The following is a 72,089-nucleotide window of genomic DNA, read 5'->3' as shown; positions in this document are numbered from 1 at the left end:
CTCTGCCTTAGCTTAGGCCACAGTCTTCTACTTGTTACTGCAGCAGCCTCCTCATTGGTCTTCCTGCTTCTGGTCAGGCCAGCTCCAGGACAACCCCAGGTGTCCATTAAAATGTACATAAGATCCTGTCTAACTCAAGCCTCCCCATGACTATTCTGAGGAAGTTCAAATCCTTTGAGAGATTGAGACAGCCAGGGAAGAACACTGCACTTACTTATGCATGGACTGTGAGGGATTTCTGGGACAAGAATATGAAGAACAAAACCTGGTATGTCACTTGTTCACTCAATGAGAAAGCAGTGCCTGATGCTTCTTTACTTCTGGGCTCTGTGCTTGTTCTGGAATATCCAGAATGGACAAATATCTTCCTCTTCTTTTTTTTTCCCCCCTTATCTTGGCCCCTTCTTTACATCTTCTATAGACCCCTTAAACAGTCCTTGTCTATGTGTACGTGTGCATATTTATTCCTATAAGGTCCTACCATGTGTGATTCTAGTTGTTTGGGTTCCAAATGCAGCCTGGATGACAGAAGTTGATCATTGTTTCTAGATGTGTGCTTCTGACTCCTAACACCTGCAGTAAAGACTGATTTGTGTCGTCATTGTTAAGTCTTGTAACTAAATGCAAAGAAGTTTTTGCATTTTGATAGTCTCTAGTTTGTCCTTTTGCTCACTGCCACTGTCTCCACCATTGCCAATAATAACAAATACTTGCTGAGAAATGGAGAATTGAAAAATACTAGTGGACTGTGATAATCAACTATCCGGGTCATTACCAGCCTGTTTTAAATTAGACGGATTAGAATGGAGTAGAGTAGATCAAAAATGTCAGTATTTCTCATGTGTACTCTGTGGAGGAATAATTTCCTGTGAATTTTGTTTTTGTTAAATACATGTATAAATTGCTGTTGCACAACCAGTATTTTGTGCCCCTTTTTATGGGAACACAAATGTGCTGCATCTTCCACATAGAAGATGGGTGGCCATGCTGCTAATGAAATGTGTGCAAAAGTGAATAGTCTACTTCTAGGTCTGTCCTATAAAAACTTTGACTCAAATAACTTGTGACTCAAGTTATTTGCTATGGTAGTAGGCCTATTCTATATGTTAGAAAACTGTGATCCAAAAATTCAAAAGCCTTTGTATTATCACATTTAATTTTCATGACCTGTGAAGCAACTACTATTACTTATTCATGTTTTATAGATTCTGAAGCTGAGATACAGAAATGTTAAGTTACTTGCTCATGGCCACACACCTAGAACTTAGGGACATAGAATTTGAATCCAGACCATGGGGTCTATAAAGTTTGGGTTTTACTTATTGGTCGACTGATTGATTGATTGTTGGTACCAGGGATTGAACTCTGGGGCACTCAACCACTGAGCCACATCCCCAGCCCTATTTTATATTTTATTAGAGACAGGGTCTCACCTCACTTTTTTTTGAGACTGGCTTTGAACTCTAACCCTCCTGTCTCAGCTTCCCAAGCCGCTGGGATTACAGGTGTGCACTACCACACCTGGCTCAAAGCTTGTTTTTCTTTTTTCTTTTCTTTTTTTTAATATTTATTTTTTTACCTTTAGGTGGACACAATATCTTTATTCTATTTGTATGTGGTGCTGAGAATTGAACCCAGTGCTTCACGCATGCTAGGCGAGCATGCTACCACTTGAGCCACATCCCCAACCCAAAGCTTGGGTTTTTCCGTGAAGATATTTTGCTCTCTCATGATGATTGCTGGGTCTTAGGCATTTTCACAGTCAACACCACTAGCTTTTTTCACACCTGAGGTGACTAGAACTCAGTCACAACTGTGTTTTTACATTATTGTGAATCTGTTTTTATAAACAAGGTCTTTATAGACAATGAAAATACTATTATGAAATATGACTCTACAGGCTTCAAAGTGTCATGTTGGGGATTAGTAGTGTTATTCCCAGGGTTTCAAAATGAGTCTGGCTGCCAAAAATCCCTTTCCCTGTTTAGGAAAGGACAAAGGGGGGTATAGTCCCATTTATAGGGGCATAAGGGTAATTTCTAACAGATGGCTCGTGATTTACTATCTTGAAGAAACATTTATCTGTGGCTCAGTAGCTAGACTTCATCAAGCCAGAGATGATGAAAGTGTTTATGAGGAAGGGACTTGCCAGTTCAATTATTATTTCAAGGGAATGGCCAACAGGAAAATTATGCCATTATAGTTGTTAGAAGCTAAATTCCAATAGTGTCTTTGTGGACAGATTGATTGTTTTAAAGCAGTTTATTCAATTTCCCTTATATCTTCCTAATAACTCATCTCAAGAAGGGTGTGTGTGTGTGTGTGTGTGTGTGTGTGAAGGTACTAAGAATTGAACCCAGGGGCTCTCTAACACTGAGCTATATCCCTGGTCCTTTTTATTGTGAGATAGGATTTCGCTAAATTGCCAGGGCTGTCCTTGAACTTAACATCCTCCTGCCTCAGCCTCCCAAGTTACTGGGGATATAGGTGTGTGCCTACTCTACCCATCAAGTTTTGGTCTTTGATATGTTAAAAACAAACACAACAACAACAAAATAAAAAGAAAGAAGAAGAAAGTTCTGTTACTCAGGAGTAAGTTAAGAGGGGAGCAGTCTGATGGTGGATGCCGTTGTCTGGACTCCATGGAAGAAGGGCTCTTTTTCATCTACTTTAAATATGCATGCTCTGGTACTTTTCTCTCATGATCGCTAAGAACATAGTATTGTGTGTTTCCTCAAGATTTCTGTGAGGCAAGAATGGGGGATGGTTTTCTTCCTTTGTCTGAGGAGAGTGTGGGGTGTCCCTTCTGCCTTGTTGCCTAGCTGGTGAGACACCTTCTCTGAGAACAACCCCCCATGTTGGCGCCCACCCACATCACCATCTTTTCTCCTGCAGCAGTTTGCTGGGGGTGGTGGTGGTGTGGGTGTAGCCTTCCCCAGGCATAGGCAGTAACAGTGTGGGTTGTCCAGGGAGGATTTAGGAACAATAATTAGCTGACTAAAAGTTGGTATAATGGTATAACCATAGTGTTTTTATGTTTCTACACCATGCCAGTGATAAAATACTCCTCCTCCCCAGAGAGAATCACTCCTCTTGCTTACCTAGTGCCCTTAGTCCCCACCACTGTCCCATTGGTCAGGTTTATATCAAGGTGTTACCGGCCTATTAGGACTTAATGACAAGTGCATACACTAGGTTTGTCCATGGTATGGAGACTATTGTCTCATTTTCATTAAAGAGAACACACACGTGTTACACACACACACACACACACACACACTCCATTACATATACACATTCATGATAAAAAGATCAGGAAAACATGTCTATGCCAGAGTGTTGACAGAGCTATCTCTGATAGTGGGAGTACAGCTACATTTCACCTTTTCTCCAAGTGTTGTTTGGAAAAAAGAAAAAAAGAGAATCTCAACATTTTTGTGGTAGCAAAATTGTGACTCTTTTCATCCGCATGTCGTTAGCCATGTGCCTCTCCACCAGCAGCTGCTTGCAAACTATTTCTCTGTAGTCACACCTTGTGGGGTAAGCAAGCACTCAGGTCAGTGCCAAGTAAAAGCTGGCCTCCTCTGCTCAGGCCTCTCCAGATTCGCATTAGAACATGAGAACAATTAGAACATGAGAACACTGGCAAGTCCCTTCCTCAGTTCTTGTGAGAACTGGAAGTGCTGTGATGTCTGTCAGTATTTGGTGGGACCTGGCCTGTAGTAGGGGTTCTGTAAACAGCTGCTGTTGTTACTCTTCTAGGCACCATAGAGTTAGCTGCTCCCCCTCTGATGTCTCTCTGCTCTCCGTGCTCATAGCCTTCCATTTCCCCACTTACTAAATAGCCCCCTGATCCTCCTTCCTCCAATTTCTCAGCCCCAGGAGCATATTTCTGATCTTGTGATTCTGAAACTCATACATTAAGCCTGAGTGACCTCCTTAGGCATTTAAGGCTGATATGAAGAGGCTGTCTCTTTACTCCTACATTTTCCCCTGTGCCAGTCAAGTTCAACTATTTATTCATTGTGCTGATCTGAAAATTGGACCTAAAACCCTTATATTTTTCCAGGCCTGTGTGAAGGTTGAGTGAGGTATAAAGTTTGTATGTGTTGTGAACTGTGATGTATGTGATGGTTCTGGTAGTGCTATGTTTATACTTCTTAGGAGTGCGATAACAAATGACCACAAACCTGGTGGCTTAAAACCACAGAAATTATTCAGCCAGAATTCTAGAGGGGGTTGCCCCTACTAGAAGAAAATGTAGGCCAGCATGTCAGCTCAGGAACTGATATCCTCAACAAGACTCCTAAAGCTCAAGAAGAAAAAAAAAATCAATAAATGGGATGGCATCAAACTAAAAAGCTTCTTCACAGCAAAGAAAATAATCAAGAGCATGAAGAGAGAGCATACAGAATAGAAGAAAATCTTTGCCACTTGTAACTGGTTTAATGCCATCCCATTTATTGATTTTTGATTTTACTTATTATGCTTTAGGAATCTTGTTAAGGAAGTCAGTTCCTGAGCTGATATGTTGAAGTGAAGGAAGAGTCTACAGAATGGGAGAAAATCTTTGTTATCTGCTCCTCAGATAGGGTGTTAATTTCCAGGATATACAAAGATGTTAAAAAAAAATACCTCCCAAACAAACAAACAAAAACCAAAAAACAATCCATTTGATGAATGGGTAAAGGAACTAAGCAGACACTTCTCAAAAGAAAAAACTATGAATAGTCAATAAATATATGAAAAATAGTTCAACATCTCTAATAATTAGACAAATGCAAATTAAAACTACACAGATTTTACCTCACTCCAACCAGAATGGCAATTATCAAATAAAAGTAACAATAAATGTTTATGAGGATGTGGGGAAAAGAGTATGCTCATACATTCTTAGTAGGACTGCAAATTGGTGCAACCACTCTGGAAAGCAGTATGGAGATGCCTCAAAAAACTAGGAATGGAACCACCATTTTGACCCAGTTATCCCATTCCTCTGTATATATCCAAAGGATTTAAAATTGGCATACTACAGTGTTGCAGCCACATCAACATTTATAACAGCACAGTTTACAATAGATAAGCTATGGAGCCAACCTGGGTACCTTTCAACTTGGCCATAAAAAAGAATGACTTTAAGACATTTGCTGGTAAATGGGTGGATCTGGAGACTATCATGCTAATTGAAATAAGCCAATCCCCAAAAAACCAAGGGTAGACTTTTTCTCTGATATGTGGAAATTAACCCACAATAAGCTGGGGAAGGTAAAATTAGAAGTTCAGTGAATTAGACAAAGGGGAATGAAGGGAAGTGAAGGGGGATGGGAAATGAAAAGATGGTGTAATGAATCAAACATAACTTACCTATGTACATGTATGAATATGCCACAATGAATGTCACCACTGTGTATATCCTCAAGATTGGGGCCCTAATGAGAATAAGATATATTCCATGCTTGTGTAATTGTATCAAAATGGATACTACTGTATAACTAAAAAGAAACAATAAAACAACAACAACAAAACCAAAAAAACGAATCCAAAGTTCTGGAGGGTGGAAGTCTGAAATAAAGATGTCAGCAGTGCCACATTCCCTCCAGAGGCTGTAGGAAGAATCAATTCCTTGTCACTTCCAGCTTCTGGTAGCTATTGGCATTCCTTGGTGTTCCTTGGCTAGAGGCCACACTCACTCCTCTCTTTGCCTCTGTCCACACAGAGCCATCTATATTTTTCTGGCTTGTGGCTATATCACTCCAGTCTCTGCCTCCATCTTCAAATTGCTTCATCTTCTGTGTGTGTCTGCTTGGGTTTTTGTTCTCTTCATGTCAACTCTCCCTCAGCCTTTCTCTTACAAGGATTCTGGCTGTCAGTGGATTTGTACCTAGTTTAATAGTCCAATATTACCTCATTTTGAAATCCTTAATTATATCTACAAAGACCTTTTTTTTCTCTCTCTAAAAACCATCACATTCACAGGTTTTGAGTAGAGGTATCTATTGGGGAAGGTGGAGAATACTGTTCTGTCCAATACACACTTTTTTCCCCTGAATTTTATCCTTTTACTCCTCAGGAAAACTTTATATGAGTGCCTAATGTATGTTGGGCACCTGTTAAGTGCTCCAGATACCATAATGACCAAGACAGATGCTTTACTTGTCTTTAGGGACCTTGTGGGTTAGTGGAAAATGTAGACATTAAAGCAGTGAAAATTTGAGCAGAACTGATAGTTGCCTTTATTGGATCATCATCCCAAACAAATTTACCTCCCTGAGTCTCAGTTTATTGGTCTGCAGAGTGACTGCCCTGCAGAAGGGTGATGGTGGTGGGCATGGGTAGAGGTAGTAGCCCTTCCTAATTCACATACAAAAATGTAGTGAATACCTGGTAGGATCATAGGTGTTTGAATGTTCTGAACCTCTCTCTATAGTCATGCTTCTGCTCCTGATGTCTTTGTGATCACCAGAGTTTGAACGGGGTTTTGGCCCCTGGATTCAAATCAAGATTCTGAGACCTTGGCCAAGTGACTTAACATTTCTGAGTTTCCATTTTCCCTCCTGAAAAATGGAGAAAATAATTGTATCTGCCTCCTTGAGTTCTCGTCACAATGAAAATGAGTTTGAAAGTTAAAAAAGACGAACAACTCTCTTCTTATAAAATTAATGTTTGTTCAGTTTGGCTAGTTCAGCAAGTGCAGATTAATAGGAAAAACACAAAAATTACTTATGATCCTGCCTACAAGTGATTTCTTATAGCATTTTGATTTATATTTTTCAGTTACTTTTTTAATATAGTTTATAATTTTTAATTAATACATAAACTATGCTCTTTGTAAATTATTCTTTTCATTTAAACTATCATGGATATTTCCTGCATTAGTGAATTTTCTTTTTAAACAAATATAGGCTGCCAATCCATCATGTATCATTTTATATTAAGGAAAATCAAACATGGTACAGTAGTTTTATAAGCAGAGGCTGCTCAAAGGATTTCTCTTCCTTTGGAAGGATGGCTAGCCTTGGCAGTACTACTTACTAGGAGACCTTATGGAAAACTATTTGGTACTCGGTATCAAATAGGTGAGTTACTTAAAGAACTGAGTGAAGGCCTGCCAGTATCCAGTCTCCAAAGCTCTCCAACATCCCTTGGGCGATTACTGAGGCCAATAGATCACCTTCTTCAGATTCATCTGTATCTCAAGCTAAGGTCCCATCACATCTCTCATTGAAGACAATTCACCTGGCTCATGTAACGCAGCATTGAGTTCAAATTGTGGAGAATTCCACTCCTGCCTCTACCTCCCATGTAACTGAAAAGTATGGTCTCAGTGTTCAGGGAGACCAGGGTACAAAGAGCCTCCCTGACTTAAGGCTCATGAATTCTCTGATCCTCAATTTTCTCAGATGTTAAGTGGGAATAATAACATTCCCCATGGGGTACTGGCATATGGTTTAAACATTGCTTTAAACTTCTGGAACAACAGACTAGAAATAAATGGATGGAATACAAATGGGATTATATACAATATTTCTCAGGTAGTTGTTTTATCTTCTATATTTCATAATTAGCATTTACTGCACAACAAGCTGTGTTAGGACCATTAGCTTCACTTTAAATGTGGATGGAATTTAAGGAAGTCAACTAAATTTTGCAAATAGTGGAGGATGTCAACCATATGCAGGGCATGGGGGAGTTATAGGGATCTGGGTGCCACATTCTGCCTAGCTGTCCCAGAGCTTGTGGAAGACATAAATAAAGAATGTTGGAAAGATCTGGGTTATAATGATAAAGAAGACAGGCTGAAGAATCTGAATTGTGTTGTCTTAGGTTAGTCATCTAGTTTTCTTGCCTTTAAATGGGGGGAATTATGAAGATGAAAGGACATAGAACACTCTTACCACAGTACTTGGTACATGAGAATCATCCTGAAATATTGACTATCATTGTCAGTGTTCTCATGGAAATAAAAGTAAAGTCCAAGGTGGGAAGAGAGAACACTATGTGCCTGTGTGTGCACATATAGTGTTGTGCAGAAGATGGGGTTTGAACTGGGCCTTTGAAAAATGACAATGAATGAAGGGAATGTGCTTTTTGTTGAAAGGACATCCTGGGGGAGTGGGACCTGGTTACTGTGTTGGGGATATGTGAAGAGTGACTACACTGGTAGAACACTGGACCAGTTATCATGGGAGTGATGTTCAATTCCTTCCTAGGAAATGGTTTCCACCTCAGGTCTGGGACATCATTGCTACCTTATTCCATCTATCCATCCAACCAGCTCTGGGCTATCTGAGCTCTCAGCCAAGTTACTTCGCCTTGCTGGGCCTCATTCCCCTAATTTATAAATGAGGATAATCATAGGACCTCATGGAGTTATGGGGTAAGGGTTGTATGAGAGAGAGTATGAAGAAGACCTGAACTGGCTCAGGCTTAGACAGGGCACTTGCCAATGGATGTTAGGTACTATTATTTCGGGCATTTGCCAAAGGGTATGCCACATGGTAGAGGTTAGGTTAGTGAGACTGCCCACTTACAGTTTGCAGGGTAGCTCCTTTAGGTACAGGTCCTGGCTTAGGACCTTATTTCTCTTGTTTCTAGATTAGGACCTAGGATCCCAGAGCTCTCCCTGGGCTTCCCCTCTGCTGCCTTCCTACTTGCCTTTGGCTGCCAGCTTGCCCAGCAAGGTCTCTGCTTGTGCCAGAAGTCTACCTGTCAACCCACTGCCCTTCTACCTAGGCTGCCTCTCACCTCTTAGCACTTTGCAAAAAGGGACCATCTGCCTTATTGGGCATCCTCTCCCTGTGACTCTTTCTGCCTCATTGCAGACTCTGTGTGCTCTGTTTCCAGTTCCCTGTCATTCCTGTGTTGATATTTCTCAATGCTTATCTGGATTCCAGACTGTGAGGAGGTGTTAGCTTTTTACTTGAATCATACAACTGAATATTAAACATTAAATGCCTGATATCTAGGTGCCTGACTTCTAAGCACTGTTTGCTACCAGCTGGCTTTACACCTGGTAACCATTTCATCTCCACAACCCAATGGGACGGGTGCAGTTATTATCCCCATTTACAGATGAGGCCATGAGCTATAGAGAAGTCTAGCACCCTGTCCTAGATTTCATATTAGGCAGGTCGCAGAGCCAGAAGGGGTTTGGAATTCAAAAAACAGTAATTACATCTACATGATTTTTAGGAGAAAGAGACCACTGTTCCTAGAGATGTGGAAGAGTTCTAAAATGCAACATTATATTTTATATTATTGACATGATCTTTAGAGATCACTTTCTGATAGCATTGATAATTTTGTTACTGAGCCTCATACCTGAAAAGGAGTTAGTTACCTGGCTGAAGTGTCAGATTCATGCTAAAGAAGAATCATTTTTAACTGCAGAATTCACTAATGCTACCTGCCTTAATCCTCTGGCTTGTGCTTGTTCTCACTTATATCAGTCCTTTTGTACTAGTTTTCCACTACTTTTTATCAAATAATAAAGGTAAACAAAGACAATAATCCAGACTTGCATAGAATCTGCTTTGAAGGCTAGCCAGTAAGGTTTAGAGCAGGTGTAGGGTTGGCTTGTAGGCACCATCAACTGGCTTTATTCACCATCCGCAACCCTAAAGCTCCAGTTCAGTACATGAATGAAGGCCCAAAAGCCTTCATCTGTTGGGTCTGCAAACCAAATATTTGGAAGTTCCACGGGGGATACCAAGGACCGCTCATGTGTCAGGCAGTTCTCTGGGGCAATTGTTCCCTGCTTCTTCATGCACTGCCTGATACTGCACTGCTTACCTTGTTCCATACATTTAGGGATGTACCATTTCTGATAAAGGAGCATTCTTGATTGGTGCAGAACATCAGTTCAAAGCTTTCTAAAGAACTGACTCAATTTTCCACTGCTTGAGTAAACATGGAAGGACAGATTCCATGGATTCTGCCATTGTCAGACTGTGCATGGAATGACCAGTTTTTGGCACTGTGTTTTAGGAAGATTAGATACTGGAGATTTTCCAGAGATGGGTCACCAGTGTGGTTCTTATTTGAGCTCTTACATTCCACTAAGAGTGACTGAAGGACTGGGGTGGTGGCTCAGTGATAGAGTACTTGCCTAGCATGTGTGAGGCACTGGGTTCAATTAGATTCACATCATCACATAAAGAAAGAAAGAAAGGTCCATCAACAACTAAAAAAAAATTTTAGAATGACTAAAGAACCTAGAGGTGTTTCACAAGAAAAATACTTAGGAAGGCGGGCTAGATTTCTATACTAGGAGAATTATCTTATGAAAAAGATTTGTTCTCTGGGGGCTGTACAGTGTACATGTCAAGAACTTGGTTGTGTTTTGGAGAATGACAGATTATGGGTCCAAATATTAGCTTTGATTTTTAATGCTCTGGTCTTGGGCTGCTCCATTACTCCTGAGGCTCAGGTTTCTTTCTGAAAACCAGGGATAGGATGAATCCTTACCTCCCAAGTTTGGGGTATAGGTTAGAGAAAATTTATGTTAAGTACTTAGCACAATGTTCAGGACATGGAAAGCCATGAATGGCCAGTGTAAGTATTATTAAATCCTATATAATGAAGATCTAGTCCAAAGGGAAAAGAGTTGGAGGGAGCAGATTTTGATTTAATGTATTTAAGGAGAGAACTTTTAACTATCAGAGCTGCTTCATAGAAATGTGACTGCCCACATGTGAACTCTTTCGAGCTTCATCTTAGTGACCTACTCAGGAATGTGCAGGAGCTGAATGAAAGTGAGAAGTTAGACCAGCAAGTTTTAATGGTACTTTCCAATTCTGTAAACCCTCAGTGTTTCATACTGTACGATTCTGTTACAGACGAGTATTTGAAATGACCGTCTGCAGCAAACGAAAGACTGCCCTTTTCGGTATAAATGTCGCCACCATCACCACTACCACTGTGCTTCCTCATGGTCTGAATTGTGGCACATGTCTCCAGCCAGGGAAGTCATCTGCGTAGGAACCACCCTCTGCTCCTGTGATCTGTAGCCATCTGGACCGTGGGGGTGTACAGGGAACATGCTGTTGATTCATATGCTGGCGTCTCTAAAATGGGCCCTCTGGCTGGAGCTGTGAAGCAGCTAGGCCTTCCCTCTCATGCTGCCTTCAAGTACTGGAGAAGGAAGAGGCCCTGTGGGAAGAGAAAGATCCAGGAAAACAGAATGATGGTTGGGTGGTCCCTAATGGCCCACAGACAGAAAGTTACACTTTCTTAATCTTGTTTCAGAATCTGTGACTCAAAGTATGATACCCAGAAGGAAGTTTTCATGTGATATTTGAGGAACCATGGAGTTCTAAGAAGATAGCTCAGGGGTCCCTGCAATGGACTGAGTGGGTGGGCTCCAGCCCTTTCCTCCCCTTGCCACCCTAGTAATTATAGAAGATCCACATTTTTTTTTAAACTTCTTTGTTCCCTTTACCTGGATCATGCTTCTTATGGGTGTTCACATTCTGGCTCCTGCTCATCCTCAGGTTTTTATTTGAATGTTACCCTCTCTGGTGGACCGTCCCTAACTACCACATTAAATTTTAGAGGGAGGTAATGGCACAGGAAAATAAAGTCCCTTAACTGATAGTTCAGTGCAAAACTAGCAAGATGGCATTTTATCACATGTTTGGGGAGCAGACCTTATGTGGACCTGTGTTTCCCTCTCCTTTTCTATCTTGGCATGTTCTCATTATTGTTGTCATTATAACACTTACTACTTGTGTGCATTTGTACTTTTAAGCTTCTTTCTCTACCTTTTTCTGACTGCCTTTATACCAGGCAGGAAGCCTCTTGATGGCAGCAAACATGCTTGTCTTAATTCCTCCCTATCTCTAGGACCCATCACAGTGTCTGCTAAATAGTAGATGCTTAATTAATTAGAGACAGACACAGATACATACAGGCATACAGATAGACAAGACAGAGAGAATGAATATATATGCATATCTTACGTTGGATTTGGGAAGAAAACACATCTGAAAAATTGTATGGCTAAAATTAAAGTTTTAATGCCACTGATCTAAAATAAGAGAAATGGACTCCTATTGTACTTACTTCATGTGGGTTTAGACTGTACCTAGAGTTCTGTGCATATTCTCTGAATCTTAGACTATAACAGATGATAGCACCCCCTTTACTGGGCAGATGTATTCATTTTCTGGTGGCTGTGGTGCTATTGTCAGTGACTCACACCTAGCACCTTTACTGGAGGTGTGCCAGTAAAGGGATTGAAAAATTTCTTCCTGCCTTGAAGTGCCTGACAGTGCATAGGCAGTGGCTACCTAGAGTAGGGGCGTGGAATCCTATCCCCCTTGACTCAAGATGGGACAGACTGCAGCATGGTTCATTCTATGTAGCTCCTCACAGACTCAGGCTCTGACTGGATTTGAAATACAACAACACCCTTGCTTAACTTGCTTCTCTATATGGCTTCTCTCCCTCCCTTATAGATTCCCCTTTGGGTTTTCCCCTAATAAATCACTTGCATAAAAGACCCAATCTTGGACACTGCCTCTTAGAAATCTGACCTGAGACATAGAAGTGGACTAAGGGGATTGCGGAGAGTGTCTGATACCACACTGTGTAAGAAACGATGGATAGAAGACAGACAGAATAATACTCTTTAGTAAGAAAGACTTTTTTGGATCAGGAAGCTGTCATTATGGAAGGTGAACCTGGTTTGTTCTTTATGTCCTTGAATGAGTCCAGTGTGTGGACATTTTATGGGAATATATTTCATCTCAATGTAGAAAAAACTACCTAACAAGGATGCCCCAAGGCTATTGAAAAATTAGCCACATTATATTAATTTTGTGTTGCCGCCTTAACAAATTATTACAAGTTTAGCAGTTTAAATTCACACAAGCTTGTTAGCTCAGAAGTCCTGGTATAGCACAGCCTGACTGAATCCTCCACTCTTGAGTCTCATAGGTCCCAAATCAAAGCTTTTGAGATCAGTTATGCTTCCAAACTCATTTAGATTATTAGGTGAAGCCAGTTGCTTGTATTCATAGGTTTAGGGGCCCCATTTTCTTATTGGCTACCCTCTTAGGGGACTCCTATGGTTCTTGCCATGTATTTACACCTGAGATTCAGAAATGGCAACATCAAATCCTTTTCATGCTAAAAAATCTCTCTCATCCATCTGCTGCATCACCCTCACTTCTAATCAGAGAAAGTTCTTGGCTTTTAAAAGGCACATATGATGAGATTGGGCCCACCTAGATTATTGAGGATAATCTCCTTATTTTAATGTCTTTAAACTTAAAACTTTTGTCATATAATGTAACATTCACAGGTTTTGGAAATAGGTGAACATATTTGATAAGGGAATTATTTGTGTCTATTACAATATATTTTTTGACTCTCAAAGATTTACATCCCCCCCATGATAAATATGTTCATCCCATTCCCCAGTTCCCAATGGGTATCCTATTACAGCATTAACATAAATTCTAAAAATCTCATCTAACTCTGATCAGTTCAGAAGTCCTATCTTCTAAATGATCTCTTGTATGAAAGACACCCTGGATATAATCCATTAAGTACACCTCCTGGGGTACAAGTCTCTATCAGTGGGCCTATGAAACTGAAGAAATAGATATCTGTTCCCAACAGGATAGCGCTGAGGCAAGAATAGAATTACAGTAACAGACATTCTAGTTCAAACAGGTAAAATAGAGTCACAACTCCAACGCAGTGGTAAAAGCCAGCTGGGAAATCTATTAGTTTTCACAACCTGGGAAAAAAATCCTCTGTGATTCTTAGTGTCATGCTCAAAGCCTATGGCACCCAGCATCCCCAGGTGTTTTCCCACCCAAGTACCAACTAGGCCCAGTTGCTTAGCTTCTGAGATCTGATGAGATCAGGTACACAGGCTGGGGTTTATGCTCAGGATGCTGGTAAGAGTACCTGACACTGTCATGAGAGAAAGAGTGGGTAGTGACTGCTTAGTAATTGGAGAGCTATCAGCATAGGAAGAGTGTTATGTTGCTTATGTTCTCAAATGAATAGAAAAACACTAGTAATATATAAGATTTGGAGACGTTATTTCAGCTCACACAGGAGTACAAGAGGAATGTAAAGGTGGGCTAAGATTAAGCACCTCCTGTACTATTCCATAACTTTCCTTCTATCATCAGGTCTGGGTTTTAACTTCTCATTCTATTCCATGGTATGTTGTTCCCATGACAGAGTCCTATAAGCGAACCAAGAAACAAACCAGAAGTCAGATTTAGTTACCTGTTAAAAATCTTAGATGTTTGCAGAGCATGAAGGGACTACAAATAGCAATATAAACCAAGTGTTATGTTAGTAATTAAAGGTGTGAGCTTAGGCGTCAGACAGGCCTTGGTCACACCTTCAAGTGTTACTAGCTCTGTGATCTTGGGTGTGTTATTTAACTCTCTGAGTCTGATTGTCTGTGCCTTTCCCATGGGGGTGGTAACTCCTCCCTCTAGGGATGCTGTGCTATCAAACCAAAAGGGAAGGGAAGCACAGGACTGTATGTAGTAAGTGGTGGCTGCTGCTGTTCATGTTGAGATTAACATTTGCGATCTTGTATTCTAGTTATATGTTCACTTTTCTATTAGATAATCAAGCTCCTTAGGACCTGGGGTGGTGTTTTTTCTTCTTCTTATCTTTGTATTGTCTAGCACATATGAGGTGCCCAGTAATTATTGAATTGAATAATTACATTGTCTCTCTTAGGAAACTACCAACACAATTCACCAATTATATGAAGCTGGTATCTCATTCTATTAATTTGTCTGTATCATAGCATGTAAAGGACCAAGACACATTTGTGAGAAAAATTTTTAATGCAACTGTAGTATAAAGACCAAGTTATGCATTAAAACAAATTGAGGTGGAAATGTATGTGTGTAGATTCAAATCATATAGTCTTAAGCTCCCAAATTTCCATTTTTATGTGTGTATGCAACTAAAAAAATAATTTACTGGTAAGTTTATATCACATTTCTGTATTTCTATGGAAACTATTTCCCTGTCTTTAGAATTTGAAGGTTCCTGTGTAAGACCAAGATCTTTTATCTACCCCTTCTGCATTTATTAGCTTCATTTCTAAATAAGATTTAGAGAGGTTATTTCAGCTCACAGGGATACAAGAGAGGAGTCTAATAGAGAAATATAAAGGTGGGCAAAGCATTATAAAGCATTCTCTGCATCACTCTTTCTTTTCCAACAACAGTGGACAACGTGCTGTTTCCTAAATCTTCTGGGTATGATACCAACTCTATTGAGAATGCTCACTTTACAACAAAAGCTACAGAAGGCAAGGATTGTGTTTTACTTGGCACAGAGTGGGTCTTCGTTAGATACATCTTGAATTATATTACTCAGTTATATCTAGTGGCAGTGCATTAGTGATCACCAGTATCACAGCCCAGAAGAAGTGGGCAGAGAAGGCATTTTGCCAGGATACATTTCTACTACGCTTTTAGGACTACTAACAACCATTTGTTTTAGTTGGCTTTTGTTGCTGTGACCAAAAGACCTGACAAGAACAACTTAGAGGAGGAAACATTTTATTTGAGCTTATGATTTCAGAGGTTCAGTCCATGGTCAGTCAACTCCATAGCTGTGGGCCCAAGATGAGGCAGAACATCATGGTGGAAGAGGTTGGCAGAAGAAAGCAGCTCAAGACATGACAGCCAGGAAACAAAGAAAAAGAGAGAGAATTCCATTCATCCAAGACAAAATATAAACCCCAAAGACATGCCCCAGTGACCTACTTCCTCTAGCCACCCTCTGCCTGCCTACAGTTAATCCATTCAAGTGAATTAATCCACTGAATAGGTCACAGCTCTCACAATGAATCATTTCACCTCTGAAATTCTCGCATTGTGTCTCACATGAGCTTTTGGGGTATGTCATAACTGAACCATAATACCACTCAAGAGAAACAACAGTAATAAAGGCGTTTCATTTATTGAGTATGTATGGTATGCCAGCCCAGTTGGATATTTCACATGCTTATCTCAACTTTACCACCCCATTAGGTATCTATGATACTGGAAAGCAAGTTGAAGAGAAAATTCAGCAACTTGGCCAAGTTCCCATTCCTAATAGATGGAGGGGATAGCATTATTAATTTCTTGCTTTCTTATATAGAAAAGAATGTGACCTGTAACACGTCTGCCTTTTAGAATCCATTTGAGGTTTTTCTTGGTGGCCTGGTATGTGATCAATCTTTAAATACTTCATGGGGTCTTGAAATGGAGGCCTATAGGATCCAAAGTTCAGTATAGCTATTGATTTGGCCCTATTGAAATATCTTAGATTATTTTAAAATGCTTTGTATGTCAAAGACTGAAAAGGATGCTAATATAGTTATCTCTCAGTATTTGCACAATTTTGATTCCAGGACCCCATTAATACCAAAATCCACAAATGCTCAAGTACTTTTTTATATAAGAATGGTACTGGCTTATCCTCCTATATAGTTTAACCTTCAGATTACTTACAATACCTAATACAGTGTGAGTTCTATGTAAGTAATTGCGATAATGTATTATTTAGGGAATAATAACAGGGAAGAAAAGTCTTTATGTTTAGTACACTTTTTTTCCCCTAAATATTTTTGATCTGTGATTGGTTAGATTCAGGGATGCAGAACCCACAGATATAGAAAGATGAATATACTTGGGAAAAATTTTTTTCCCCAGTTCTGTGTGCCTAAACATGTAAAGACATGATTTGAATAGCATGGTGATCAGTGACATAGGCTCTGGAGTCAGACTGCCTGGGATAAATCACTGCAGTGCAATTTGGTAAGTTTTCTTTGGAAAGTCACTAACTTTTCTGTTTTTGTTTCATGTGAAAAATCATGGTAATAATAGTACCTTCCTAAGGAGGTTATTTTGAGAATTAAACACATTAATATTCATAAAGTGCTTAGAGTGCTTAGTGCATAGCAATGTACAAGTAACTATTAGCTATTATCTTTCACAGCAGACTTTTTTTGCTCAAGAGTACTGTAGGGACTTAGAGGCTTATAAGTACAATCTCATTTATACTATGCTATTTAAATAGTCATTCAGTGTTTATTGAGTATCTATCCTCAGCAGGCACTATATTACTTGCTGGGAATATAATGCACAGAGAGAGTCCTGGTGCTCATGGAATTTACCCCCAATAGTGGAAACAGACGTGAATCACTTATATGCAATTTTATAAATTAGTATAAAGCTGTAGTTGTATTCGATGATATGAAGAACATGTAAACAATGCTATGAGAATATATATGAAGGCATGGGATATAGACTAGTCCAAAGGGTCAGCTAATGACCTTCTTGGAACATATTTGTAATCTATGACTGTATAACAAATTACTGCAGTCAGTGGCTTATGGTAATAATCATTATGGTTACTCTTGAACAGGGATTCTAGTTCTGTGAATGCTTGACTTAGACTGTATGATCTACTTTCATGATGGCTCTTTTGCATAGCTGTTGGCAAGAAACCTCAGTTACATGTCACATGAGCCCCTCCATAGGACAGCTTGATAGCTTCATAGTGTGACAGCTGGCTTTGGCCAGAACAGGTGATCCAAGGATGTGAACAAGAAGGAAGTTATAATATCTTTAATGCCCAAGCCACAGAAGTCACCCATGTCACTCTGTTTGTTACAAGTGAATTATTGAGTCCATTCTACAGTGAAGGGGAAGATATTTAGGCTTTACCTTATAAAGGGAATATAAAAAATGTGAATTTTGAACTACCACATGAGGAATAGTTGTCTTTCCTTACATTGCTAGAAAGAGTATTAAAGACATCCTACACTAGGGGTTGACAAACTTATGTAAAGGGCCATATAAGTAAATATTTTCAGCTTTATCAGGCCATCTGGTCTTTATCACAACTACTCAACTCTACCACTATAGCATGAAAGTATTGATATGCCGTATGTAAATGAGTAGGCATAGCAATGTTCCAATAAAACTATTTAAAAACAACAACAACAACAAAAAAGCGGTGGGCTGGACTTGGCTTGTCAGCTACAATTTGATGACTCCTGTATACAAAACAGCATAAAAGCATGGAGGATTATCCCAAACTGAAGGAATAAACATGTTTCAGAAGGAAAAAAAAATTATTGTATATTTAAGAGGCCTAAAATAGAGTTGGGTTCCCCCATGTACTGGGAGGCTTAGTAGAACACTGTAAAATGGGGGGAAATTGTAGGAAATGATTATTTATACAGATAAATTGTAATAACAGAAAATTGTTAAGGCAAAAACCAAAATGCAATACGGACAGCTGGTATTTCGGAAAATTACAAAACCGTGCACTGTGTTATTAACATTATACTATGTATAAAGAAACACATGTGTAATGAAGGCATAGAACCGTTCATGAGAAAGACACTACCCTTAAGATGTTTGGAAGAGTAGAGATGAAGAAGGCTGGGGGACTTCAACAGTTTCTGTTCTATTTTAATTGTAAAATACATATGATATAAGATTTACCATTTTAACATATATAGTTAAGTAGTCATATTGTTGTACAATCAATCTTAAGAACTTTTTCATTTTCCAAAACTGAAACTCCGTATTCATTAAACAAATCTCCCATTTCCTCCCAACTACTCTTTGGAATCATCCTTTTTATAAGTTTTAAGTACTGCATATGAGTGGAATTAAATAGTATTTGTCTTTTATTGACTGGCTTTTTTCACTTAATATTGCCTTTAAGGTTCATTCATGTTGTAGCAAATGTTAAAGACTTCTTACTTTTTAAGATTGAATAACATTTCGTTGTATGTATATATGACATTTTGTTCATTAATTCAAATGACTTGACCCTTGAATTGCTTCTGTTTTTTGACTACTGTTATAATATTGTTATGAACTTGAGTATACATATCTAAACTATTGATAAATGAGTAGTTAAACAGTAGACTGTTCAAATACAGTAGCCAGAGGTTCTTTTCTCTTCCCTTTCCTCCCACAACACATTGCAAGCAGACTTCACTCAGACTGTCCACCAAAACTGTTCTAGTTGAGATTACTCATGACTTCAGCTAAGTCCAGTGTGATCAGTTCCTTGACCTCATCTGATTGTCCTTTCAGCACCATTTAATATGGCAGTCACTCCCTCATAATGGACACAGTGTCTTCACTTGCCCCATTCCTCATTCTCTTTGTACGTCACTGGCTATTCCTTTGCAATCTCCTCCTCACTTCTCAGACCCTTTAGAGTTGGAGTGCCCTGGAGATCAGTCCTCTCCTCTCTGTGCTCAGTACCTAGTTGATCTCATCTAGGCTCACAGCTTTTAATGACATTTATTCACTGATTCCACAATTTGTAATTATCTCTCTTACTTCTCCCCTTATTTATGCAGTTGCTTGCTCAACATGTTCACCTGGATGGCTAATAGCATGCTAAGCCAGATTATAGGTTCCTATAACTCCTGCCTCTTCTCCATGAGTTTTTCCTATCTTGGCCTTCCACCTCTGTTCTTCCTGCTGTTAAGGCTAACAACCCTGGAGCCATCCTTTACTTCAGTCTGTCTGTGGTCCCCAGGCAAACCATCAGGAGGAAGTCAAGTCAGCCTCACTTTCAAAACATATGCAAATTCAACTCCTCATTGCCTCCACTCTCTTGCCCTGTTCCAAAGCTCTTGCATTCCTTGCTGGGATTATTCCAGCTAGTTCCTTTGGTTCTGTTCTTATCATCACCCTTCTAAAACCTTACTGCAATTCAATGGCTGGAGCAGTTCTTTGAGAATGTGTCTAGTATTATGTTTTGCCTTTGCTCAGACCATCCAATGGCTTCCTGTTTTTCTCAGGGAAAACCACTGTCCCCAGTGCATTCTAAATTGTGGCCCAACTTCTCATCATTTCCCAACTTGCACTTATTTGATAAAAAATTTTCCCTATCCCTCATGCAGGTCTAGCCACACATCCAGCATTTTCTGTTCCCTCTGTGTGAAATAAGCATACAGTGTAGTTCTCATTCTCTCTAGATCTTTGCTCACATGTCACCTTTCTGTGAAGCGTTCCTTGACTATTTAAACTTGCAATTGATCTGCCCCTCCCTAGTCTATCCCATCCCACATTCCTGACTTATTATCCCTCATAAGAATTGTAACAAAGTAGCTTAGTCTCCTTTTAAAATTGTACCTTTTTCCGCATTCTAATCATGAATAAAAATCCCATGAGGGCTGAGGCATTGGTGTATTTGGTTTACAACTGTGTTCCCTTATCCTCTATATCAATTTATAATTTGAATATATGAATCTGCCATATCCTAAGACTGAAGTGAGTTTGAGATTATAGTGTTAACTTTCCTGTTGACTTCACCAGTTGTGTGTGTGTTTGCACCTATGTGTGCACATATGAAGGATTGACCTAGAGCCTTGTACATGCTAGGAAAGTGCTGTACCACTGAGCTACTCCCCTGTCCCCAAGATTGTCAATTTAAAAACATGATTTCAAATTCCTTGACAATTTTCCCTGAAATCTGAACATGCTTTTGACTGCTTCAACATATGGAGCATAGGGCAGAAATGATCCAATGGGACTTACAAAGTTAGGTAATAAAAGACCATGCTTTCTCTTGCTTGTTTTCTGGAACTCTTTCTCTTGGAGTTTCAACACCTAAATGTAAGAAGTTGTATTGACCTGAGCCTGACATACTGTGAGGAAGCCCAAGCTACACAGAAAGGTTGTATGTTGGTATTCATATTGGGAATTCCAGTTAAGTCCAGCCTCCAAATGATTTTCCAGTCAAAGAACTATTTAATCCCTAATAATGGATTCATCAGTGCTCCCTATCATAAGCTCCAGACATTATGCCACAGAGATGAGCAATCCCTACTCTATGCTTTATAAATTCCTAACTTAGAATGCATAAATAAAATGGTGGTGGTATGATACCCTGATACTAAGTATGTGGTGGTTTGTTACACAGCAGATTTCCAGAACAATAATGGAGAAAGACAGGTAAAAATAGTAGTTATCTTTAGAAAGAAAGTTAAGCGTTTTTTTTTTGTTGTTGTTGTTTGTTTGTGTTTGTTTTGTTTGTTTTGGTCTACTGAAGAAACTGTATATTATGGATGAACATTTTGCCAGGCTTGTCTTGAAAGCTGGTATCCATCTGAATTAACTCACTAAACTCTAGACTCTCATTAAGTGCCAAGAAATGTCATTCTGATAAGCTACCCCATATATCATACTCAAAATTCTAGGTTATTGATACAGTTCCTTGTTGATCACCCAAAATTGACTGGCAGTTTTAGACCAGCTATATGGCCAACCTAGACATGAAATTATAGGAAAATATATATGATCTGGAGATCAGTGTCAGAGTGGCATATTATTTTGTGATGCTGCCAGTTTTCTTCTTTAATGTTTCCCTCTGCTTTTAAAACTGAGAATTGGATATAATTAGAAATATCAACCAGAGATTAGTATTTCAGGGTCAGCTACCTATTTAAAATCTGAAGGGCATTAGACTACCCCCCGCAGCCCCCTGCCCGCCAGCCATAAAACTTATTTTTCTACAGATTGGAAAAGGAATGCCTGAGGTCTCAGGCTGGAACTACAGGCTCCTGACTCCTAATACAGTGCTCTTTCCTATCAATAAATGATTCTTAGATCAAAGTATTTCTGGCATGTTGAGCCAATCCCTGTACAAAAATGGTACATACCATTTTGTTTATGTGCATGCTTATGTACCCATTTCTGGAGAAAATCTGCACATTCCAATTGATTCTTAAGGGTTTTCTGGGTCACAGATCTCTTTTAAGTGCCACTGTATTTGATGACTTAGATTTCAAATGATAGTATTATCAGAATAAGTTAAATCTTGTTCTTCCTGTGTGAGAGAACACCAGGTGCTCCTAGGGAAATCCATGAGTTAAGATTGGTGCACAATGGGTGATTCTCTGAGGTAGTTAGGGATAGTTAGTAAGATAAGTTGGCTGCTATATGCTCTCTATATTTAGAAAAATTTGGCAAGCGATCATATGCTACAATCTCTTTCTCTTTCTCTAAATCTCTTCTATGATTCAAAAGCAATGAACAATACAGAACTGATAGGGTTTTAAAGCAATGATATGGGATTTTCACAGAAAGAGGCTGGAAGCTCAGAGACTTATTAGAAGTTTAATTTTCACTCATACCCCCATCTGGTGTAAGTGTCAAACAGCCTTTTCAAATAGTGTTTCAGGAACCCAGGCTCTATTTATCTTAGGGCTTTGCTGCCTTCTTGGATCTTGGAGTCCTTTACCTCGAGACAGCAGACAGGAAAAGAGGGATGGTGGAGGACTAATTGGGAAGTTTCTATGGAAGGCAAGTTTTTCATTTCTCTCCACATTCCTCTGGCCAGGAATAAAACCCATCTAGATACAAAGGTGTGCTGATGGTAGTGATGGGCTTCCTGGCAAGAACTCTACTCTTTGAAAGAGAAGCATCAATCTTTTTTGGGCAGTTGATCCTCTGTCATAGGCAGAGCATTTTCCCCTCTTCATTGTTATTTAATTATGTTTAGTGCTTAGAGGTGGACAAAAGTCTTAGATTGGACTTTTACTCATTCCATGTAGTGTGGATACTAGGTTATAATCCTCTTTACCTGACAATTTAGGAATTTGAAGTCAGGATTGAAAAATAGGGTAGTTAAGAAAATTAGAATTATTCTTTTCTCTCTCTCTTTTTTTTTTTTTTTAAAGAAGTGACACAGAGGACAAGGGCCCTGTTTGGATTTTGAGCTGGTTTATATTACAATAGAATTTGTATAATTTTAGAAAAGAGAACTCTGTTTCCATTTTTGCTAAACCATTGCCATAAGTTTGGCTTTTTTATTGCACAATCTTCCTTAACAATATTTTTGTTTTTGGCAGAAATTATAATAGCACATGCCTTTACCCTATGTTTTTTATTTTCACTCTGTTGCCTAGTTGGTTCTTGATTATTTTTACTTGTTTTGTGCAAGCTTAACCTCTCTCCTCAAATTATCTCATAATTTTTATTCTGGAACAGTATTCATGGTATAAATTTATCATGGATTTTATTTCTCAGTCTTTCTTTTTGAGTATAATTTTGATGCCACTTGATATTAGACCTCATGACCTGTGAAAGTTATTTCTCTTCTACCACTTACTATAGAAAAACTCTGAGTGATTTATTTTCTATGTTCTCTTCTATGAGATGGTATTGGTTCAGAGAACTCCAACAATGTTGCAGGTAATGTTGAGGGCTGAGCAGCTTTTTATGAAGTTCATTGAAGTCCTCCTAGGATTTACACCCTAGTGTACTAAAACTGGGTTGTTCTGATTCATGAAAGCTGATTGAAACTTGTTCTACCAACTAATGTTACAAATTAAATTTAGAAACTCATAATTAAATTGCATGAAAACTCAAAACTCATTAATTTTTAATTACATTACTGTTATCTAGGATATTGAGGTTATTACATATGTTGTGTCTGCAGAAAACACTACCCAATGGTGTGTTATTATGCCCATTATCAATCAGTTTTCCATTGCTATAACAATATGCCTGACACTAGGTACTTGTTTATTTAGCTCATAGTTCTGGAGGTTAAAAGTACAAACAGCCTGGTGTTGGCTCTGAGGAGAGCCCCTATGGCTATAGGACATCATGGTAGGTGTGCATAGGAGCAGGAACGATCACATGGTGAGACAGGAAGACAGAGTGAGTAGGGAGGGGCCAGTTTTGCTCTTTTATAAAAACCCTCTTATAAAAACTAACCAGAGTCCCATGAAAAACACCTTAATCCCTTCTGAGGACAGTATCTCCTAATAAGTTCCCACTAGGCTGCATTTCTTAAGGGCCCTGCCCCTTCCCACATAACCATACTTAAAAAATTAAACTTTGGGGGACACAAGTAAACCATATCCAAATCATTGCACTTCCCAACTCTGTATTCAGTTATGCTACTCAGGTGACTTGAAGTTGGCCATGGTGGGTACTGTTTTTTAAATGGGTACCAGAAACCCACTGGACTCACCATATAGAACATCTTCTTCATTTGGTAGTGCTAAGACTTGCAAGAGAGAAGTAGTGCAAGGGACACTGTAGATGCTTAAAAAAGGACAACTGCCTAGAAGACCACTCCTTCAGGAAAACCTCTGCCATCTTCAGGAAACCTAAACATGCTTATATCCCCACCTCATTGCAGCCCAGGGCCTCCCAAACACACAGGATCTCTTTCTCTATTAAAAAAAAAAAAATAGGTTCAACAGTACTGACCCCATCCCTTCCAGGAATATGTTAGGGGGAAAAACATCCTAACTGATGTGAGAGCATTTTTATGTAATTAGGAAGCACAGTTTTCAAATTGGAGGTTTTCCGTAAGATTGCTGGTTTGTACTACTAATGGCTTTGAGGAGAAAATATCTTTTCAGACTGAATGATTTCCCTAGTGCTGATCCCTGGACAAGTGCATCTTGGTCCATGGTCAAGATTTCTAAGGCCACTGGCGTAAAAGACAACACAATAAGATGTGGTCAAAAGGTTATTTGGACTCTCTTTTCACGTGGGATTTGGTTGTTACAGTAATTTTTACATTCATATGCCCTATCTTTATGAAATGGTGGTGACAGTAAATAGTAGTAGTAGAGGCAGTTAACTTTAAATACCCTTACTTTGAAAAAGCTAGAAATTATATTAGTCCTCTTTCTCACCTCCCCATTTTTTTTTTAACATTTCAATAGTTATAAACCAGTAGTTCTAAAAGCATAGAACTACTCCATATCGACTCTAAATTGATTTTTTTGGAAGCAGAAACAAGTCTTAATGGAATTCCTCCATGTCATTTTTTTATTCCTGTCATTCCCAGCAGCCTGGGCAGGCAAGAGCCCTTTTTTTATTCCTGTCATTCCCCACTCTCATAAGTGAATAAGACAACCAAAGCATGGCCTGAACAAGCCTTATCTTTATCTCTCCCTTCTGCCAAGACAACTTTTCAAAATCTTGACAAAACTGTTCTTTTGAGGAGAGCGTGCAAAACTGAGCCTTCAAGCTTAAAATCGCAAATATGTTGTTTGCTCTTTCCCCCCCAAAACATTCATTATTCCAGGAGTTCTTGGGTTCACATGTGGCTTTAACCATTTGTGTCTCTCTTCTAACACTGTTGATATTAATGCCAGTTTTAATTTCTTGGCATCATGACACATAAGCATCACCCACAGTTGCGTTTTTTTTTTTTTGAGCAAGGATGGAAACTGTAAATTTGGAAGCAAGAGATTCACAGGGTTTCATCAGATCACTCTGAAAAGTGTCACAGTTGCACTGAAATGGTTTTCAATTGCTCATTTCAAACCTAGCTCATTAGCAAAATGCCATGCTTGCAGTGGATTTGCAGCCACGTTAGTCATTTTCTTTCCTCTGTTTCCTTGCCGTGTTTGTGTTGGGAGCGCAGAGTAATGTAATTTAGTAAATTATGATTTGATGGCTGGGCATCAGCCCCAGTGTTGAACAGTATTTGGACTATGATTACTTGCTGGCTTTGTCACAGTTGACATTAATTATTGATGGAAGTTTTAGAAATAGCGCATGTGCCAGGAGCGTTTCACTGGAACGCAGGCTGCCGGCAGGAGGGATGCTGAAGAGTGTGGGGGAAGAGGCACCTGTGGCTTGTTTATGTCTGTGAACAGGGAACCTGGACCCAGTGGGCTGTGTGGTAACTGTGTAAAGGACATGGTGTAACGGAAGGATGAACCGTCAGGCTTATTTCTATCGTGTTCCTCCCCAGGAATTACACCGAAGAAGCCAACTTCAGCCGGAACCAGCCAAGACGAAGGCTCTCCAGACTGTCATTGAAATGAAGGTAGGAGCTGAGCACATTTGTTCAAAAACAGCTGTGCCTTGTGAATTTTTTCTAACTTGATGGTACCTAACAAACATGTGAAATGAGCCTTGTGTTTTTCACTAGGCACCCTGGTGTGTGTTTTGCTTCTGCATCTTTTTGCCTTTCTGAGTGCATTTAATTTATTAGTCTTTTAATTAGGATGCGTTTCCTAGGCAAAAGAATAAAGGTATCAAGTATCCCTTGGCTGAAAGGAGCTGGGTTCATTTCCAAAGTATGGCAAATGCCTTTAGCCTTAAGGGAGGTTTTTGGTTTTGGGTTTTTTTTTTTTTTTTTAATGTGCTTTAAAAGTAAATTTCTAAAGCTAGAATAATCCCCCACCCCTGTTGATATTACAATGAAAAGATACCTTTGAGAAACTAGAATTTGACAAAAGAGAAGCTATTTTAAATGTATCATAATAGAAAATAATCAGAATTATACTATCAGCAAAATTTACTTTTCAAAGAAAAATACTTTCTTATGACTCCAGTATTTTCTCCTTAAAAAAGTCTGGAGGTAACAATAATTTATTAAATACAAAGTATTCTATTTGGCAATGGAGGCAAAGACATAAACTAAAGGAATTAAAAATTTTTTTTCTGAGTGAATTTAGGGCATGTATAAAACAATGAAGTAAATGAAGGCCAAGCTATAATCTGTGATTAAGAAGCAAATCTAAATGGAACACAGTTGCTTGTCCAGTATCTATTGGAAGTTTTTTTACTTCCATTTTTTGCCAGAAGGAAGCAAACATTTAAAATATTTGTCTTAAGTATAACTAATTCTTGATTTAAATTGTTCTACTAAGAAAAATGCTTTTGTAATGGAGCTGTTTGCAGCCTGCAAATTCCATACTTGTGTTTAATACTCAGAGTTTCCTGGACACTATTGGCCTACAAGAACATTCTGAAGCTTGCTGATAGGATAATGAGTTTTCTGTCTTTCTTGCAACACATGATTTTGAGTTGTCTGCCCAAAATTTCCCAAGTCCTAGGGAAAAAGAAACAAACATGAACTATTAAATTCTTAGTATGTACAGTTCTGACTTGGGATTTTTTTTCATAGTCTTTATAGTGTTTTGTCTTTATCCAGGTGAAGTGTGTGTGTGTGTGTGTGTGTGTGTGTGTGTAAATAGTATAGAACATTGGCTTTAAACTGTGTGTCTCTCAAGTAAGGTTACATGAGTCAAAGCACTCATAATGTATTTTCAGCAAATTGGCTTGAAAAGAATCATTAAAGATAACAAATACTAATAAGATTAAAAATAACTATTGATGTAGCTTACAAATTGTTTTAAATTTATATGATTTTGTAACTTATTTTGAAAAGATACTTATTCTACATTTGGGGGACGGTGGTTTGTTTATAATTGAGATTTCATCCTTATTTCACATTGCAACCAAGCTTGAAATTTGGTTAAGGCTTAAAAAAATTGAAAAAGGAGGAAAGACATAAAGAAAGATAAAAGAAAAGAAAGAAAAAGAAGAAAAAGCAAAAAAAGACAGAAGGACAAAAAACTTGACTTATTTTGCAAAGGGTAGCTCAGTCCTACTTGTCATCTACCTCCACATTCACCTCCCCAGTCCCCAACACAAACAGCATTAGAGAATTGGAGGTATATACAATATATTTCCAAATTATTATTTTTTTAAAAAAGTAAAAGTAAGTTAAAAAAATCTTTGGAGAAATCAGGAAGAGGCATCTCCCCTAATGTGGTGGGTATTTTCTTATTCAATATCTCTATCCGAAAACAACTATATTTGTTGGATTATAGTTTACTATTTCTAGCATCATGTCTTATTGGAAAATAAACAAAAAAATAATAAATATGAACACTCATTTAAACCATCTACATGGGAAGGAATGAAAAATGAAAACATGATTATTAGGGTAAATTCATATATACATGTTATCAGTAAATTGAGTCTAGAATTTTTCTTTTTACTGTATTCTAATGATGCTGATTTATAGACATAGGAACATGTTTTTAAGACAAAGATCGATATATATACATATATATCACTATATATATGTATACATATATATATGCAGATTTATACATGTATATATATATAGATCTTCATTTGACTTAAGATCATGTTTCTGTGTCTACATATATATATATGTATATAAACATATATAAAATGCAAAAAATTGAATTGTTTTTGTATATATGTATGTGTATACATACATATATATTTACACACACACATATACATAAATACACACACAACTCAATTTTTGCACAAATATATATATTTATGCATATGTCAGGAAACTGAGCTTGAGTTTTTCTGTTGTCTTTTTTGGTGCTTATTAATTTACAAATTGAATACCTTATGTTTTATCAGTGGAGAAGTCTGGGTCCCATTAGCATCTATATTCAACACACCTAAATTGAATTATGGAGGCAGCTGGTGGAGGGTCATCTTCTTGGCCATGTGTGTAGCTTGTGACAGGCTGTGATCTCATCCGATTTCATGCATTAGAAATTGGAGGAAATGTTCGAAACCAATATTGTGGGCCTCAGAGTTGAGTACCAAACTGGCCTTTAAACCTGGAAGATAAAACTTGGGACCCTCTTGTATCTTAACTTTAGGTAAACTTGAGTGTCATCTTGTGCCTTGACATTAGTGTCATCTAGTGTGGTGGCAAAATCTAAAATTAAAAAGAGTTTTCTTAGAGTAAATAAAGCTCCTTGGTTTCAGGGAGATAAGAGATAAGATATTTCTACTTGTCTCTTACTACTTAGAGAGAAACTAAGAGTGAATTTCTGAACCTCCATCATCCCCACCTACACACTTTGCACCAACTCAAGCAAGGTGTTTGTTATGAAAGTCTACAAAATCTTGCCTAAATCCATGCACGATTTAAAACCACAGCCTTGTAGCTCTAGTAGATCTCTGTGTACCCCTCTGGACTTGGATTGTTGAGAGAGAGTATGTCTCCATGGAGTGAATGCTTGAGAGGCCACCTTCCTGCATCAAAGCAGAGGTAGTTCTCTTGCAGATGTCAGTGACATCTGCTGCCAGCCAGTTGAGCCAGGGGGCTAAAATCACCTGAATGAAAATGAAAGGAAGCAAAGTGAGTAAAGTTATTTGTAATCTGTCTTCCTGCAGGAATCTCCAAGTTTTAATTTTGATCCTGATTTGATCTGGCAGGTATGTTCCAAATTTGCGCTTAGAACACTGTGTGTTTCTTGAAAAAATTTAATTTCTTGTAGATGTTGTGATGCTCCATCTTTTCTTGATATTCTGTCTAAAGATTCTGTACCAAGTTCCCCTTTTCTCCTCTTAGGGACAACTGTCAGTAAGAAAGGCAGTTAAAAGGCTTTTGTCATGTTTCTTAAATGCTAATTACTCTGAAAGAATGTGTTTCTAACCTGTTTTTGCTATAAATTTGACATGACATGAACATGATGTCCAAAAGTTTCACTTTCTTGGATTCATTTGTAAAATTTTACCCATTTATTTAAAAAAGAACATGAATTACAGTAATGGCAGTATTTGTCAGATAACCTCAAAGCTTTTTTTCTTTGTTAGATTTTCAGTCTCTTAGAAGTTCTAACTAATTCAAAGTGGCCAAATCCAAAAGGAAATTTATTGGCTCTCACTTACCTGGAAAAAGTCAGTTATTGCTTCAGGCATAGCCTGATTCAGGCTCAAAAGGTAGTAGTAGCTCCTGTTTTCTTTCATCCCATTTCTGATCTTAGCTTTCAGCTTCTCCCTGCCTATCTGAGAAAGATGGCTGTAGCAGCTCCAAAAACCACAGAAGGAAGAGAAGGGAGAATGTTACGTTTTTTTAAAAAAGCAAAAATTCAACCCATTCTAGAACAAGGGTTCTTGTTAAGTTGGGAGTGAAGATTTATGCTTTAACTTAACAGTCCAGATTGAAAAGAGAATGCATGGTGGTCCTTCGTTCTCATTTGTTTAATCCATTAAAATGATGCTTATTCATCAAGGAAAACAACTTTCCAGTAGCATAATAGAAATTATCAAAGTTTCAGCAGAATTTATCAAATGGAACATATATGAGTGGCATAAAGATTTTGGTGAAAGTTGCAGAAAATATATTTGATCTGGTGAACTTGTTAACTAAAGTGGATTAAGAAGCCAGGGCCTCTGACATCCTAGGTGTCATGGAAGACCTGGGGTGATATTGTTCCCATGTTCCCTCCCAGAGGAACAAATGGAATTAGTGATCAAAATCCCTAGAGGGACACTGATACAAGACAGTTGGGAAGTGCAAAGTTAGAAGTTACTGTGTCCCATTAAGAAAAAATGAGGGCTAGGGACATAGCTCGGTTGGTAGAGTGCTTGCCTTGCATGCACAAGGCCCTGGGATTGATCCCCAGCACTCCCCCGCCCCCCCCAATAAAAAAGAAAAGAAAAAAAATGAGGGGATTGGAGAGAGGGAGTTATCCTGGTGGGGGTCACTGGAGGGACTGCCTTGTAATTCATTAATATCTACCTCTCTTTAGGGTGTTTTCCTGTAATGTATTTTCTTTTACAGTAAAGGTTTAAAAGCAATGGGTATCAAGCAAATATTTAATAAAAACATACAACATTAAATAGAAGACCAATAAATGTAACAACAACAACAACAAAAGAAGCCAAGCCTAAAGCCACTAAGAAACAATATTTCTGTTGGTAACTAAAGTAAGGATTGAGGGTATTTAGCTTTTTAGTCATGTGACTAGTTTAGGCATTAGTATTCCCTGAATGACATTTGTCCCCATCAACCTTTTCTTTTCTTTTCCTGGAACTGGGTAATAAGCAAATAAGCAGCACAAGATTGACCTTGACTAAGCTGCTGAAGTATAACTGTGCTGTTTGTGAAAGAATGTGACTTTGCATTCAGGTGGGGAAGTTGACTTTTGTGATAAAAACTAAGGACTGCACCTTGTTTTTGTGCTCACACAGATGACAGCTCTTTTCTGTGGGGCTGATCTGCATTGGGTTAAGTTTTCCATAGGAGGTTTATTGATCTTTTGGTTAAATTCAACCATTCAGTTCTATGAGGGATAGAAGGGATGCACCAGAACAACATGAAGCCCAGAGCTTGACAACGTGCCTGAGGTCACACAGCTAGGAAGAGAAAGAGTTTGAACCCAAACCTAGACTGTGTATCACAACCCAATAACCTTCATGAACTTACTGGATCCTGGGTTTTAGTCAGAGATGCTATGAAGTGGCTGCCATATTTCTTTTTGCTCTGGGCTCTACTTTGGTTTATTTCGCTCATCTAAGAGTCTGTTTGGGGTCATAATTAAAATTATTTCTTCTTTCAGGATGCTGTATTTCTAGGAAGTGTATCCAAATCCAGTTTTTCTAGTGAAACCAATCAAGATAGCTTTTAGGCCTTAAGAATATGGCCCTTACCATGTGTGGTGGCACAAGCCTATAATCCCAGCAGCTTAGGAAGCTGAGGCAGGAGGATCCTGAGTTCAAAGTGGGCCTCAGCAATTTATTGAGGCCCTAAGCAACACAGCAAGACCCTGTGTCTAAATAAAAATTAAAAAAAACAAAAACAAAAACCCTGAAAACAGCCTGGGGCTGTGACTCAGTGGCTAAATGCCCCTAGGTTCAAATTCCTGGTACACACACACACAAAAATATGGCCCCTCTTCTCGTGGTTCAGATATAGAGGAGCTGCCTAGTATGAGAGGTCCTGGGTTCAATCTCTAGCACTGAACACATATAAAAGAATATGGTCCTGTCCTTTTGTGGATATTAAATAATAGCAATAAGACAGTATCTGTAATGGCAACAATGCCACCTGAGCCACCCTTGACACCTCAATGGCACTATCACACATGGGGGTGAGGCGCTTGCAGTAAATCTGTGAATATTCATAACTGTACTCATTCCACAGATGAAAAAGCTGTGACTTAGAATAACCAACCTGCTCAAAATCCTACTGCTAGGGAGTTGGCAAAATTGGAGCACAAGTTTCTTCCCAAAGCTCTTGTTTTCTCTTCATCTCCTGTCTGATTTTACTGAAGATAGCCTGTCGGTTCAACTGGTTGTTCTTTCAACATTTATTTTGGAAATTATACACTGAGTTTTGCATCATAGAAAAGGTAGAGGGCCAGAGATGCCTATTTGATGTATTTTGATAGGCACAGAACTATACTTCGTGCTATAGGGCAATACTGATGCATTTTACATGAATCTGTTATCAAGCCTCCAAATAAGTTTCCAAATATGTATCCTATAGCCAGCATATGCCCTGTTTCCCCCTCTGGATTTTAATTCTTGGTCTGAAGGCCCCCAACCCATTTTTAAAACAGTGTGGAGTGATAAATTGTTCCAATTTATAAAACCTTGTGTTTTTGATGGGCACTATCTATTTATAATACCAGAATTATCCCTTAGCTTATTTTTTTTTCCTTTGGGAGATGTCCTCATCTTCTCATCTTTCAACTTAAAAGTTAAATGGGACAATTTTTTAAACTATTTTACTTAAATAAGGGGAAAAATGTGGGTTTTTAGTGATGGCCAAAAAAAGTAAAATGTCAAGTTAAATGTTAGCTCTGGATGATATATGGTTGTCCTTTAGAAACAAGTAAGAATAAAAAATGACATTTCTTTCCATTTTTGCTCAAAGTCTTCTTATGATATGAATGAATCTAAATGTTTGGCTGAGTTGCCAGTTTATAATGCCTGCTATTAATTCGGTTAGTTTGTGTGAATATAACTCCTGAAATTAAATCACAAACACTAGTGTTTACTGAGCAACTATTTTGTGTCTAGATCCATGGTGGGCCTTTCAGAAAAACTGAACCTTCAGTCTTTAATGTACTAATGGAAAGAAGTGTGTACACCAGGTTATAAAAGTAACCTAAGAAGGGCAAGATGAGCTATGGGGATTCAAAGAATATCAAGTAGAAGAGAGCTGGGAATGCTTCTTGGAGGAGGTAACATTTGAGGAGGATCTTGAAAAGTTGTCTTTTTTAAAATATTTTTTTTTTAGTTATAGATGGACACAATACCTTTACTTTATTTGTTTATTTTTATGTGGTGCTGGGAACCGAACTCAGTGCCTCACGCATGCTAGGCAAGTGCTCTACCACTGAGCCACAACCCCAGCCCACTGAAAAGTTGTCTTGATTTTGGTAAAGAAGTATGGTTTATAAATGGTGGGAACCATTGTAGCAAAGACAAGAAGGCTAGAAAGTTTAAAGAGAGTCTGGGGAAGAGCACATTATTCAGTTTGGCTGAGAGAAGGAAGAAACCATGAGAATTTAGAAGGAAAGCGACAATAAAGATAAAAGTTGAAATTGTGAGCTTGAAAGCAAACATATAGTAGATAGGAACACCATGGCCAAATGTGGTCTCTAAAGAGATTAAGGACAATGACAACTCCTAACTACAATTATTGAGAAAACTAGAAACAGCACACATAACCAACCTCAGAAATGAAAGGGAGGCATAACTATATACATAGTAACACTAAGAAAAGAAGATTTTATTAGCAATCTTATGTTAATAGAAATGAAATGTTAGGTGAATGCTAAGTTCTTTAGAGAATACAACTTGTCAAAACTGCAAAAGAAATAGAATATCCATGTAGTCCTATATACTACAAAATGATTTTATAATTAGAAATTTTGCCATCAAAAGAAATTAAAAACCTTAAAATCCAAACAAAAAGACTACATGTCCTGATTGCTTCTTCAGTGAATTGTACCAAATGCTTGAGGAAGTAATTAAATAACTCATAAAGAGACTTCTGGAATAGAAAGAGAACTCTTACCATCTGCTTTTGAGACCAGCATAAACTTGATCTTAATGCCCAATAAAGACATCATAAGAAAGGAAATTACAAGTAATAACCTGAATAAACATGGATACAAAATATCTTAATGAACTAAGACATTAGTGAAAAATAACATAACCAAATTGTGTTTATTGTAGGACTGTAAAAACAGACTAGTGTTTGGATATCAATCAATGTTATTCACCACAATTAGTGGGATAAAGAAAATGAATCAGTATAATTTAAGAAGATGCAGACAAAGCATTTAATATAAGATCTATCCCCTGCCCCATCCACCCCAAAAAACTTTTAAGAAAATCAGATTAGAAGTGGTGGATTTTTTTAATCTAATAAGGGGTAGCTACAAGAAAGCTATCGAAAATAACATATTTAATAGTAAAATGCTGAGAGTTTTCCCCACGCTATAAGAAACAAGACAAGAATATCTGTTGCCATTACTTCTGTTCAACAATGTTTTGGACACCCTAGGTATGAAAATTATAAAGGAATAAATAAAACCTTTTTTATCACATAAAAAAGCCTTTATCACATAAAAAGGCCTCATAATTATATATGAAGAAAATTTCAATTTACATATAACTATTAGATTAACCAATGAATTTAGCCAAATGATTAGTCAGTGTTTAAAAATGAATATTAGTTATAATTATAAAATGAAATTTAGAAAACAATATCACAGTATTAACAAACCCAATACATCTAGGAGCAAATCACACAGCAGTTATTATAAGACCTAATTTAAGTGGAAAGGTACGAACATAACTAAATGTACAATAACGAAAATCTTGAAACAAATGAAGTAGCCATCAGCCATCATCTAGGGCAATGAGAAGGATCAACCTGTTTCTGTGACACCATGATTAAATACCAGTTCCAAAATAATCTTGAAAGAAGCTAAATACAAAAGAACATATATAATATGATTCAGTTTGTATGTGTTCCTGAAACAATCAAAACTAATTAGTGATGTTTGATGTCTAGATAGTAGTTAATTTGGAGGAAGAGGGAGATTGTGGAACTCAGGAGGGCCAGGAAAGAGTACAGATTATATTCTGTTTCATGATCTGGTTGGCATGAAACCAGCTGTGTTCACTTTGTCCTAATTCATCATGCCCCAAACCTATGATTTGGGTACTTTTTTATGTACAATAACTTTAATTGAAATATTTACTTAAAAATAAAGGTACAACTCAAGAAAAAACTAGTAACATAATTAAAAATTGGGCAAAGGATTTGAGTTGACTTTTCTTTTTCTTCTTTTTTTATTGATTTAAAAAATGACAGCAGAATGCATTACAATTCTTTTTACACATATATGCCACAATTTTTCATATCTGCTTGTATATAAAATATGTTGACACCCAATTCATGTCTTCATACAGGTACTTTGGATAATGATGTCTATCACATTCCACCATCCTTGCTAATCCCCTGTCCCTCCCTTTCCCTCCCACCCCTCTGCCTTATCTAGAATTTTAGTTGACTTTTCTTCAAGGAAAATATACAAATAAGAAAAAAAAAAGGATGTGTGAAATTATTATCATTAAAATAATGCAAATCAAAATCATAATTAGATATAACTTATCCCCCACTATTACAACTAAAATTAAACAACAACAGACAAGAATGAGTGTTAGGGAAAGATGCGGGAAAATTTGGAACCCCCAAATATTAATGTGGAAATGTAAAATGGCACAGTACCACTTGGAAAACTGTCAATTCTTCAAGATGTTAAACATAGAGCCGGGCACAGTGAAGCATGCCTGTAATCCAGGAGGTTGGGAGACCAAGGCAGGAGGAGTAGCTAGTTCAAAGCCAGCCTCAGCAAAAGCAGGGTGCTAAGCAATTCAGTGAAACCCTTTCTCTAAATAACATAAAAAAAATAGGGCTGGGATTTGGTTCAGTGGTTGAGTGCCCCTGAGTTCAATCTCTAGTACCAAAACAAATAAATAAAACCATAAAGATAGCACAGGACCCAGAAATGCCATTCCTAGGTACATACTCAAAAGAATAAAATTCATATGTCCACACAAAAACCTGTGCACAAATGCTCACATCCCTATTATTTATAATAACTAAAAATCTAAAACAACCTAATGTATAACATCCATTATATGAAGAACTAAAATATGTAAATCCATACAGTGGAATATTGTTTTGCAATAAAAAGTAATGAAATACTGCTGTATGTTATAACATGGATGAACCCTGAAAACCTTGAAAGAAGCCAGTCATAGATGACCACATATCATCTGATTATATTAAATGTCCAAAATAGCCATATTGGAGACAGAAAGTTGATGAGTGATTTCTAGGAGATGGGGAAGTGGAGAAGAGGAGCTATTGCTAAGGGACACAAGACTTTTTTGTGGTGAAAATATTCTGGATTTAGATAGTGTGGATGGTTACACCAACCACTGAATCGCCCACTTTGAAGAGGTGAATTTTACGATGTGTTATATCCCAATAAACTGTTATTTAAAATTAAAATATTACACAGGAAATGACCAATAATTTTGATTACTTTAAGTAAAAAACAGAAGGATACAATAAGCAACTAGGAGATATATTCCTCAGACTTACAGTTGAGATATAATTCTTGGTATAAAAAGGCAATATTTATCAATGTGCAATTAAAACTTGGGGCAAAATATATCAATGTTGGCATTCAATCTGGTTGGGAAGTTAAGGTTTTTTTTTTCTTTTCCCTTTGATCTTCATGTTTTTAGTAATGTGTATTAACTATGTAGGAATGATCAGGAGTTATTATTTAGAAAAAAACAAAACTGTTAAAGGAAAAACCATCATAAAAATCTTAAAAGTGCACACTTTTCTTCTTTAATTCTTGTTTTTTTTTTTTTTTGTTGTTGTTGTTTTTCTGAACTGAGAAGGCTCCATAGGAAGAAGGTTAGATTATTTATGAAAATAGAGACCCTATACTCCAGATTTTTCATTTGTAAAATGGGGTCCATGCTACCAGTCTGTAGAGGTTTATGATGGGGATTAAAAAGGACTAAGGTATGGGAGAATCCTGGCACATAACAGATATTCAAGGAATCCCTTTCCTCTTCATCCCTTCTCTTTTTTTAAATTTTATTTTGTTTTAATATTTATTTTTTTAGGTGTAGTTGGACACAATGCCTTTTTAAAATTTATTTATTTTTATGGGGTGCTGAGGATCAAACCCAGGGCCTCACATGTGAGGTGAGCGCTCTACTGCTGAGCCACAACCCCAGCCCCATCCCTTCTCTTTTAGTCTTGAAATTTAATTGTATCTGTTTAAAAAAAAAAAAAAAAAGAGGTTATATTTGAGCAAGGACCATTGGAGAAGGAACTAAATAAGCTTATTTCAGGGACAGCTCTGAATACACATAGTTCCATGCTGAAAAGACTTTAAATTTTTTTTAAAATTGTTTATAGACCTTTATTTTATTTATTTATTTTTATGTGGTGCTGAGGATCGAACCCAGTGCCTCACACATGCCAGGCAAGCGCTGTACCACTGAGCCACAACCCCAGTCCCTCCATGTTGAAAAGACTTTAAAAGTATCTTTGAAAGGAGAAAATAGCAGAGTGGGGAAGAAAACCCAGACCCAGAAGATCTGTGGCATAATAAATGACCTAGAGACTTATCTTTCTTCCTTTTGGGCATTTGGCAAGTCACTGTCCCCTCTGGCTCCTATTATTCTCATTTGGCAAATTAAGGAATTGGATTAAGTGTCTTCCTTTAAAAATTCTACAGTTTGGAGGCTCTGTGACTGGGATTTTGATTCTCAACGGGCCCTCCTGGGGAGTCTAAGTTGATGTGACATTCTTGCAATGTTTAAATCTGAGCTTTGTTTGTTCTGTCTTGGCCTACTGTGGCCAGGCCAGCAGCCCCCCTGCTCACTCTCTTGCTGGTGCTCAGTTCCCAGCATGGTGTTTATTTAGGGATTGCAATTTCCTTACTGGCGTGCGCCCCCGCCAGCAGGGTTGAAAAGTCAACCACAGGCCTCATGTGAACTTCCCCTTTCAAGTTGCAGTAATGACAGTGTACCAACCAACACAAGCCTCATCCCTAAGGCATGGTCCAGTTTCCACATCCATCAGGCCACACTGGTGACTTGGGGTGGCCTGAATTCCATAGACGCCTGTTGCTTTTTCCATGAGACAGAATGGTTGAACATAGAAGGATTTGTGGTATGTTTTGGAGATCCTAAGAAAGAGGCCCCAAGCCCAATGAGGAGATTGGTTCAAAGGAATAAGAAGAGCAAGTTCAGGTTGCTGGAAGTCCAGTGAGATTCTTTACTAAATCTTTTCATCAAGAGCATTGGAAGAGAAATAGAGGGGTCAGGTATCCATCTTTTTAGGCTCCCCAAAATGTATTAGCTGTGTTGTAAATGAGTATTTCACGGAATTACTGCTATTCTCAGAGAATGGGCAGCTGTAATTCAAATTCTGTTTGTATTCAGACATATGTGTAAGATAACATCCAATCCATCCTTAGGGAGGGTGGTGCTACACACATGGAGGGACTACCTACTCATCTGGAAGCAGTTTCTGAAACTTTTTTTCCTCCTTTTCCTTTCTCCCCAACCTCTTCACTATTTCTCTTGACCTTGCTCTGTGATCTTTAGAGGAAAAGTACTATGTGGGAGAAAGAACCAGAATAGCTCAGCTTTTAGGTGGCACACCTTCTCTGAAACCAGTCTTTCCTGAGGTTGGCCTGGGTACAGCAAGGTCCCGTATGTGTCCTACTCTGAACTGTTCCAAGGAAGGCTGTTGAGGAAACTATTTCAGTTTACTAAAGAGGAATCCTTGGACAGGTTATTTACCATCAATATGTCTCTTGATCTGTTACGTGGGTAAAATATGTCCTTAACTCATGGGTTTGGGGGAAGTGAGATTTTTCTTTAAGTAATCAATACACATCAGCTGCTGTTGGTTTTGTTTTGTGTTTTATTTTTTTGCTTGTAGATGGACACAATACATTTATTATTTATTTTTTATGCGGTGCTGAGGATGGAACCCAGTGCTTCACATGTGCTAAGCAAGGGCTCTACCACTGAGCCCACAACCCCAGCCTGGTTGTTGTTGTTTTTAACATATTTTTAATACCAGAATGGAAAATACTGTTTGTTTCTGTCCAGTGCTATTCCTTTCTGCATATTCAGATAATGCAAATTTTTTGATATTTTAAACATTTTTCTAAATGAGAAATAAAACAGGAAGAAAAAAAGACATAAAAGATAAATCTTTTGATGTTATATTTCCCCCAGTCTGAGGAATTTGCAAATAATACAGATTTTTTTGTGTCTCCCTCTCCTGAAAGAAGTGATTATCTAGGGAATGAGTAAAAATTACTGATGACAAAGTTTTTACTCCATAGATGATTCTGATGCATTTAGTCCACAGAATGGTACTGTGGAGACTTCGCTTTAGTGTGTGTCTCAGGCCAATTGAAATGATTTTCAATTAGCCAGTGCTCCCTTCTGTGTGTTGGCAATGTAGAAAGTTCTTCATTTTCAAGCAACTTTTTATGCCAGACAGATAGATACCCAGCTTAGAGGCACATGTACAGAGTGCTATATTGGTTATTAAAATATTGAAATACTTTCACAGATACCTCAAACTCTCAGAGTGCCCCCAATCCAGCCCTTACCCTGGGATCCTGAAATTCAGCAATTAAAGAGCTTACTGCAGGGACCCCCTAAATCTAGTTCCAGTGTAACCAAATGGTATCGTTTGATTGTTCTTTTTCTGTTCCATAGTGGTTGTTGAATGACTTAGCAGTCACCCTTGACCCCATGGGATTTAATATACTGGGGTTTCTTTTCTAGTTTTGATAACATGGTTTCATGTCCAGTTTTGGTAACACAGCTTCATTGAAACTGCCCTCATATCACCAATGACATTCTCAACTTTTCTTTGATTTCCCTTCCATCTCAAAACTATTCAGCCTCTTATTTTTTTGAGACTTTCCATAATTTCCATTAATTTTTGCCCCTGTTTTATCCTGGTAATGATTCCACTGGTTTTTCTTTTCTTTTTTTTTTAATTTTTTATTGTTGGTTGTTTAAAACATTACAAATTTCTTGATATATCATATTTCACACTTTGATTCAAGTGGGTTATGAACTCCCATTTTTACCCCATTTACAGATTGCAGAATTACATCAGTTACACATCCATTGATTTACATATTGCCATACTAGTGTCTGTTGTGTTCTGCTGTCTTTCCTATCCTCTACTATCCCCCCTCCCCTCCCCACCCCTCGCATCCCCTCTTCTCTCTCTACCCCCTCTACTGTCATTCATTTCTCCCCCTTGTATTATTTTTCCCTTTCCCCTCACTTCCTCTTGTATGTACTTTTGTATAACCCTGAGGGTCTCCTTCCATTTTCATGCAATTTCCCTTCTCTCTCCCTTTCCCTCCCACCTCTCATCCCTGTTTAATGTTAATCTTCTTCTCCTGTCCCTACTCTGTTCTTAGTTACTCTCCTTATATCAAAGAAGACATTTGGCATTTGTTTTTTAGGGATTGGCTAGCTTCACTTAGCATAATCTGCTCTAATGCCATCCATTTCCCTGCAAATTCTATGATTTTTGTCATTTTTTAATGCAGAGTAATACTCCATTGTGTATAAATGCCACATTTTTCTTATCCATTCGTCTATTGAAGGGCATCTAGGTTGGTTCCACAGTCTTGCTATTGTGAATTGTGCTGCTATGAACATCGATGTAGCGGTGTCCCTGTAGCATGCTCTTTTTAGGTCTTTAGGGAATAGACCGAGAAGGGGAATAGCTGGGTCAAATGGTGGCTCCATTCCCAGCTTTCCAAGAAATCTCCATACTGCTTTCCAAATTGGCTGCACCAATTTGCAGTCCCACCAGCAGTGTACAAGTGTACCCTTTTCCCCACATCCTCGCCAGCATTTGTTGTTGTTTGACTTCATAATGGCTGCCAATCTTACTGGAGTGAGATGGTATCTTAGGGTGGTTTTGATTTGCATTTCTCTGACAGCTAGAGATGGTGAGCATTTTTTCATGTACTTGTTGATTGACTGTATGTCCTCCTCTGAGAAGTGTCTGTTCAGGTCCTTGGCCCATTTGTTGATTGGGTTGTTTGTTTTCTTATTGTCTAATTTTTTGAGTTCTTTGTATACACTGGATATTAGGGCTCTATCTGAAGTGTGAGGAGTAAAGATTTGTTCCCAGGGTGTAGGCTCTCTATTTACCTCTCTTATTGTTTCTTTTGCTGAGAAAAAACTTTTTAGTTTGAGTAAGTCCCATTTGTTGATTCTAGTTATTAACTTTTGTGCTATGGTGTCCTATTGAGGAATTTGGAGCCCGACCCCACCGAATGTAGATCGTAGCCAACTTTTTCTTCTATCAGACGGCGTGTCTCTGATTTGATATCAAGCTCCTTGATCCATTTTGAATTAACTTTTGTGCATGGTGAGAGAAAGGGATTCAGTTTCATTTTGTTGCATATGGATTTCCAGTTTTCCCAGCACCATTTGTTGAAGATGCTATCCTTCCTCCATTGCATGCTTTTAGCCCCTTTATCAAATATAAGATAGTTGTAGTTTTGTGGATTGGTTTCTGTGTCCTCTATTCTGTACCATTGGTCCACCCGCCTGTTTTGGTACCAGTACCATGCTGTTTTTGTTACTATTGCTCTGTAGTATAGTTTGAAGTCTGGTATCGCTATACCGCCTGATTCACACTTCCTGCTTAGCATTGTTTTTGCTATTCTGGGTCTTTTATTTTTCCATATGAATTTCATGATTGCTTTCTCTATTTCTACAAGAAATGCCGTTGGGATTTTGATTGGCATTGCATTAATCCTATAGAGAACTGTTGGTAATATCGCCATTTTGATGATGTTAGTTCTGCCTATCCATGAACAGGGTATATTTTTCCATCTTCTAAGATCTTCTTCTATTTCTCTCTGTAGGGTTCTGTAGTTTTCACTGTATAAGTCTTTCACCTCTTTTGTTAGGTTGATTCCCAAGTATTTTATTTTTTTTGAAGATATTGTGAATGGAGTGGTTGTCCTCATTTCCATTTCAGAGGATTTGTCGCTGATATACAGGAATGCCTTTGATTTATGCGTGTTGATTTTATATCCTGCCACTTTGCTGAATTCATTTATTAGCTCTAATAGTTTCTTTGTAGACCCTTTTGGGTCTTCTAGGTATAGAATCATGTCATCTGCAAATAGTGATAATTTAAGTTCTTCTTTTCCTATTTTTATGCCTTTAATTTCTTTCGTCTGTCTAATTGCTCTGGCCAGTGTTTCGAGAACTATGTTGAACAGAAGTGGAGAGAGAGGGCATCCCTGTCTTGTTCCAGATTTTAGAGGGAATGCCTTCAATTTTTCTCCATTCAGAATGATGCTAGCCTGAGGCTTAGCATAGATTGCTTTTACAATATTGAGGTATGTTCCTGTTATCCCTAGTTTTTCTAGAGTTTTGAACATAAAGGGATGCTGTACTTTGTCGAATTGTTTTTCTTCATCTATCGAGATGATCATATGGTTCTTATTTTAAGTCTATTGATGTGGTGAATAACATTTATTGATTTCCGTATATTCAACCAGCCTTGCATCCCAGGGATGAATCCTACTTGATCATGGTGCACAATTTTTTTGATATGTTTTTGTATCCGATTCGCCAGAATTTTATTGAGGATATTTGCATCTAGGTTCATTAGAGATATTGGTCTGTAGTTTTCTTTCTTTGAGGTGTCTTTGTCTGGTTTAGGTATCAGGGTGATGTTGGCCTCGTAGAATGAATTTGGAAGTTCTCCCTCTTTTTCTATTTCCTGAAGTAGCTTGAAAAGTATTGGTATTAGTTCCTCTTTAAAGGTTTTGTAAAACTCTGCTGTATACCCATCCGGTCCTGGGCTTTTCTTAGTTGGTAGTCTTTTGATGGTTTCTTCTATTTCCTCAATTGATATTGATCCGTTTAGGTTGTCTATATCCTCCTGACTCAATCAGGGCAGATCATATGACTTAAGAAATTTATCTATGCCTTCACTATCTTCTAATTTATTGGAGTATAAGGATTCAAAATAATTTTTGATTATCTTCTGTATTTCTGAAGTGTCTGTTGTGATATTGCCTTTTTCATCCCATATGCTAGTAATTTGAGTTCTCTCTCTTCTTCTCTTCGCTAGCATGGCTAAGGGTCTGTCGATTTTGTTTATTTTTTCAAAGAACCAACTTTTAGTTTTGTCAATTTTTTCAATTATTTCTTTTGTTTTGATTTCATTAATTTCAGCTCTGATTTTAATTATTTTTTGCCTTCTACTTCTTTTGCTGTTGTTTTGCTCTTCTTTTTCTAGGATTTTGAGATGAAGTGTGAGATCATTTATATGTTGGTTTTTTCTTTTTTTAAGGAATGAACTCCAAGCAATGAATTTTCCTCTTAGAACTGCTTTCAATGTGTCCCATAGATTCTGATATGTTGTGTCTGTGTTTTCATTTATCTCTAAGAATTTTTTAATTTCCTCCTTGATGTCTTCTATAACCCATTGATCATTCAGTAACCTATTGTTCATTCTCCAAGTGGTGTATGCTTTTTCCTTCCTTCTTTTATCGTTGATTTTCAGTTTCATTCCATTATGATCAGATAAGATGCATGGTATTATCTCTACTCCTTTATATTGTCTAAGAGTTGCCCTGTGACATAATATATGATCTATTTTTGAGAAGGATCCATGTGCTGCTGAGAAAAAAGTATAACTGCTTGATGTTGGGTGGTATATTCCATATATGTCAATTAAGTCTAGGTTATTAATTGTGTTATTGAGTTCTGTAGTTTCCTTATTCAACTTTTGTTTGGAAGATCTGTCCAGTGGCGAGAGAGGTGTGTTGAAGTCTCCCATGATTATTGTATGGTGGTCTATTAGACTCTTGAACTTGAGAAGAGTTTGTTTGATGAACATAGCTGCACCATTGTTTGGGGCATATATATTTATGATTGTTATGTCTTGTTGGTGTATGGTTCCCTTAAGCAGTATGTAGTGTCCCTCTTTATCCCTTTTGATTAACTTTGGCTTGAAATCTATTTTATTTGATATGAGTATGGACACTCCTGCTTGTTTCCGAAGTCCATATGAGTGATATGATTTTTCCCAGCCTTTCACCTTCAGTCTATGTATGTCTTTTCCTATCAAATGCGTCTCTTGTAGGCAGCATATTGTTGGGTCTTGTTTTGTGATCCATTCTACTAGCCTGTGTCTCTTAATTGGTGAGTTTAAGCCATTAACATTTAGGGTTATTATTGAGATATGGGTTGTTCTTCCAGCCATATTTGTTTATTTATGTTACTAAACATGGTTTGTTTTCCTCTTTGATTATTCCCCCCCCTTTACTGTCCTACCTCCCACTGTTGGTTTTCATTGTTATTTTCCATTTCCTCTTCCTGTAATGTTTTGCCGAGGATGTTTTGAAGAGATGGTTTTCTAGCTGCAAATTCTTTAAACTTTTGTTTATCGTGGAAGGTTTTAATTTCATCTTCCATCCTGAAGCTTAATTTCGCTGGATACACAATTCTTGGTTGGAACCCATTTTCTTTCAGTGTTTGAAATATGTTATTCCAGGATCTTCTAGCTTTCAGAGTCTGTGTTGAAAGATCAGCTGTTATCCTGATTGGCTTACCCCTAAATGTAATCTGCTTCCTTTCCCTTGTAGCTTTTAAAATTCTCTCCTTATTCTGCATGTTGGGCATCTTCATTATAATGTGTCTAGGTGTGGACCTCTTATGATTTTGCACATTCGGCGTCCTGTAGGCTTCTAGGATTTGGGATTCTGTCTCATTCTTCAAGTCTGGGAAGTTTTCTCGTATTATTTCATTGAATAGATTGCTCATTCCTTTGGTTTGGAGTTCTGTACCTTCCTGTATCCCAATGACTCTTAAGTTTGGTCTCTTAATGTTATCCCATATTTCTTGGATGTTCTGCTCATGGTTTCTTAACAGTCTTGTTGAGCTGTCTATGTTCTTTTCCAGTTGAAATACTTTGTCTTCATTGTCTGATGTTCTATCTTCTAAGTGTTCTACTCTGCTGGTAGTATTCTCCATTGAGTTTTTAAGTTGGTTTATTGCTTCCTGCATTTCTAGGATTTCTGTTTGTTTGTTTTTTATAACCTCTATCTCCCTGTATAGTTGATCCTTTGCTTCCTGGATTTGTTTGTGTAATTCATTGTCGAAGTGATCTTTCATTGTCTGATTTTGCTGTCTAATGTCTTCCTTGATACTCCAGATCATCTGAAGCATGTATATCCTGAATTGTTTATCTGAAATTCCATCTGCTGCAGCTGTTACCTCTTCTAAAGTTGAGTTGACCTGCATTGCTTGTGGTCCTTTCTTTCCTTGTCTTTTCATACTGCTTGCGTTTCTTTCTGCTTGGTGAAACTGTTGTGTTTTTGAAATGTTTTTTTCTCCTATATATTTATATTGCTCTTGTATAGTTGAAAAGTCTCCCTTGCAGGGTCGGGCTGCGGTCTGCCTCCCTTGCAGGTGTGGGCGGTGGCTCTGCTCTCTCCTTACTCCAATTGGGGTTTCGTGACTACCACACCGGCAGGTCACTGGGCCTGTTCTGGGCGCGGGCGGCGGCTCTGTACTGCCCCTACTCCAATTGGGGTGACGAGTGTACCACCCCGGCAGGCCACCGGGCCTGATCTGCCGGTCTGTTGCCGGTCTGCCTACCCTGCAGGCATGGGCGGCGGCTCTGCTCTGCCCCTACTCCAAATGGGGTGACGTGTCTGTCGCACCAGCAGGCCACTGGGCCTGTCCCGCTGGTCGTTCGCAGGTCTTTCACCTTTCGGGCACGGGTGGCGGCTCTGCTCTGCCCCTACTCCAATTGGGGTGTCGTGACTACCACGCTGGCAGGTCGCTGGGCCTGTTCCTGGCACGGGCGATGACTCTGCTCTGCCCCTACTCCAATTGGGGTTTCGTGACTACCACGCTGGTAGGTCGCTGGGCCTGTTCCAGGCACGGGCGACGACTCTGCTCTGCCCCTACTCCAATTGGGGTGACGTGTGTACCACACCGGCAGGCTCCTGGGCCTGATCCGCTGGTCTGTCGCAGGTCTGCCTACCTTGCAGGCGCGGGCAGCGGCTCTGCCCTGCCCCTCCTACCATGCCTGTGGGCCGCTGAGCCTGATCTGCAGATTGGTCACAGGTCTGCTCACCCTGCGGGCACGGGTGGCGGTTCCGCTCCGCCCCCACTCCAATTGGGGTCACGTGACCACCACACCTGCGGGGCCTGATCCGGGCGCGGCGAAGGCTCTGCTCTGCCCCTACTCCAGTTGGGGTGACGTGTGTACCACGCTGGCAGGCTGCTGGGCCTGACCCGTCAGTCTGTCGCAGGTCTGCTTACCTTGCAGGCACGGGCGGCGGCTCTGCCCTGCCCCTCCCACCACGCCTGTGTACCACTGGGTAGCGGGTCTGCCCACCTTGCGGGCGCAGGTGGCGGCTCCGCTCCGCCCCCTCTCCAGTTGGGGTCACGCGATCACCACGCCGGCAAGCCGCTGGGCCTGCTCCGGGCGCTGGCGGCGGCCCAGCTCCTCCCCTCTGGCTCCACGACAAATCGAGAGAGACTCGGGTGTCTGTGCCTCACCCCCCCTACCAGGAGACCAACTGTTTCTGTCGCTGCTGGTATTGATGAAGTTCTCTCCTCCGCCGCTTTCTGATGACATCAGATCTCTGCCATGTTGGTATCCTATGCGAATGGCAGCATTTCGTTCCCCTTGCCGGGCAACCAAAGCAACAGGTGAGTCCTGACCGGCCCTCAGCAGGACCCGGACCGAGAAGCATTTTCCTCGGGCTCCTTAGCCCTGGGCCAGAGCAATTCCGGGAGCCGGAACTCGGCTGCTCCGTGCTCGGTGAATGCTCTGATAAGAGCAGGCTCCAAGAAGCAGATTCCGCGGGCTCCCCAGCCCTGGGCCAGGGCAGTTCCGGGAGCCGTAACTCGGCCGCCCCGCGCTCGGTGCACGCTCAGATAAGAGCAGGCTCCAAGAAGCACCCAGGCACTGAGCCCGAGCAATCTGTCCGCAAGCCGCAGGCGAATGGCAGCCTGAAATTACCTGTTCTATGGCTGAATGAGCTGCAGTCAGTTGAAAACAGGGATGGTGATGTCAGCTCTTCAAGATGGTGGCCGCTGGCCTCCTCTGTGGTCTGACCGGTGTGGAGAACTGAAATGGACCGCTTCCTTCCCCCGTCTCGAACCCAGAATTCTGCCCTGAGTACGGAGCTTGCATGGCTGGCAGAAACTGCAGCGCTGTATCCCTGCGCCACTATCTCCTCCTCGTTTCCCAGCGCGCGCTGCAGACTCTAGCCGCGGGGCGATTTGCTGAATAAGCAGTGTTACCCTCCGTGCGACAAATCTCTCGCTTTTGAGTCCCCGTAGCCGATCCTCGTGCGATGGAAATCCTTCCTCCAGGTTCCGGAGCACCCCACTATTGCTGGAAATTCCTAACAAGATAGCCTTTAGCCGTCCTGACTTGTCATACTCCCACACAGTGACGCAGCACACGGGGGCAATGCACTCCCCTCGCCGCCATCTTCCCGAATCCTGATTCTCAGCCATGTCTGAGAATTCTTTCACCACCTCTGTCGTCTCAACTTCAGTTTTAGCTTTTGCTTTTATCATTAACTTCACAAAGACCATCTTATTGCCATCTTGTTTACAAGATTTTAAATGACTCTTGGTCATACCCAAGAACATATTCCTGGCTTGGTTCTAAAGATTGGTTAACTTTCATTTCCAACTCCTCTGCAACTAAACATGATCTATGCTCTTTAATCTGTCTTTTAACTCCTTGATACATAGTCTGTATTCATTCTCTTGTTCTTTTAAATATTATATGCTGCATACCATACTTAATGCGTATGTTTTTGTGTGCATTATTAGTCCTGACCAGAAATAATTTTATCTTCTTTATGATAACTTTATTGTTGTGCAAATCCCAAATTGTGCAAATCTTCCTGTGCTTTCTGGAGAGCTTTTGACAGTAATATAGTAGTTTTACTGATTTCTCATTTTCTGCGAATATTGCATCTTACTCTGTTTTGGTGTTTCCTTTCATACTATTACTTGTGCATTATACTCCTCTGTTACAAGTGACAGACCTTTACTCTTGTAATTTGGCATTCTGGATAGTGGATGGTTCAGATACAGCTATATCTAGGTATTCAAATGATATGCAGGCCACAGCCAACTATAAGCCCACATTTTCCTTACTCTCAGAAGAGACAGACCGCAGATATATAGTCAGATCTGTTCTAGCCCTGTATTTAGTAATCTTCCTAGAAGAACTCTGATTGGCTAGGGGTGAATTCATAACTCTAGCTAAACCAATCACTATACTTAGAAGATCCATGGTACTTGTCTCTTGGCAGGGATACACAGTTGAAAAACCACTAAACTAAAGGGAGTTGGGAGGCTGGAGATGTAACTGAGTGGTAGTATTTGTGGAGTGTTTGCCTAGCATGTATGAAGCCCTCAGTATCATCCTCAGTTTGAAAGAAAACAAAAATAAACAAAGTACTGGGAGTAGGGGAGATACACTTCCCAATAGGAAAAGAGGTTGAGCAGATGGAAAAAAAAAAACCAAATAAACAGAAAAAAACAAAAACAAAAAAGAACAAAAGAAAGAAAGAAAAAGTCATAGATATGCTATATAAGAAATGGGAGAGAAGAAAACAGTAAGTTCATTCAGTACCTATTGTGGATGTGTATTACCTATTATACTGGAATATTTACATGCTGTGACTCATTTAATTCTCATAACAATCTTAGGTTACAGGATTAGCAAGGTTGGACATATGCTCACAAAGTTAAACAGGGTTGAATAAAAAATGGAAGTAACAGTCTTGTGTATCTAATAGAACTGGGGAGTTGATGTGGACTGCGTTATAGTTGATTTCTGATAATAATGGCAAACCTTACTCTACAGGCAGAGGTTCCATGATAGGTACTTTGCATGCATCATACATCATTTGTAATTTTTTTTAACATGCTTGTGAGCAATCTTATTTCAGAGAGACTGAGCATCCTGCCCCAAAATGTAAAGCATGAACTTAGATTGGCATCCAGGTTTAAGACACTCTAAGGGTTAGATTTTTCACCTTTTTTGTGTAGTCTGTCTGAAATTTTGTTAGACTTTCTGATAGACTTAACTCTGTGAACAATAAAACAGACTCAAAAATGGAAATCAGAACTTCAAAAAATCACATAGAACAAGAACCACTAGAGAGATTTTATCTTTTGGCAGGTTATCAGTAGTGTGTACACAATAGGAAGGATGCCTTCCAGAGGCCTGAGCTTCATGAAGAACAAGTCAGAAGTAGGCAAATGAAACCATAATAAGAATTCTAATTTCTTTTTTTTCTTTTTTATTGGTTATTCAAAACATTACAAAACTCTTGACATATCATTTTTCATACATTCGATTCAAGTGGGTTATGAACTCCCATTTTTACCCCAAATACAGATTGCAGAATCACATCAATTACACATCCACATTTTTACATAATGCCATATTAGTAACTGTTGTATTCTGCTACGTTTCCTATCCTCTACTATCCCCCTCCTCTCCCCTCCCATCTTCACTCTCTACCCCATCTACTGTAATTTAATTCTTTCTCTTGTTTTTTGTTTTTCCCCTTCTCCCTCAAATTCTCTTATATGTAATTTTGTATATCAATGAGGGTCTCCTTCCATTTCCATGCAATTTCCCTTTTCTCTCCCTTTCCCTCCCACCTCATGTCTCTGTTTAAAGTTGATCTTTTTCTCCTGCTCTTCCTCCCTGCTCTGTTCTTAGTTGTTCTCATTATATCAAAGAAGACATTTGGCATTTGTTTTTTAGGGATTGGCTAGCTTCACTTAGCATGATCTGCTCTAATGCCATCCATTTCCCTGCAAATTCCATGATTTTGTCATTTTTTAGTGCTGCGTCATACTCCATTGTGTATAAATGCCACTTTTTTTTTTATCCATTCATCTATTGAAGGGCATCTGGGTTGGTTCCACAGTCTAGCTATTGTGAATTGTGCTGCTATGAACATTGTTACCATCTCACTCCAGTAAGATTAGCAGCCATTATGAAGGCAAACAACAACAAGTGCTGGAGAGGTTGTGGGGAAAAGGGTACTCTTGTACATTGCTGGTGGGACTGCAAATTGGTGCGGCCAATTTGGAAAGTAGTATGGAGATTCCTAGGAAAGCTGGGAATGGAACCACCATTTGACCCAGATATTGCCCTTCTCGGACTATTCCCTGAAGATCTAATTGCTTTTAATTTGACCTAGTCCAGCCTGGTTCTGTGCTTGTATGTTTTGCTGTGAAGAATTAGACAGTCATCTGTAAAACCAGATAAAACAAAACAGCAGCATGTCCTTGTCGTTTTCATCTTTTTATAGTTTGATAAGTCCTAAGAGGAGTTTTTTTTTTTTTAATTTCTTATTATGCATTTTTCTCCCAAATATGTCTTAGGACTATGTCACCTTCTTTCTGGAGTGCTTAACTGGAGTTCCTATGACCATGGTTAGGACACTCAATAAATCCTTCCAAAGTCAGGGCATTATTTTGTAAAGAGAAAAGACAGCCCAAGACCAAGAGCTATTCAGTTAGTAGTTTGCAGCTATAACTATGATTTTTTAAAAGTTACGCCTTCAACAGCCTCTGTGGTATCCAGTAATAATAGTTTAGAATTTTATTCTAAATAAAGTGTAATATAATTATGTAGGGACATTTCCTGAACATTAGATCACATCTTCTTTAAACCAAGTTGGCACTAAGTTTGTTGATCAACGTCTATAGACTTGATACGTGATCACGGTGAGTTCCTTGCTCTGTAAAAACTGCTTGTAATTTTTTCTTCTTGGCCTGATATTAAAATGAAACCAGTAATTCTTAGTATTTAAAAGAAAGCACACTGTGACACTCAGAAATAACATAATCGTTTCTTTTTGTGACTAAATGTTGCTTTTTTTTTTTAAATGTGCTACCCACTCACCATTTAAGTGTTCACAATTCCTAGAGATGAACTGAAATCTATTTCTTGCTGTTTAAGGGGCATATAATATTTGACAAACACAAAATGAGTAATAATAGCATCTCGACTGGAAAAGATGTTCTAGAAAGTTTGCTCCTAGGGTTGCCGTACACTTGTGCCAAGATGGATAGCTCTTGAAAGTAGGTTTATATTTCTCTAAATGTAGTTAGTAAAGTTCCCTTGGTCTCTTATGCATTGTTCAATCTTGTGCCTTCTGAATACCTGCAGTATTTAAAATATCTGAATCATCTAAAGACCTTGAGGAAATTCAGATTCAGATTTAGCAGTTCTGCATTGTTAGCCTGAGATTTTGCATGTCTATAAAGCCCCCAGACGATATCCATTCTGCTAATCTGTAGAATACATTTTGATTAGTAAAGATCTAGATACTCTCTTGTTAAAGAATGATATTCATGTATCTTGTTGAGATCGAATTGGTATCTCACACCTGGCAAAGTAACTGGTACCAAGTAGTTAAAGGAATGAATGAGAGTAAATCCCTGTTTTCAAGTTCACTACCAATCCCAGGCATACATGTCCTAGGGAAAAAAAATGCAACGATTATTTTGTAAAGAGAGAAAAGACAGAAATAAATGTATTTTGGTTTTTCCACTCAATTTGTATTTTCATTGCTACAATTCCTGTGCTCAAGAGCTAGTTCTAGGGCTGGGATTGTGGCTCAGCGGTAGAGTGCTCGCTTTGCATGTGTGAGGCCCTGGGTTCCATCCTCAGCACCACATAAAAATAAATAAATAAAGGTATTGTGTCCAACTACAACTACAAAATAAATATTAAAAAAAAGAACTAGTTCTAATATTCATGGTTAGTTTAAAACTAGTAGGGTGGACCTAAATGGCTGATAGGGTTTAGTTCTGGTGACTTATTTATTAGCTGAGGGACACCTATTTTGCATCTTTTGAATAATATAGTAAAATGGTCTTACATACGCATTTTAAGTAGGAGTTGTGATCCCAATATATGTATAAAATTTTTACAAGTATTTTACAAATGTGTAGAAAGAAAGGGCTTGAAAGAGTTACTCAGTCCAGGTTAATTTTTCTAATTAACGGGAAAGAAACAACAATTTTGTTTCCCCCCTGAAAATTTTTTTCCATATTCTTACCAGTCTATAAGCAAAATATAAAATTAAAAAAGACAAATTGTCTTCTTATCTCAAGACTATTGGGAAAATGTCTCCTGAGACATTAGGTGATGAATTCAGTATGGGAGTCCATGCCTCTTGTTTTGCTGTTAAAGTCAGATCAAGTTTAAACCACTTTTGAGTGACAGAAACTAACAAAGTGATCTGGATAGTTAAGCCCCACTAATATTAAACTGGGATAATTGTGGCAAGTTTTTCCTTGAATAACTCCAATTGTTATTTTGATTCTTCAACTTACTAATATAACTTTGAGATTAACATGGAACATTTGGCTATTATAGACTTTGGGAAAGTCACTGTATTTTGTATCTTCCCTTCCTTGTATCTTTAAGGAAGGCCCACAGTTATCTGCTTCTAGAGCTTGTTTATTTGTGAAACAATCAAGATATGTTTGGAAAATCACAACATAAATTGATTTAAAATATCAGTTGTTAATAACACATAAAGATGTTCAGATGAAGTAAAATCTGGTGATTAGGAGTGACATGTTGCTCGACCTTCTGAAACTTTTCAGGATAGTATAGCATATATCTTCATTTTTTTCACCTCTGTACTCTAGATCAATGCTTAGAGCTATTGAGCACGTCTTTTCTGAAAGAAAACATCCATATACCACTTGCAGCTATATATGGACTTCCATATTCCTCTTGAATATGCAAGCTTTTGGCCATTTGTCTAGTTCTAGAGTTTTTGTTTTGTTTTACTGATAAAACTCCTTCTGCCTGAGTTCTTGGAGCTGAGGCATTTGTGAAACCGTGAGTGTGGCAGCCATTTTATTTGCCTTTGATTTTCAGGTCTATGTTTCCTTGGTCTTTCTCTGTCTCAATGTTTTGCTTATCTTCTTGGTCACAACCAAAAACCATCTGTATTTTATATCTGTTCTCCTTGCGGATCATAATTGTGTTTTCTTATTTATTTCTCTCTACGCTCATGATTTCAAGAATGATTTCTATTGCTCATAAACTTGACTTGTTACATTAGATCAGAAATAGATAAGGACAGAATAAATATATCCTTATGAAAGTGCCTCCTACAACATTATTTCTTTTTATATATCAGGATAGCTGCAGGTAAAGGGTGGGAATAGTTTGAGATAAAAGAAAGATATTAATTAATTTAAAAACTTAGTAAAAGTGAAAAATATTTTCAAAATCTTTTGTCACTTTTAAATCAAGAAGATTTGGTCTATTAAGAAACTTTGTATCTTATCCAGTTCTGATCTTTCCTTAGTAGTATGTAATTTTTTACCATCCAATGGAAAGTGCCTTCCAACCATAGAAGGTGGGTAGCTGTGGTCATTTTTAAAGCCTCAGGAGTTGACTGAGCATGAAACTGAGGATTTATGAGAATGCAATTTCTTCTCCACTTGCCTACATGATTGAAGCCTGGAATTCTACCCAGTGTTATAAAAAATTAAAAATTAAAACAAAATTAAGGTCTAAACTGGGCACAGTGGCATTTGTCTATAATTGTAGTTACTTAGGAGGCTGAGGCAGGAAGGGTCTAAGTTCCAGGCTAGCCTGGGCAACTTAGCAAGACACAAAGAAAAGGGCGAGGCATGTAGCTCTGTGGTAGATTGCTTGCCTACCATGTATGAAGCTGTGTGTTCAAACCATGGTACTGGAAAAAAAAAATCCATGATGTGAGGACTATCCAGTGTATTGCTGTCCCGACAGACAGACAGACAGACAGACACACACACACACACACACTCTTAAATATGTATATATGTGTATACACACAAATATAAATGTGGTCTCTTCAGACTTGGGTCTAAAATTCCAGAAGGTTTTATATGTAGAAAGTAGGTTCACACTTCCAGTTAAACTTTTATAAAAATTATATTCTCTTTAAAAAATTGTTTTAGTTGTAGATGGACACAGTATCTTTATTTTTATTCATTTATTGTATGTGGTGTTGAGGATTGAACCCAGGGCCTTGTGTGTGAGGCAAGTGCTCTACCACTGAGCTACAACCTCAGCCCTCTTGTAAACTCTCTTTTTTTAAAAAAATATATATATTTTTAACATCTTTTTTTGGTTGTTGTTTGTTTATTTTTATGTGGTGCTGAGGATCCAACACAGAGCCTCACATGTGTGAGGCAAACGCTCTGCCACTGAGCCACAACACCAGTCCCCTCCCATAGCCTTTAAATTGTTCCTTTTTTAATCTGTTAAGTTCTCATAGCTTAGAACTCAAGTGAGTCACTAAGTATGATTCCCGTATCCATCAGCTTGGGCTGCCTTAATAAAATACCATAGACTGGGTGGGGTAAACAATGGGAATTTGTTTTTCAAAGTACTGGAGGCTGGGAGTCTCAGATCAGGAGGTCAAGCATGGTTGGGTTCTGAGGGGGGCACTTTTCCTGACTTGTAGTTGGCCACTTTCTTGCTATGACATTATATGAGGGGAGGAGGAAAAGAGAGGGAGAACACACACACGTACTCTCTGGTGTCTCATCCTATAAAGGCATTAATGTCTGGTGTCTCTTCCTATAAAGGCATTAATGTCGTCATGAAGTTCCCATCATCACGACCTCATCTAACCCTAATTATCTTCCAAAGGCCCGTCTCCAAATATTATCACCTTGAGATTAATCCATATATAAATTTGAGGTGGAACACAAACATTCAATCCATAATACTTCCCTTTATCAAACTGGTAGTATTCAAGATTTCCAGTGGTGGCATCTAAAATTGAAAAATACTGATAGACTATCCATAAACAACATGAATGGTAGTTTTCTCTAGATAGAAGAAAGAGATTTTCTCCTGCATTTAAAGTATGTTGCTTTTATAACTGGAAAACTATAATAGGTGTTCTTTTTAAAGGAAAATGAAGCTGCAGTATGTAACTTGTCATAATAATCTTGAAAATTTTAGAATCCTTTTATTTCACCTTGGGATTTTTCTGAGGGTTAATGAAAGTGTCTACTGTACTCTGAGCCCTTGGTTATGGGTACTTAATGAAGCTCAGTAAATAGTTGTCATTTTTCTTACTTTTCCTCCTTTTAATATGATGACTTGATGATTGTAATTATTATTATATTGCTACAGGAGGTATGCTATTGAGCAAATATAGGAAAATAAAATAAATAATAGCCACAAAGACAGGACAGACATGTTTGTTAGAAGACTTTAAAAAAATGAATTAGTTATAAATAAAATAGCCCTTTATAGTGTTTACTTTTGAAATTCTTAGTCTTTTAGATTCTTAAAAAAAAAAAAAGAATTGGTGACTTGTTTTCAATAATGTTCAATGACAAATTTAATATAAGCTCCTTAAATCTTTGCAGTAAAACAACAGGTAAATGGGTGACAGTAAGAAAATTTAAGGTCAAACTTTTGATGTGCTTCATTCTGAAGACTAATTTGAGTCTAATTCCTGAGGTTGGGGAAATTTTTTTGTTGTTGTTTGCTTGCTTGCTTGGTTCTGCTGCAAAAGCTCTTTCTTTTCTATGTCGAATGCATTGTCTCTTATTATGTACTCTCTTGTGTATAGAGTCTGTCTTTGGTTGTTTTTTTTCTCAATTAATCCCACATCTGAATGTAATATTTCTAGTTTTTTGGGGTCTGTAAATCAATAGGTTAGAAATGCCCTGCAAGGTAGTCATGTTTTTTGTCACGTAGGGACCTGACTGCTGGCCAAATAAATCATGATGTTGTGATATATTATTTCCAGTTGCTATAAATTTTCAATATTTAGTGTATCAGTCATACTAAGTCAAGATTCAGTTATTTAATTTCGCTTATATCTGCATTTTGGATGAGAATCCTTTTCTCCATTAGTAGGTTTGAATTTCCTTCTGAGTCAAATTCCAAGCATGCCTTATAAAACCAGCCATGGAATATATGCTTGAACCAATGTTTTTTTTATGTTTTCAAGTGGACTTAAAAATATAGTCCTTGCTAGACTATATTCCAAATTATCAATTTTCCACTTAAATCATGTTTTTCTTTAACACTTTAAATCCCTGTTGTCACCATTGTTTTGGTAATTTGGTTCCTAGATATTAGTGAAACAAATTGAAATAACTCTCTGTATTGTGTTGACATGTGACATGTGACTGGATTATAAACCTAGTTATCTTATAAATGATCCTTGGAAGTGAAAAAAATACATTTTTCAGAATTTAGGATTATATCTACATAATTAATGTATTACTACCAAATTGCTTTTTAAAACTCTGTTTCTGACAATGCTGAAAAAACAACAACAACAATGTTCTTTCTTTCTTTTTTCCACCAACAGGACACAAAAATCGCTTCATTGGAGCGAAACATAAGGGATCTTGAGGATGAGATCCAGATGTTAAAAGCCAATGGTGTGCTGAACACTGAGGACCGTGAAGAAGAGATCAAACAAATAGAGGTTTACAAAAGTCACTCCAAGTTTATGAAGACCAAGGTACAAACCAGAGTTACAGACTTTTATATTCTTGGTGTGACTAGAAAGTTATGGTTTGCATGCATACTTTTTCCAAATACTTACATAATCTGCTTTATGTAATATCATGAACTAAATGAACAATGAAGAATAATGCAGAGGATTGTTAGTTCAGAAATGTAGATTCCATAAAGGGATCAGAGAAAATTTTGGGTGGGATTTCTATTCATTGTGAGGTTTAGGTCTTAACAAAATATCATAAACCACGACAGCCAAGGTGCAGCACACACAGTCCCTAAATTACTGTAGGAATGAAGACCACAGGAATATATATGAATGAACTCAAAGTTTGGGCTGAGGCTCTAACTCAGTGGTAGAGCACTTGTCTACGATCACACGAGAGGCCCAGGGTTCAATCCCAGTACTGAGAGAAAAAAAAAAAAAAAGAAGTTTGGGGGAAATTATTGTTTTGACTTTAGCTTTTCATTCCCATTCCATCATTCAACAATAGATTAGTTGTTCAAGTCATTTCTACAGCTGAAAATGCCCTGAAATTGGCAAACTGTCCTTCATCATGGAATCTGTTTAGGTGAATAAAACATTTCTGTGGTCTTTAGCAAGCAAGTCATGACCTTTATTAGCCCACCTTTGTCTAAGAGACCATCAGTTTTTTAGTTAGATTAACTTTTAGTGGCTAGTTGCATTTGAGTTCCAAAATGGTCAAGTCTGAGGAATGTTTGAAGAGATCTTGTAGTGGGGTGAGAAGTAAAGAGTACAGGCTAAAGACAAAAACAGACTCTGGAAAGTCTCTAGCTTGCCCTTGCTAGCTTATGGACTTGGGGGAAGTGACTTAAGTCACTCAGTCATACTCTCTTCCTCTATAAAATGGGGTCAACACTGCCAAATCTAAAATACGACTCAAGGAGATTGAAAGAGATAATGCAGTGAAAGCACCTGGCTCAAAAAAAAAAAAAAAAGGTAATAATTATAAACATTACTCTTGAAGGTGTATAACTAAATAATAATAATAATGATAATAATAATAGTAATATAATAGCAATTTTATATTTAAGCTGAATTATGTAGAAAAAATTATTTCTGAGAAATACAAATAAGAATGAATTCTTCATTCGTGCAGATATACCTTAGAGACTGGTAAACATTAGCCAAATGGTGCTAGTAAGAGTCAGTTTTTACATTTTCTTCATTGAAAGAATATTCTTACTGGATTGAACTAGAATATTTATTGCTCATTACTGGTTTCTCTTAATTCTACTTTGAGAGGTAAGCAGGATTTCTTATTTAAGCATAGTAATGTTGTTTGCACTAATTATTACAATGAATAAAGAATGTAGATTGAAGGGAAAGGGAATATTTTAAATAAACATATACCCCTATTTTTATCTGAGTGGATGGCTGGAATTAGTAGAGCCTTTTGAAAGGTCTATGATTAAATTATGTAGCAATGAAGACCTAAATTGCTTTTATAATTATGATATCATAGCAAAATCGGGATATCACATTTTTTTGGAAGGGTGGAAGATTAGTTACAAAAATTTTAAAAAAGCAGAGTTTTAGAATTTCAACTGGTATGAAGGTAGGGATACCAGACATAGTTGACCAGGGCAGAAATCCCAACAACTAGCAAGTCCTTTGGCACATGGACATTGTCCTTAAGTATTGAGATTCTGGGAGACCTTCTGAATTCTGCAAGTGTTTCCTGAGGGAAACTCTGATTCCTACCCAACTCTAAATGCTTACAGGAATCTGATTGTGAAAGCTGAATCTAAAGAGGCCAGAGAAAGCAGGAACATTATTAAGTCTTTGAGAATGGAATGTACCATATAAATAATTGTTTCTCCAAAAAGTAATGGCACCCCCTTTCTGTATAATACTTTGTTCCTATTCTAGCACATTTTTTATCTACTGATTCCAGCATTTCTATATTAACTGCTCCCTCTGTTTTCAGTGTTTTCCAGAGAAGCTGACATTGTCTTAGATCTGCTGTCTTAGATCTCCCCCTTTATTCTGAATTTGTAACACATTTTCTTATAAACCTCTGACAGATTACAAACCTCATAACCCAAACTGCATGATAATAAGCATATCACTTTCTAGACATGAAGGCCATATCTGCAGTGAAAAAGAAGCTGTGTTCCTTGGCAGAGTAGTTTTTTCAGGGTGTTGGTTGTGTCACAGACACAAGTGGGGGAAGAATTTTCAGACGGGATGAAGTGTGCCTGATGTCCACATGGACTTCATATGAAGCATGTGATGTAATTCCAACGGGCTTTTCTGTTGGCCATCACAGAGACAGACCTTCCCCAGCCTTAGTTCTTATGTAGGTTCAATTGCATCACTTCTCATTTTTATTGAGTCTATGGCTGTAAAAGAAGCAAAAGGCATATTTTTATGGAATAGTATGAGTTTTTACCCTGTAACTGTATTCCCCTAGGAAAGCCTTTTTCTGTTATTGTCAGCATAAATATTTATTTAAAATCTACCTCATGGCAATGATAGTCTGAAAGCTATTTAGAGCCACTGCCTGCTTAATATTTATAGACTGAAAGAACTTTATTATTATCAACCTATCCTGCCCTGCCCTTCCTTCCTGTGAACACCATTCTGTGGACCAAGTTGATTTCATTCAAATTTATTTCCATACCTCAATCCCCATACCACCTTTCTACTTCAGTATTTGTGAAAGTTAGCACACATCAGTTTTTTTTTTCTTCACTATAAACATCATCTTTGCTTAGGCATGCAGAGTTGAAAGTTTTTTGGGCTTTAATTTCAGATGAATCAGTTTCATATGTGAAATCAACTATACACTGTGCTGTCAACTACAACTGGATATGATTTAGGGGCAATTTCCCCTAAGGAGAGTGCTGATCATGCTGATCACAACAGAGTTTAACTTCCTTTTTCATTTGAAGTAGTCTTAATTCTCATTTCCCCTCTATTCATTTATACTTTATTCTTGTTATAGATGAGCAAGAGAGAACCTATTACTTTTGTCCCAAAGAGAAATGACCATGGGCTTATGATCTGTTCAAATAGGGGAGTAATATCTTTCATGAATTGTCTGTATCTGAATAGTGCTCTCACCTGCTCACATGAACATCAGTAAGCAAGCATGCCGCTTTCCCAGTGAACCTTTAAGCAGAACCAGAATCTTTTATAGGACCATTTTCTATTCAGCCACTACTGGTCCTTTAGATTTGGTAAGCTGGATGAAACCTGTTTGTTCCCCAATGTAGTTTGACTTCTCCTGGGAAATAGGATTTCCTTCCATAGTCACCTAATAAGTTGTGCAGCCTGAAGATGTTGGTTTTACTCTTTGTTAGGCTAATCATTCAGTTCATGTTCAGCTGTAACTTCAGTAGCTAGATATTTTTATGTCAGTTTTTGTTGCAAAAAACAACAAAAATGCTGATTTTTTTTTGAAAACACATATTTTAAAATGTAGTTAGGAACTGTCAAATCAGAAAGAATCTCAAGGGTCAAAACTAAGCCAGAGTAGGGAGTTTGTGTTACAAGTCACGCTCAGGTTATTTCTTCACATTGGCATTTGTCAGACAGACTTAAGTGTCTGTTTTCATAGTTACAAGGTCAGTGGAGAAAAGAGACAGAAGACTGATCTGGTTTAGAGGAAGCATCTAATAGGAACTCCATTATTACCACCACATAAAACTAGGATCCCAAACAATTATATTCTTAGTGCACAGACTGAAGAACTATATATAACCTCTCTACTTTACCCATTTTCCATTTAGACTTGGGGCCTCCAGAACAAAATTATCTCTTTTAAAACCCTGAGCAAAGTGAAAGGTGAAAAAACTCGTTTTGAGAATCCAGCTGGCTCTTGCACAGATGTGCTATGTGAGATAATCCAAATAAAAACTTTAAGATGGGAATATAGTTTAAAGGAATCCTTGGTTGGTAGTGCCCTCAGATACTGGCATAGACAAATGCTTTGAAGAATCACATGTGCAACACAGGCCTCAAATATTTCTCCACTTAAAGTTCTTCAAAACATGAATACAGTGAAAAATAAAACTCACATAATCTGCAAGAAAATCAGCCACCATAAGTGAAGCTAGCAGAAAGAAATCACAGCAGAAATAGAAGGCAAAAAACTTCAGAAGTTAGAATTATAGGACAAATACTATAAATAGGTTTGTTATGTTTAAATAAAAGAAGGGAAAATATGAATATATCAAGAGACTATAAAAATTCCAAGCAAATTTAGAAATAACTAAATAAGAAGTCTAGAAATGGGAAAATATAAAAAAAATTGCAAAAGCCCAATGAGTAGTTTTAATAGTAGAGTGGTTATAGCAGAAGAGAGATGTAATAAGCTAGGAAACAGAGCAGAGGAGATTAAGTGAAGGTAGGAAAAAAAACATAAAAGAATAAGATCTAGTGTAATTATAATTGGAGTTCCATAGTGAAAGAGAGAAGAAGACAGAGTCCATATTAAGCCATTATTTGAAGAAATGAAGGCTGAGAATTTCCCCAAATTTGACAGGTACAAATCTGAATATTTAGGAAGCCCAAAGTATCCTTGAATAGAATTAATAAAAAGAAAGCTATCCATTTGCATCAAAATAAAACAAAATCTCAGTGGCAAAGGAACAGTCTTAAAAAGCCGACAGAACACTTATCCAAAAACGATGTATGAGTGGCAAAGGAATACATGAGAAGGTGCTTAATATATTTAGTCATTATAAAATGTAAATCAGAACTACAATGAGATGCTACTTCATACCCACCAAAATGGCTATAATTGAAAAGATAATAACAAGTGTTAGTGGGTGAATGAAGAAATTGGAACTCTTATATATTGCTGGTGGGAATTTAAAACTTTTGAAAAAGTTTAGAAGTTCCTCAGAATGCTAAACAGTTTACCTTGTGGCCCAGCAATTTCTCTCTGAGGTGTATACTCAAGAGAATTGAAAACATGTGTCCCCACAGACTTCTGCACAAATGTTCTTAGCAGCATTAGTTGGGTTTCAGCCCAAACCTGAAAACAACACAGATGTTCATCACCTAGCACATGGATAAACAAAATGTAGCATATTCATGTAGTAGAATATTATTCAGCAGTAAAAATGTATGAGTACCAATACACCATGCAACATGGATGAATGTTAAAAACAGCCTCATATGAAAGAAGTCACTCACAAAGTGTACATACTGTATCATTGCAGTTATGTTAAATATGCAGAATAGGGCAATTCATACAGGTAGAAAGTAAATTCTTACTTACCTCGGGCTAGGTATGGGATGTGGAGAATGGGGAATGATTTCTAATGGATCCAAGACTTCTTTTTGAGATGATGAAAGAGTTCCAAAACTAGATTGCAAGGATGGCTGCAAATTCTTTGAACATAATAAAAACTATCAACTGTATACTTTGAACAGGTGAGTTATAAAGTATGTAAAGTCTATTAAAAAGCAATTATTGGTAAGTCCAATTGCCTTTACAGGGATGAATTTGGAGTGATAGCTTCAGACGTCAGTAGCTTCTGGGAGTTGGAAGTTAGTGTAATAATATCCTCAATATGTTGAAAGAGAATATTTTTAACCTCTAAAGTTATTTTTAATACTCAGTAATAATATTAAAGAACAAAGAATAAAATTGATATATTTTCAGATAAAAATGGAGTTTGACAAAACCCTACAAAAGCAAATTTTAAAAGATGGAACATCATAGCTTAATTTTTCTATACAACTGGAACTTATTACTCATTGGCTAACCTTTCCCCATCCCTCCCTCTCTCATTCTTCCCATCCTCTGGTAACCACTATTTTACTCTCAATTTCTGTGGGATTGACTGTTTGAGATTCCACATATGAGTGAGATCATGTGAAAGTTGTCTTTCTGTGCATGGTTTACTTAACATAATCACCTCCAGTTCAATCTACGTTGTAGGAAACTGCAGGGTTTTGTCCACTTTGTGGCTGAGTAATATTCCTTTGTGTATATTTGCCACATTTTCTTAATTATCAGTTGATGTATGCTCAGGTTGTTTCCATTTCTTGGATAATGTGAATAGTGCTGTAATAAACATGGGAGTGCAGATGTCTCTTCAGCATATTGAGTTCATTTCCTTAGGATGTATACCCAGGAGTAGGACTGCTGGATCATATAGTAGTTCTATTTTTAATTTTTTGAGGAACTTTCATGCTATTTTCCATAATGGCTCTTGGTACTAATTTAAATTTCTGTCTGCAATATACAGGGTTCTGTTTTCTTCACATACTTGCCAGCAATTGTTATCATTTGGCATTTTGATGATAATTATTCTAACTGAAGTGAGGTAATATCTCATTTTGGTTTTTATTTCCATTTCTCTGGTGATTAGTGATTTTGAGCATTTTTCTCATATACCTTTTTGGACATTTGTTTGTCATCTTTTGAGAAATGTCTTTAGATCTATTGCCCATTTTTTAAGGGATTTTTTTTACTATCAAGTTTGTAAAATTTCTTATATTTTCTGGATATTAATCCCTTATAAGTTGTATAGTTGATGCATTTCAGGCAGAATGAGATTGTTAATGGAATATGTGAGGTATAAGAGTGAATAACAAGCAAAGACAGTAATAACATGTGGGTAAATCTAAACTAGCGTGGATGTCAAAAAGTAATAATGAATAAAAAAATAGGAAAGAACTAAAAATACATGACAATAATGATTTGTGTGGGAAGAGGGTGGTAGGTGGACTTATGCCTCGGGCCTAATATTATTGAGAAATAAACATAATAGATCGACTTCAGAAGATAGAGTGTTTTAAATGCAAATGTTATAATTTCCAGAGTAATGAGCTAAAGATTAGAAGTAAATAAAGTAAGGGCTGGGGTTGTGGCTCAATGGAAGAGTGCTTGCCTAGCATGTGTGAGGTACTGAGTCTGATTTTCAGCACCGCATATAAATAAATAAAGGCCCATCAAGAACTAAAAAAATACTTAAAGAAGTAAATAAAGTAAAATAAATGTAAAAAATATAAATAAAGCCAGAAATTTTAAATTATCTGCAAAAAAAAAAAAAAAAATGGAATGAGGAAAAAAGTCATTGACACCAAGAAACAAATGAGAAAAAAAAGAAATGATAGTACGTATAGAAAGCACAAGGTAAGCTGGATTGAATTAACATCACATATATTGATAATCCTCCACCTAATTTTGCCAGGCTGAATACAAGAATGTGGGTATTGCTGTTTACAGGAGACACCTTCAACAGAGGATCAAAGATAACATTGAAAATGAAAAAAAGACACGCTACTTGAAAACTAGCCATAGAAAAACTGTAGTAGGTTCTCAGGCAAAGAAACCATTCTTAGAGATATAAGAATCAACAGTACTACAAGTTCATCCACATAGTAGATCTCAGTCTTCTAAGGAATCCTATAACTTAATCAACAGATGAAAGCAGATTTTAAACATCAAGAGGTGGGGGATTTAACCTACCCAATTTAAAGTATTATGTAATGCGATGTACATTATAGAATATTACACCCAACATTTGTTGGATACAAATTCTTTTCAAGCACACAATATAAAAAAGTTCATTTAAGAAAAGTCTAAGTATATATTATTTGATAAAGCAAAACATAACACATTTCAAATGCTTAGTAGTAAATACATCACATTCTTTGTCTGAAAAGCAAGAAATGAAACATACTCTATATACAAAGATATGAAAAATTGTACTCTGTATGTGTAATAAGAATTGTAATGCATTTTGCTGTAGTATATTTAAAAAAATAAAATGAATAAAATGCCAAAAAACCCCACAAAAAAACAAGAAGCAAGAAGTGACCCCCCCGCCCTGCAAACACCCTTGCATTTAGAAATTAAGAAAAGTACTTGTAAATTATTCATGGATTAAAGAGGAAATAGTGAGATTAGAAAATATTTAGGATTGAATAATAATGTCAATACTACAAATTGAATTACTGGGATCAAGCTCAAATGATACTGACAGAGTACTTTATAGTCTTAAGTCTCATGTAAAATGAGAAAGGGAGCCAGGTGCAATGATGCAAGCCTGTAATCCCAGCATTTTGGGAGGCTGAGACAGGAAGATAACAAGTTCAAAGCCAGCCTCAACAACTTAGAGAGGTCCTAAGCAACTCAGCAAGACCCTGTCTCTAAAATAAAATATAAAAAAGACTGCGGGGGTGGGGGGGGGCGGTGGCTGGGAATGTGGCTTGGTGTTTAAGCTCCCCTGGGTGTTGAATCTCAGGTTAAAAAAAAAAAAAAAGAATCAAAATTGGTGAGATAAGCTTCTAACTTAAAAAGTTAGGGAACAAAAATAGAATAAACTCAAAGAAAGTAGAAGAAAGGAAATAATAAAAGATAGGAGCAGAAATTAATGAAATAGAAAGTGAAAATGTAATTGTATGATCAACATGGCCACAGTTGGCTCCTTGATTAGATTATTTAACTTGCTGTTACCTCTGTTGAGAGTCATCAAGAAAGAAAAGTTAAAGTAAAGAATATTAGGAATGAAAAAGAAGATATATAAAAAATAAATGAGTTTTATGAAATTTTACTGCAAACAATGTAAAAGTTTAGATGAAATGTAGTAAGTAGTAGTATTTAGAAAATACCAGCTCTAGATGGTTTTGCTGGTGACTTTTAATGCACATTAATGGGAAAAAAATCCTAAGTTTTCACAAACCATTTCATTAAAAAAAATAGCCGCTACTTCATTTGTAGGACTAATGCTTAAACTTGACAAAGACAGCACAGGATAGGAAAATTACAAACTAGTCTTACTCACAAACAGATGAAAATTCCTAACAAAATATTAGCAAGCTGAATTCAGTAACATCAAAATATAATACATCGTGACTAAGCAAGGTTTTTAAAAGTGATAATTCAAAGGGAGATTAATGTTAAAAATTCCATTAATGTCATTCATTCCAAAATATGTTAAAGGGGGAAAATGTGGTAAAGATAAATGATGAAACATTGAAATACCTCCCTTGGACACCAGAAACAGGACAGGGCCACCATTATCACTAGGTCTCTCTGTTTCTGTATGGCGTCTCTATGTGCCTAGTATTGGCTTCCTCATCATGGTGGTGGCAGCAATGTAATTGGACTTGTAAAATGGTTTCAAGTATGAGGAAGCTGAAGCTGCTAGTCTTCTCTAGGTTGGGGCTGGGACAATCATACTGATACTTTTGTTTCTTCTGGTTGTTTAAAGGAAGTCACAGTCTAACTCAGATGCAAGGGAGGATAAACAGACTCTATTTCTTATTGTGAGGAGTGTCATTTGTACACAGCTAGGAAGGGATTGGTGGAAGCTGTTTCTGAAGACCATCTACCACAACTCATATCAGATTGGCAAAAATCTAAAAGACTGGTGTCATAAGATGTTGGTAAAGATGTGGAGTAACTGGCATACTTGTAAGTGACTGGCATGCTCATGGTTATGCAAATTAATATAACTACTTTGGAAAACATTTTGGTTTTATCTAGTGAAATTGAATGAAGATGTGCTTGCTATGTGGTCCAGCAGTTTAACTCCTGATGGATGTGCAAGAAAATGATTGCTGTTTGTACCAAGTGAGATTGATCTATCTCTCTCTCTCTCTTCATATATATATATATGAATTCATTCATAAATATATATGAATTCATTCATATATATTTATGAATTCATTCATATATATATATATATATATATATATATATGAATATATATATGAAAGTGAATATTTGGAATGGCACTATTTGTAATAGTGAAGCACCTAGGAATAAACCCAGATACCTGTCAGCAGAATGAACAAAAAATTGTGGCAAAGTCTTACAATGGAATACTGTACTTTGTTGAAAATGAATTAATTCTATGTACATAGGTTTACATGGACATGATTTAACTTTCAGGACAGAAGTGCTTTAAAAAGTATGCATGACACAACATTGAAAAATATGCAGAACCAAATAGCATGTTACTTATGGATGCAGAAATATGTGGTAAGCCTAAAAGATAAGAGAGGAAATGACAAACTCCAAATTTAGGATGGATATAGGGTGGGGCATAGGTAATTCTAATGATTTTTTTTTTCCTGCTTTGGTGAATTGAATGATGGATACTGCTTTTACTTGTATTTCATGTACATGCTTTTCCTTGTACACTTTATGTTCTATGTCTACTCAACATTTAATATAAATAAAAACAAAACCCATATATGTGTGTGTGTATGTGTGTGTTCTGTTACTTACACATACACACACACACACATTGTTATTGTGTTATCTTTGGTTAAATGACTCTGTTGAATGATCATCTCCATGATGAATTTAAAAAAAATAATTTTTAGTTGTAGATGGACACAATGTCTTTATTTTTCTATTTATTTTTATGTGGTGCTAAGAATTGAACCCAGTGCCTCACATGTGCTAGGCAAGTGCTCTGCCGCTGAGTTCTAGTTCTCCACAGTGGAGTTTTATCTTGGGTTAATTGTATTTGTTAGTTCCCTGTTGACCCTCCTGAAGACAATGGCAATAGGCTTGGGGGTTTCATGGATGAGTAGAGTTGTTCAAGAAGCCTTCATTTCATTGTGAACCTAGGGCCCCAGTGGGATAGAAGGTACTCTACTGATGTTGTTTCTATAGTATGTATCCTAGGCCCCCAAGACTGCTTCTCAAGCTATATGTCTCTCTTCCTCCTTCTCCCACCCTCCCCTTGGAGCTATGGATATATCTCATTTATATAACATTTACAATATACATAGGGTTTTTGCGGATGTGATTTCATTTTATCATTAGAACAATGTATAAAGCAGGCCATTTATCATATTTCACAAGTCAGGAATTCCTGCTCATCTTGGCAATACTTCCTTGGTTTTTAGGACACTACCTCCTTTAGTTTTTTTTTTTTTTTAATTATTTCTTCCCAGTAAAGATTTGATCTTCTGTATTCCCTTTAAACATAGCTGTTCTTGGACTTCTTGTCTTTCATACTCTTCTCAGATTATCTTTTCTTCTCTTGTGATTTAAATATTCACATATAAACTAATATTTGCTAAATCAACTATACAGAACTCAGATCTTTCCATGAGCACCTGACCTCCATATATACAATATTATGCCTAAACTCTCACTTTCATCAAACGTGTCCAAAATTTAATTGTATCCCAACCTTGCTGTTCCTCCTGTATTCTCTACCTTGTCAAACCAACTAATCCAATGACCAGAGCCCCCTGCAATCAAGACCATTTCTTTAAGCAAATTCATGGCCTGTCCTATTGGATTGGCTATTGAAAATTGAGAGAAACCCATAGCTGTCAAATGTAAAGTATAATTTCTAATTTCTTGCAATTTTGTTATTTCACAGATTGATCAACTGAAGCAGGAACTTTCAAAGAAGGAGTCAGAACTTCTTGCCTTACAAACAAAGCTTGAAACCCTTAGCAATCAAAATTCAGATTGCAAGCAACACATTGAAGTGCTTAAAGAGTCGCTTACTGCCAAAGAACAAAGGGCTGCCATTCTTCAGACTGAGGTAAGTTATGGTCTTGGGATTCTGGATGTCAGAGATGTCATATCTGAGCAACTTTCTTTGGAAGAACCCTTGCGACCAGGTGTGTTTGGAATTCAGGTTTTTGGAATTTTGGAAAGGTGAGATCTATTGCATGTATCATACTTTGTATAACATTCCCAGTGAGGCTGCATCAATACCTTATAAGCAAAACCATGAATATTTCTGCAGAAAAATTTTCTTACTCTGAAGAAGAATAATGACTATATAAATTTTCTCCTGTCAGGTTGCATTGTGTGGTGCCACCAAAGGAGTTTGATTCACACTTGGATTTTTTTTTTTTTTTTCATTTGTCAGGGCTTTTTTTGGATTTGGAAATGATAGATAAGGGATTGATCTGGAGGTCTTTCATTTTATCAAAAATCATAAAAGTTCCTTACTTTGCTGTACATCATTTGTATAGGTCTGCCTCTTGGCACCTGTAGTTCCAGGGGTTTCTTAATAAGGAGTATCCTCAATTTCCAAAATTCTTTTATTCATTGAAGAAAGTATCATTTAAGTTTCTTAAAGGTGGTGTTGGTTATTTCTTATTCATACTTAGGCTAGTAAGATATATTTTTTGTTCATTCTTCTATCACCCTGTTTCCCCTAATTGTATTACATCTTTGGATCTGCTAAGAAATACAAAAGTACAAACTAATTAAATCAAACAATTGTCAGAAGTGAGCAATTTAGCAAAGAATGTGTTTTTGTCAGAAGAGGGTTGAGTGGGCATTGGGATACCCAGCTAGTCTCTTACCCTAAATTGGACCAGATAGTCTGCTGACCCCTGTTTGAATTTTTCTTCATGAAACAACTGATTAGATCCATATTTTGTCTTAAATTATCAATAATACTAGGATTTCTGATAAAGTTAATGTGATTGTGTTGCTGTGTGTTGGGTAGGAAGATATTTGATGAGCAAGGCAGTCTGCTTGCCCAAACAGGCAGTCAGGTTTCTTGATAATTCCTTTCCAGAAGGCAAAAATGAGAAAAGTCAGCTCATAAAGGCTTTTCCTCCCACTACCTTACACTGATGTATGTATGCTGTAGTCCCTGGCCTCTCACCCTGTTCTTATTCTTTTACTTGTATTTTATCTCTTTCAAATTAACGTAGTCCAAATTAGACCTACACATATCATTTAAAAAGTGGCGATGTGGCTAGCTTCTGCGCCACATTCAATAACTAAAATGACCCAATGAGGAGATGGTGCTTTGAAGTAGAAAAAAAATTGTTCTCCATCTGAGGCAGAGATAGTGAGATGATTTTCTAAGTCCACTGCTTTGAAGTTGAGTGTGAAATTGATGATTTTATTAGCAGGAAACATCCAAGGAATTTGTTTTGCCTTTTTTTCTCCTAGTAAGATATCTTTGTATATAGATGCAGAGGAGAAAGTTACCTAATGCTATCCATCTCTTAAAGAAAGCAATTTAGGTTGAAATTAGCTCTAATTGTTGGATCATAAGCAGAGGATTTTTGGTGGTGGAGTAAAATACTTTAAATTGGTTTCTCTACTCCTTGGAATAGCAAAGGGAAAAGAGTCTTCCTATTTAACATGTGGTGGTTTAGTGGGCGAGTAGAGGAGAGATTGTTTCCTTTTGTCCTGCAACAAAAAGTCTGGATTTAAATGAACATGCAAAGCCAGGCATGGTGGATCATGCCTCTGATGCCAGCTATTCATGAGGCTGAGGCAGGAGGATCATAAGTTCTAGGCCAGCCTGGGCAACTTAGTGAGAACCTGTCTCAAGTAAAAAATAAAAAGGGCTGGCAATGTAATTCAGTGGTAGAGTACTCTTAGGGTCAATCGCCAGTTCTGTGAAAAAACATTCATTAGAAGAATATGGTGCTCATACTCAGAAGAAGTTACATATGATAACTCTTTGCAGTTTGGTTCCTAACTCATTCCTAAATGATAGATGTCTCTGGCTTAATAGTTCATTTTTGTACAGAAGGGTTTTGCTAGTAGGGAATTTGTGTTTGGGAGGTGGTAGGATGAAGGGTGGAGTGAGGGGTAGGAGGCAAGTTGTCTGGGTTTGTGGCTGTGTGGCTTGGCTCCTTGGTTGGTTTGTTTTAACTTGTACAAATGCCCAGACACTCTTTGACATGCGTGCAATAAATCAATGGAATAATAATTACACACACACACAGAGATACACCACATTGCTCTTAACATAACATTTTATTTTTAAAATAGCTTCAAAGGGCCCCAAAGCCAAGTTTCTTATTTTGCTATTTCCCTTGATGTTTTCTATGTACTAACTTCCTCATTCACTAACATAAATTCCACAGCAATATGGATAATAATGAATTGGCTTTCTTAAGTGCCTTGCTTTTTCTGAACCTTAATGAATAATTGGCAACATATCCAGAAATTCGGAAGGCCTAACAATGATTCTGCCATGTGAAGCAAAATGTTAGATTAAAAAGATAGCATTTAGAAGTGGAAGATGTATGGACATTCCCCAGCCTCCATATTCAGAAATGGTATGATGTGGGTCAGACTTGAGCTTCTATGAGCCTTTATATGTCAGTCTATAAAATGGCAGTCATTTTGTCAGCATGACACATCTGTGTGAAAAGTGCTTTGCTTATAGTAAAGGGCTATAGCTACAAATAGTGCCTCCGTCACTGCTGTTATTATTAGCAGTACCACTGTTGATAGGGGATGTTTTGGCAAGTCAATTCTAAATAGTCACTTCTCATCTTATCCATTTTGTTTTACCTTTGTGACTCTCCTTTGAATTTTTGACAAGTGTATTTATGAACTCCATACATTCATATTTCAATTGAGTCACTTTTCTTAATATCTTAAAGCATTGAAGATAAATAAAGGTACTATGAATGTGACCATATACTTAATTCTGTCCCCTGATTAAGAAATTTGTTTCCTGGCAAGTACACTTTTCCCCAACCCAGCATGATTTCTAGACCGTCAGGCTTCATGACTTCTACATGTAGCTTTTGGAAGATGTGTTATATGACAATATAACACATCATAATGCTAGTTTGTACTAATTTTTGTTCAAGATAGGTCACTACTCTTCTAAGAGTAAATATCTGAGAACTTGTTAATCAATGAAAATATGTAGGGATTTCATATTTATGCAGGCAAGGAGCAAAATATTCAGGGGAAGGTAGTGCAGCTCTGAAGCAAGGGTCCCTAATTTAAAAAAATCAGTACATATGAGAATCTTATACTATCTCTAGGTCATTTCTCCAGAAAATTCACCTTGGCAGATACACACTCAAAATCACATATAATAATGTATATAATTTCAGGGGGTTTACATATGCTCTGAAGCAGTTCCAAGACCTTCACAGTAATGATCTTAGACCTTCACTTTAATGATCTTTGTCCTATGGATTTTGTGCATTTTCTTCACTTAATACATACTCTTTGAATGCCTTTTAAATGATAGATATAGTTCCTGCCCTCATCAAGTAGACACTGTCTTGGGCATATGGATATATGATACAGAATTGATTTATAATACCATAAACTCCCAGTGCTTTCATTATCATTGGCTACTAATAATTCCAGAGTCTTAATTGGACTTCATCTTCCTTTTATTGCTTAAAAAAAGAGTTCCACTGGATTGAGGGCTTCCTTTGTGTTAGGAAACTGATATGCATTACTTCATTGAATCTTTTTTTTGATGAGGGTGAGTACTGGGAATTGAACTCAGGGTCACTCAACAACTGAGCCACATCCACAGGCTTAGTTTGTGTTTTATTTAGAGCCTGGGTCTCCCTGAGTTGCTAGCACCTTGCCTTTGAGGAGGCTGGCTTTGAACTCGCAATTCTTCTACCTCAGCCTCCCGAGCTGCTAGGATTACAGGTGCACACTACTGTGCCTGGCTTCATTTAATCTTTTTATTTTTTTTTTAAAGTTGTAGATGGACCCAATGCCTTTATTTTGTTTATTTTTATGTGGTGCTGGGAGTCGAACCTAGTGCCTCACATGTGCTAGGAAAGCACTCTACCACCAAGCCACAACCCTAGTTCTTATTTAAACTTAATGGCAAAGTTTGTGGCAAGTTTTGTATTTCTGTCCTAACCAATGAATTCACTGTACTTTCAAGCATGTTTATAATCTTGTATTGTCTAAGAAAGGAGCTAAGAATGAATAACTGGGACTTACATCCTCATGGTAACATTATGCCTATAATAGAATGTTGTGGCCATAGTGATGAAGGCTGTTGCTCAACCTTTAGGGGAAATTTCAATTTTTCAGAAAGTTTAGAATCCTAGTATATCAAGTAGAGTTTATTGTATAGTTTTTATTTCCTTAAAAATGTTCCATGAACATCTTTAAGGAAATAAAAAA

General features: G+C 37.6%; 1 protein-coding gene across 1 annotated transcript; it reads left to right on the top strand.

The window, feature by feature from the left end:
- Positions 1-25,710: 25,710 nt before the first annotated feature.
- LOC139704073 (ERC protein 2-like) lies at positions 25,711-67,746 on the top strand (the record flags this gene model as incomplete). The annotated part of the gene is made up of 3 exons (XM_071607225.1): positions 25,711-25,824; positions 56,087-56,242; positions 67,579-67,746. Coding segments are annotated over exons 1-3 (438 nt in total), but the record flags the coding sequence as incomplete, so codon positions are not given.
- Between the last annotated feature and the right edge of the window lie 4,343 nt (positions 67,747-72,089).

Source organism: Marmota flaviventris, unplaced genomic scaffold (genome assembly GCF_047511675.1).
Source record: "Marmota flaviventris isolate mMarFla1 unplaced genomic scaffold, mMarFla1.hap1 Scaffold_187, whole genome shotgun sequence".
NCBI classification, from domain to species: domain Eukaryota; kingdom Metazoa; phylum Chordata; class Mammalia; order Rodentia; family Sciuridae; genus Marmota; species Marmota flaviventris.
The sequence above is the reverse complement of the archived record's forward strand: the minus strand, read 5'-3'. Positions and strand labels throughout refer to the sequence as shown.